Below are 72,089 nucleotides of genomic sequence, written 5' to 3' on the forward strand. Positions count from 1 at the left end.
GCTCACCGGCCGGCATCTTGCTACAGTCAACAGCTACTCTGGTACGCGCTATGGTAGCTGTTGTAAGGTGAGTGATCTGCACAAAAATAGTCTTAACTCTCTGAAATCTTGGCTGATTTACAAACGGTTTGGTTTATTATAAACATTATTAGCATGGCTATGATACAGGATGCTTGGACATGTTGAAATTGCAGCTTTTCTTTGTGTATGTGCCGTGGTTGTATTTATTAGCTGGCTAATAACAAGAGGCTGTGAGTGTACAAAGTTGACCCAGCAACTTTACACCAGTGGGAGAGGCATAACTGCTCTTTCTTTTCAACATAACTTAAGTTACACATGATTTCTTCCAAGTGGTTTGGCTCGTTAAAAACATCTTACATTTTAGATTATGATACAGGAAATTGCTGGCCTTGTGTTTACAGAAGTACCTGACCATGCCTGACTTTTGTGCAGCCTACGGATGCTCTAATCACCGTAGTCTGGAAACAACAACCCGTGTAATCAGGCCCGGACTGGCCATCGGGAGGACCGGGAGGTTTCCCGATGGCCTGGCCTGCTAAGTGGCCTGCTGACCTGAGGATTCTTTTTTTTATGTATGTATTGTGAACGCAACGCTGCACAAATGTGGGTCTGACTCTGCCTCACAGATTGTGACTGGCTATCTACATGATGTGGCCTGCCGACATGGCCACTTTCATACAGATCATACACTAAAGCCCTCGATTGGTCTCTGTGTGTCATTCAAGCTCGGGAGGGTGTGTGTTTCGCGAGCGAGCGAGAGAGAAAGCGCGCGCACCGGTTACGTGTATTGTTGTTAGCATCTGGTGCTAGCTAGCTGCGCTAACGGATATAATGAGCTGTCAACAAGGTGGAGGAGAGTCCTCTCCTGTCAGACTGAGAGACTGATAACTACAGCTCAGGTGAGGTAAAGGACTCTCTGAGTGTTTAGATAGTTCACTTAGTCTAAGTTCTCTGTGGGTCTCAAACGGTTTGGTCACCCTTTGTGTAAACACATATTTCCATTTGAAGGGGGAGTGATTAGTAAAATATGCATGAATAATAATAAAAAAACGTTAGGTGAAAAAAGGTAAGATACACTTTTAAAACTTGTTGAGAGCTAAAACTATTCTTTGCTGCTGCCTCAAAGAGGAGAAGGGAGGAGAGGGGGGAGACAGGAGGCTGATTCAGGAGCCCAGACACACTCACAACTATAAATGAACCAAAAACAAATAAATAAACAAGTTTCAATGTTTTTCCTATTGGATATGGCATGTTATTGGTTATGGCCATGTTCTTACGATGTTATGATTATTTAATGTATACAGTTCTGTTTCATATGGGTGTAGTCTCTTTATTTCCCCCTCAAAGTGCACCAGATTGATGCATTTAAGTCCAACATTTAAAAAAAAAATCTTACCGGGGGTGCATGCCCCCGGACCCCCCTAGAGGATTTGAGGTCCACCTCCACTTAAAATATATTCACACGAATAGGTTCCTAAATAAATTTGCATTTTTTTATAGTATAGTATAGTATAGTAACCCATCTCCATGTTTATTTTTGGGTAGTAGATTTAGAGGGCTATCACTATGGGCAGCAACGCTGTAAATATTGACAAATAAATCCAGCAAAATGGCACAAAAAACTGGTAGTGGCCTGGCTGGGTGTATAATTCCCGGCCTGACTTATTGTCCCAGTCCGGCCCTGCGTGGAATCACCTTTCACCTGTAAGATATGACAATATTATGACTATAATTAGGATAATCGTTAATTACTTAGTGGATGTATGTGCATTACAAGTCCTGCTACACAGGATCAGTCGGGCTATGTGAGATAATAGTATTGCAAGATTGATGTTGACCCAGCCTCTTTAGAATATGTTGCTACCATTTCTTTACACAATTATTTAAAGTTTCTTTTGGACACCTTTTTTATAACTCTTAGTGTGGTTGTCTTATTCTTAAAGTATACATACATACATACATACATACATACATACATACATACATACATACATACATACATACATGCATACATGCATACATACATACATACATAAAATTACCCCAAAAATATCATAATTTCGGTGTGTATTTTTGTCCTTTCCCTTAAGGTTAAAGGAAAGAAGGGAGGACAATGTTGACAATAATTTATATATCTGGCTACCTTTCTCATGTTTTTAAGGTTTCCCAAAACCGGAGAGAGGAGGAGGCAGTGCAGTTGCCCTAGAAGGGACGGTTTTGTTTCCTCTGGCAGGACACTGCTCTGCAGTGAGCACTTCAGGAGTAAGGACTTTGACAGGACGGGGCAGACTATCCGGCTTAAAGATGGTGTTCTGCCAACATTATTCAATTTCCCAGCTCATCTTCAAAGGGTATGTGTATCATTGGCCAACAAGAATTCAAGGTGTATAAGCTTGATATATAAATATGTGATTAAATGTCACACTTTAGTTTTTCTTTCTCCAAGTTTAGGAATAAATAATGTGTTGTGTATTCACATTTTAAACACTCAAAATGTCTTTAATTTAGTGGTGGGCCGTTATCGGCGTTAACGTGCTGCGTTAACGTGAGACTCTAGTCGGCGATAAAAAAAAATATCGCCGTTAATCTATTCTCAAAGTTGGGTTGGGAGCTGGGTCTATACTACGCAAGCGATGATGACTTTCACCTTGATAATTTAGCGCGGATGTATACCTAGCCGAATTGCACTGTAGGGGGCGAGATCGAGTCTTTGACCTGTGTTTCTTCTACTGTCTATGGATCTGACCCCGGTCAAATCAGCCACATTAAACGTGACATGCTAACATGGATACAGCAGGTATGAAGCCGCCGGGTTTGCTTCAGGGGAAATTTATTTTTAAGAAGCTTCCCGATGGAAACCTCGACAAAAATAAGGTTGTTTGCACCTTGTGCAATGCGGAATTAGTTTACTGTAGGAGTTCATCCAGTCTCAAGTACCACCTAAACGCAAAGCATCCCTTAGCTAATGCGGAAGATGCCGGGCCGAGCACTGATGTAGCACGGGGGAAGACTCGTCGTCAAACAACTATGTTTGAGTGCAACCGAGGCAAGCCCGTCAGCACAGCTCTATCAGCCAAGCTAACTAGTCTCCTCGCTCAGTGGATTGCCACCAGCTGCAGGCCCATTAGCGTGGTTGAAGATGACGGGCTCGAGCTTGTTCTCCAGGCGGCCACAGGTGACCCATCTTACAAACTACCTGCGAGGCGAACTATCATGAGGAGAATACATGACCAGCACGCAGAAGAGAAAGCTACGAAAGTTGAGAAGATGGTAGAGGCGAGGTCTGTAGCACTGACTGGGGACCATTGGACGTCCGTTAACAACGACAACTACCTCGGCGTTACAGTACACCTCATCGATGCTAGCTGGGAACTTCACTCCTTCGCTTTAGGTATGCTACGTTATGTCATTTTAAATTACATAATTTAATTTTGTAGCCTTTTAATTACCACCACGTTATGTTTGCTTCTTGATAATTGCTAGTTGTTTACTACTAGTAGTGAAATTATTCTAATTTACTTTGTCTGTCCGTTAGGTGTGATGAAAACAGAGGAGCGTCACTTTGCAGAAGCGTGTGCAAGGCAGTTCCTCGACGTCGCTAATCAGTGGGGGATAACTGACAAAATAAGCACTTTTGGAACAGATAGCGCTCCTAATATGGTGGCAGCAGGGAGGATACTTCCATTCGAGCACTTGCCCTGTGTTGCGCATGTTGTACAGAGAGCTATTGTAATGTCACTTCGGGAAGGTGGTTTTGATGGTGCACTGGCCAAGTGCCGTAAAGTGGTCGGACATTTCAAACACAGTCCGGCCAACTCAGACGAGCTAAATGTCCAACAATCCTCCCTTGGACAAGTTAAGGAGTCACTCGTGCAAGATGTTCCAACACGTTGGAATTCCACTCTTGAGATGATAAAGCGCGTGAGGCGCAACAGAGACGCACTGCACACAACGCTGTCGCTGCAGAAGCACAACCTGGCTCTCCCAACAAATGCGGATTATGAGAAGTTGGCAAAGCTAGAGAAACTGCTGGAGCCATGCAGGTATGGTCTACAAAGATAGTGTGTTCATGAATTGGCATACAAGTTTTTAAATGTCACTTTGTATGTAAGAAACACCTGCCCTTAAATGTGTAATCTGAGTTAAATTAATCTGTCACTAATAATTTGTTGCTGTGTGTGTCTGTCTGTCTGTCTGTCTGTCTGTCTGTCTGTCTGTCTGTAGGTACATCACTGAGCTCCTTGGTGGAGATACTGTAAGTATGTATCCTGCTCTGTGGTTCTACCTGCCCTGTGCCACCTCCAGCATGCGATGAACATCTCAGATGATGATCCTGCCTATATTGTGCGATTCAAGGCTGCCTTCATCAAGGACCTCAACCAGCGGAGGGAGAAAATAAACCTGGAATGGCTTAAGGTATGTCAGAGTGACCAGAAGATAACTACATTGTATGACCATAATAGACTGTAAAGCCAGATGAATAAGTCATGAAGAAATATGGAGGTTGGATTTGGAAAGTGACATTTCCATCAATCAATAATTATTATTTTTTATTCATCAAAGGTGGCGACTGCTCTAGATCCACGATTTAAGGACCTCAAGTGCTTGCCCAGAGCAGAGAGGGAGCCAGTGTGGGCAAAGCTAAGTGCGTTGATGAAGGGAGAAGAACCTGCTCTGCAGCCACTCAGGGAGGAGAACCCTGAGCCACCCAAGAAGAAAACAGCCCTGCTACTGATGGGATCCGACTCAGAATCAGATGAGGAGACACCAGAAGATAGTACAGTGGAGAGGTACAAGGTGGAGCCCAGTGCCAGTCTAGATCAGTGTCCACTGAAGTGGTGGTCGGAGCACACTGCTGTCTATGGTAAGATGGCCCAAATTGCCCGTAAATACTTGGGGACTCCTGCCACAACTGTCCCATGCGAGAGACTTTTTTCTTTAGCAGGCCATATTGTGCAGAAGAGGAGAGCTTGTTTGTCACCAGAAAATGTGAACAAACTGGTCTGCCTGAGTGACTGGTGGAAGAAGGAGAAATAGAGCTTTGACTGACACAAAGCTACTGACTGTAAACAGTTCATTACAACCTGTTATATAGGCCTACTGTTCAACTAAAAATAAACAGTTAATAAACACAAGTACATCTCGTTGTCATTGATTTATTTTCATCACCAATTATCATAGAACAGCTTTCTCAAGCAGTTTGTGATGCATTTTGGAAACTGGAGATGAGCCCCTGGTCTAATGCACCACCTGGCTTGAGAAACCCGTTCTCAAAGACTTACTTTTAGTCATTATTTGGGTAGCACACATATTCTGAATGCCTTCGGCAGAATTCAAATGAGCCATTTTAATCTAGATTAATCTAGATTAATTCCAAGAATACAGTGAGATTAATCTAGATTAAAAAAATTAATCTATGCCCACCACTACTTTAATTATGTTTATTTTAGCCGGAAGCAACAAGAAGCACAACCACTTTAAGAAGAGCGGAAGATGCCAATGGACTTGTTTCAGGATGAACCTCAGCCTAATGTTGTGAGTATTCTGAATGTGGCCAAGACCAGAGAGATGGTCATTGATTTCAGGAGGGTGAGGACGTCTCCTCTACCCCTGTGCATTCTGGGAGAGGATGTGGCTGTTGTGGAGGACTACAAATACCTGGGAATGCAATTAGACAACGGACTGAACTGGAGGATCAACACTGACGCTGTGCACAAGAAGGGGATGAGCAGACTCCATTTTCTGAGGAAGCTGAGATCCTTCCACGTGTGCAGCAAGATGCTGGAGATCTTCTAGTCTGTTGTGGCCAGTGCACTCTTCTTTGCTGCGGTCTGCTGGGGGGGCAGCATCAGAGCTGGTGCCACCAGCAGGATCAATTAACTGATCAGGAAAGCTGGGTCTGTCATCGGCATCAAGCTGTACCCCTTTGAAGCTGTGGTGGAGAGGAGGACACTGAACAGGCTATTGTCCATCATGGATAACCCCACCCATCCTCTCCACCTGCAGCTGGAGGGTCAACGGAGCTCCTTCTCCAACAGACTGCTGACAAGGACCGATACAGGAACACATTCCTGCCCACTGCAATAATTCTGTACAATAAATCACCTCTGGCTGGAAGAAAACTCTCTGCTCCATAGTTTCTCTTGAATATAACCACGTTGTACATTTTACACATATATAATCTGTTCAATATTTAATATGTAACATTAATATTCCATATGCCTTATATTTATGTATATGTATATTATATATATATGATATCCTGTCAAATCCAACATGTATATTTTCCTCTTTCTTTATTTTCTTTATTTTTCTTGCTTATTTCTAATTTATTGTAAAATGGCTTGTCCCTTATGCTGCTGTAACTAAACATGTTTTCCCAAATTGGGATCAATAAAGTACCTTATTTGCATGTGGAATGTCACTAACAAATGAGAGCATCATATGGCTTGTCATATTAAATCCTTTATCTCGGTGGTACCCAGGAAGGTCTATGATGGTGTTACTAGGAGAGCCCAATATAATTTGAGGTGGTACTCTGTGTAAAAAGTTTGAGAACCACTGGCCATCTCACTTGCTCTATGTCACTCATACACTTGAAAAAACATGTGCAAACACTTTCATAACACCCAAGGACACCTTACAGGGCATAGGGGCAATATAGGGAACAATTAAAACAGTCGATTTAGTGAGATATCAGCCAGGGTAAGACAAGACAAACAACAGTAAATGGACTACAGAAGGACACAAAAAGACACAGGGTACAGTTTATATTATTCTTGGGCTTTTTCCGACTACAAGAACTCAGCGCACCGTGCTGTGAAGTGGTAACGTATTTCAAAGGTTCTGGATTTGTTTACAAATCTAGAAACTAAATACAAAACTAGGATGATATGAAGATCTCATGTCAAAATAATTGTGATAAATGAGACAGAACTGGCCAGGACCTACTGTCTGTGAGATAATTTTATGTTGGTTTGGTTCTTCTGATAAAGGTGTGAATATCTAAATAATATACCACCATGTGCTATTGTCATTAGTTGTGTCCCTGTTCTTCAAGCTAAGGCATTGCTAAATTAACAACTATTGGCTTACAGAGTGGTAACATGAGACCGATCTTTATATATAAAATATTAATATATTTTAATTTTATAATTTATTTTAAATATTAACAATATAATAAAAATAAATGGAAATATATACACCGGCAAATATTTAATATAAATACCTTGTGTGTATGTGTATAGCTATTGCTTTATCTGCTTAATGTTATTTTCATAAGAAAGTCCATGATTATAAGTATGCAGTATCATAACTACATCTTTGATGTTTATAAAAAACCAAACCGTTTGAAAATTGGTTGAAAATTGAGCAAGCTATGGTTATTTAAATAGTCAACCATAATGTTATGAATGAGAGCACTGCCTGTAGCAAGATGGCGGCCATGTGGGAACGTCGGTCTCCATTGGCCAGCAGCGCGGGTGAGTCATCTAGTGTTTATATATATCTATGGTCAGAACTGCACCCCTATCAGACGAGACATATGCCACGTGATGACACGTTAGGCTCGTGTTGTGTTCAAGGACCCTGACCTTGGCTAGGAAAAACAGGCACTCGGTTGTTTAATTTTTTTGCGGTCTAGATTTCAATTTTTTTTCTTTTTTGCGTGTGTTTATAAATTACCTCGAGGGCCATACCAAATAGAGAGGCGAAGTCCCTCCCCTTCCGGGAGCCTCCATGGGACCTTATTTCGGAAAAATTATACATTGAAGTCAATGGGGAGAGAAAGATTATCTTTCGATCCCGTTGGAATTGTGCCACGAATTACACATGTGACCTTAAACAATCATTTCCATGTCAAAAAAGTCACAGTTTGTCATAAGACTATGAAAAAAACGCAACTACAAGGACTACAAATCCCAGATCCCATTCTGGGTCGCGTAAGTGATGTCATAGGCGATAATGCTCTAAGTGGTTGCGACCATGGATGTATAATAAAAACTGGATACAGCGTGGGAGGCGGGGCCTCATTCATTCCTATGAGAGTTGCTCATTGGCTCATGATGACTTAGGGCCCTTCTCACTTCTCTTATTTTTCATTTCCTCGCTCCTCGGTCTCACCGAAAGTTGATTTGTCTGCGCCATATTGAGTAGCGTCCAAATGGCCTTATTTTTGTCGGAGGAGCAAGGAAAGTTAATGGAGGAGCTATAATCGAGGAACCACCAGACCATCCTCCGATGAAATCCTCAGACACTCGCCCCGCCCCCTGACTGTTTATTGCTCACTGATTGGACGACACAGTGCATGCACTGATGTGATGCTTCTTGACATGAGGGCAGTTTCCCAGCGGAGTGAAGAAAATACATGAACCTCACGGGAATCACTCCTCAGTTTATACCATCAATTAATGTATCATTTAGTTACAAATATGTGATATATCTGAACAACAAAGTGGTCAAAAATCATTTTATTCATTTTTTTGGAAACATTTTCATGATCGCTTTTTTCGTTTTACATTTTCATTTATTGTCATTTCCATTCAGTCTGTCATTAAGTGCTATTTAAAATGTTAATTTGCTACATATCCAAACAAACAAACAAAGTGTGCAATCCAATGAATGTTAATCTAACTGGGTTTTGATATCATATCTTTTTCTTCTCTCAATTATTTTATTTATTTTGTACACTCTAATCAATATTAATCAAACTATTGTTCGTTTATACATTTTAAGAATGGCGTTTATCTTTTTTGAGAATTAGTTCTTATTTTATTTTTATTTATATGGGTCTACAACAGATGATACAAATGTTTGTGTCAGTAAATGTGTACTAACAGAGGCACGGGTGTATGTGGAAATAACGGGGACAGAGCTGGCTGCTGTCAGACGATCAGCTGTGCAGCGTCATCACAAACGGACGTCGCTTCACGTGACGCTCCGGAGGAAAGGACGTCCCATTGCTCTTAAAACTCATTTCCCTGCTTCTCGTGGTTTCCTTGCGTCTATCCATGCTTCCCTGGTGGGAGGGACTAGTCACAGGGAAACGACGCAAGTGAGGGACGCAAAGAATCCATTTAACCGAAGTGAGAAGGGCCCAAAATGGCCTAACTTTTGAGAGAGTGAAACGTCACAGAGTACCCAGCATGCCTTAGAAGTACCCGCATGCATACTTGCCAACCTTTAGAGTTTAGACCTCAGAAATCGGGAGCATTTCAAAATGCAAAATTCGGGAGGGGGGGGGGGGGGTGCTAGTGGATCGCCGGAGCTGCTATTAACATTAACATGCTTATTGTAGTTCTAAGTGCACTGCCTTGAAGCCTGTAGCACCGTCCTTGATGGAGCATATGTGTGGGCTGGAACTGTATTTTACAGGCAAGGAGTGTGCAGAGGGTGGAGTAGTTGTCGATTCCTGCTCAGTTTTCTGTGACTATCTGCCTCACCCTCTCAGACTTTGAGTTGCGCGCGCTACTAAAGAGACGTGTTACCATGGAAACCAAACAATGGTGTCGCTGTATTAAAGTCCGAGTGGAAACAGTCGTGTGTAAATCTGATTTTGTCAGAAATCGGGAGAAATGCGGGAGAAATATGACCCCGGGAGGAAACCGGGAGAGGGCAATGAAATCGGGAGTCTCCCGCGAAAATCGGGAGGGTTGACAAGTATGCCCGTATGTGCGCTCATAGAGCATGCGCAACTTTAACCACGCCCCCCAAAAGGCTCGTTCACACATCAAGCACGTCAATTTGCGTACACGTAACAGCACCGCGCGTTCTGGATTGTTATGATGGATTTGATATTAACGAATAACGAGGCGGCCGCAGCAGTTAGTAGCTAGCTGCTGCTGCTAGCTCTGGCTCCCTCTCAGAAAAGTGGCATCTTCTGTCAACAGGAAGAACTGAGCCTCTCAACCAGCATTCTGACCATGAGTCTGACTCACTAAATGAAGCTCAGCACAAGTTCTTTCAGGAAGACTGGGTATGTATACATTCACTCCCCAGCTGCTTATAATCAGCTCATCACGGGCGCTGTTTTTAACCTATTACATTTACCTCATTCTCCAGCAGCCAATCACCGAGCTGCAGCCAAACTTTAAAATGGTTCTCCTCTCTCCTGCAGTCAGCTGTGATTTCAGGTGTTCATGCTGCCGCCCACCTCCTCCCCATCCACCTCCTTTCATCAAATCCAGAGCCAGGAGAGCTAATCCAAAAACCTCATCACACCTCCTCTTCATCCCATCACCTAATCATCCCATCACCTAATCAAGTCCAGATCTTCATCATCATCACCAGTGTCTAGACCCCGGGGAGGTTCCCATATGCTCACGGCTGCATTTCCCCCTTTAGATTTAAGATTTCAAGATCGGGGTCTAATCGACAAAGACTTAACATTTATCATATATGACATGTGTCAATAAATGTTCTTTAAACAAAATTAAGTCTCTCCTAATTGAACTGTCTGGACCCCATCCTCAACTTTTTTTCAAACCATAAAATGCCTTCATAGGGCTTTCCTGTTGATCATGTTTGGTTGATTTTTTAAATATAATAATTGCAATACATTTTAATTTCTTTTTTTTGTGAATTTCTATATAAAATGCTGATTTCTACCTGAAATGCTTATGTATTTTAATTACATTTTCGTAGAGCTTTGACTTTTTCAGCTGAATAATAGATGGTTTTGTTCAGCATTGCCAGCTTCACTGTCGAGCTTTATGTTGTGCCCAGCATTCTCCTGTGCTCTGAAATCTAAATGTGGATAAGCATAAAACAACACTAAAATAAACACTACAATACAACTTGTTATTTGACACACACAAGGTTGTTCATTTGTGTGTATAAATATAAAACACAGGCTATATACATATATATATACAAGTATAATTAATACAACTGTTAATTTGATTAGAGCTTTGACACATATATCTTTATTTATATATGTATAACGACTCCCTCGGGCGATATCATATGGTATAGCTAATTAATCTGGGTCAAAACGTGTTGTGCCCACATGCAAAGGTTTTAAACTGACTTATCCATGCGTGGTATTATAGTTCAATCAGGAGAGACGGGATGTATGGAATACATGTTTATTATCGGGTCACATTATATAAATGAAACATAATGATGACAGTTTATAACAAGTGAAGGAAATGGTGTTTGGCGATTAGGCCCAGGTTTTGTAGGATATCATTCGGGAAGGGAAAGAACCGTTTCCGATGAACCCCCCTGGGTCTAGACACTGATGGTGGTGATAAGTGGTTAGGTCCGGTTGGAAGGGAGAAGGTTGAGCTTGGCCCTGAGTTGGAAGCAGGAGGCGAAGGGGTGGAGGAGGGTTGCGTGTTGACACCTGGAAGACAGCTGATGGAAAAGGGGAGAGCATATATAGAGGGATTAACAGGTGCGATGATTAGGCTTGTGAATGGAGGGAAGTGATAGGTTAGCTGAGGAGTGGCGCTCCCTATCATTTAGTGAAGGGAGCGAGTATTGCCATGACGCGCAATACAAAGTGATAGGTCTTCCTGCCTGAACTTGCGCTGAGCTTCATTTCAATCAGGAGAGACGTGATGTATGGAATACATGTTTATTATCGGGTCACATTATATAAATGAAACATAATGATGACAGTTTATAACAAGTGAATGAAATGGTGTTTGGCGATTAGGCCCAGGTTTTGTAGGATATCATTCGGGAAGGGAAAGAACCGTTTCCGATGAACCCCCAAAAGAAGTGAAAGTATGGAGTACTGAACGTGATGAAATCTTACCTTGTGGTATGCAGTGGAGATCTATGGATGAAATGAGAGGTTAGTGCATGTGGGGATTTTAGACATACTAATGCCTCCTAGGCATCCTTCCTGGACGTACAGGGCTTCCCGGACATACAGGGCGTCCTGGACATACAGGGCATCCCGGACATACGGGGCATCCCGGACGTACGGGGCATCCTGGACGTACGGGGCGTCCTGGACGTACGGGGCTTCCCGGACGTACGGGGCATCCCGGACGTACGGGGCTTCCCGGACGTACGGGGCATCCTGGACGTACAGGGCATCCTGGACGTACAGGGCATCCTGGACGTACAGGGCTTCCCGGACATACGGGGCAACCTGACTTAGCAGGGACACATTTAATACGGACCCGAAGGTTACAACCTGGACGTACAGGATTAGACATGTCAAGATAAGCATGAGCCGCGGGGCGAATATACGTGCTGACATACTAAAGAACCACCACCAGTTATATGCATACGTACCAATTTAAGGTTGGAGAGACCTTTGGATAGCCAGCACGGCACTGAGGTCCGGACGAATGTAGGATGAGAAAGCGGAGGAGGACCACCGTCCGAGTTGTTGCAGGGATGAGGATGAGACGCCTTGATTAGCAGCGGAAGTAGCTGCACCTATTCTAAATGAATGCCCCGTGTATAGGAGGGGGGATAACCCGGATTTCATGAGAACTTGCTTTAAATAGTGGTTGAACTGTCGTTGAGTTAAGGGAAAATTCCCTGAGATAAGAAATAATGGAGAGAGGGGATTAGAGGTAGGTCTAAGCTGTAGGAATTTGATCATGGATTTATAAGGGCAGAACTGGGAGTCGTTGCGGGCGGCGATGACGGAGCAGGCGCCGCCGCATTTGGAGTGCTTAAGATGTAAGCTAAAATGGCTGGCGTGAAAGGATATGTCAGACAAGCAGACGTCTCGATTGGAATCGAACGTTAGAGAAGCTGTGGTAAATTCACCTGTTCTGAGAAAAGCATAAGCTAGGAGAAATAAAGCATCAAGTAGTGCATCGATATAAGGGGAGAATAACCCACTTCTAAGTTTGGAGAGCATAAGGCGTAACGTGGAGAGTGTAATAGGACGTCTCCGGTCTAAGGCAGGGGGAAATGTTTTAATAAGACCTTTGAGAATGAGTTTGACTGACTGGTTTGTGAACAGGCTGGGAAAGCCGGGATCGGAACAGCGAATGTTAAACTGAACTCCTGCTAAGAGGCCCCGGATGTATTGGGGTTTAAGGTGGCGATCAGTGGCGCAGTAGCACATGAAGGCGCATACGGTGGAGATGAGAACAGGTTTAAGTGTAATGCCTACGGAAAAGCAAAATAAAGCGAACGTTCTCCAAGCGAAATCATATGTTTTAAGGGTGGAAGCGGCTAAGCCCTTCCTCATGAAAAACCTGGTGGATCCGAGGTGCCTTGCTAGGGGGCTTCTATTTAGAAGAGAGAGAGAAGATGCAGGGGAGGAATCCTGATGGGTTGAGCGCTGGCCTATTACACTCTCCACGTTACGCCTTATGCTCTCCAAACTTAGAAGTGGGTTATTCTCCCCTTATATCGATGCACTACTTGATGCTTTATTTCTCCTAGCTTATGCTTTTCTCAGAACAGGTGAATTTACCACAGCTTCTCTAACGTTCGATTCCAATCGAGACGTCTGCTTGTCTGACATATCCTTTCACGCCAGCCATTTTAGCTTACATCTTAAGCACTCCAAATGCGGTTCCGGAATTTCTGGAACGGGAAACGAGAGAGGGAATCAGCCACTGAGTTGAGGTGGCCGGGAACGTGACGAGCGGAGATGAGAAAGTTGTGGGTGATGGAAGACCACGTGATGCTTCTCATGAACGGCATGATGTCACGGCACGGGGAGCGCGCTTTATTAATAATTCCGACCACTGATTGGTTGTCACAGAGTACTGAGATCCGCTGCCGGGGCCAGAGGTGACCCCACACGTGGCAGGCAACAGCGATCGGAAAGATCTCATGCAGAGCGGAGGAAGAGGCATGGCTGGGGAATGCCGGAGGCCATGAGCCTGCGAACCACTATCCCTGAAAGAAACCCCCAAAACCCACGGATGGGGCAGCGTCCGTGAAGAATCTCATGGAGTCGGAGGAGTACACGAGGTCGTCGTAGAAGAAGGTGACGCCATTCCAGTGTGCGAGCAGGAGGGACCAGAACCGCAGGTCAGAGCGGCAGCCTTCATCTAAGAAGACGTGGTCATGGAGGTTTTCTACAGCCGACGCTGTATCCAGGAGCCGGGAAATAAAAGAGCGCCCCTGAGGGATAATACGCATGGCGAAGTTGAGGTGCCCGAGCAGGGAGAGTAGCTGCTGCTTGGTGATAACTTGTTGCTCACAGAAGGACTTTGTAATGTCACGAATGCGCTGCAGTTTGTCCGTGGGGAGAGACGCTTCCATGTCTACGGAGTCGAGTGTAATGCCCAAAAACTCCAGGCGTGTGGTGGGACCTAGCGTTTTCTCTCCTGAGAGGGGAACACCTAACTCCTGAAAGCATAGTTTGAGTTTTGCTAGAGAGGCGCCTGAGTTGTCCCGAGGGGGATCTATGAGGAGGAAATCATCCAATAGATGCAGGACGGAGGGGATTCTGACGATGTTCAGGAGGATCCAGCAGAGGGCTTCGGAAAAAGAATTAAAGATGCAAGGGCTACCTCTGCACCCGAAGGTTAAACGGACAGCGAAGTAGAGTTTGGACTCCCATCTGATACCAAACATGTGCCACTGAGATGGGTGAATGGGAATTATTTTGAACGCGTCAATAATGTCTGCTTTGGAGAGCCACGCTCCTTGCCCTGCAAATTTGATGAGCTTGATGGCATTATCAACTGAAGCGTAATGAAGAGAAAAATACTCTGGGGGAATAAGGCTATTGATGCTGCAAAACGGGCCAGCGCGAGGAGCGGACAGATCGAAGATCAGCCTTTTCTTCTCAGAGTATTTGCGTGTAGCGACCCCTATTGGGCTTGTCCGGAACACTGGGAACGGAGAGGAATGGAAAGGACCGATTAAATATCCTTTCTTGAGCTCTTTTTGAATGAGCTGAGAGACTATGGTGGGTTCTTTGGTGGCTGACTGCAGGTTTTTTGCCACTAAAGTCACTGAGGGGGGGGGAAAGGACCCCTACCCTGAACCCTTGAGAGAGCCCTGACAAAAGATAATCAACGAACACGGGATTTGGGTGAGTCGAAAGCGCAGCTGCTAAATGTGTGGTGTTAATGGAAGTTGAGGGGTGATGTTTTAAGAGGTTTTTCCACCACGTTGATTCTGGCGCGGGAAGGGGGGCCGGCGCCTTGGGCAAACTGACCTCAGGTGAGCATCCCTGCAGGTACTGCAAATATGAAGAAAAGTACAATAAGGGTAGGAACACACGTTCTCATTAAAAGAAACGCAAATATTATTATCCCCTTGTTTGATCACCTGACGGTTTGGTTTATTGTTCCCAGAATACTGCGTGGGGAAAACGTTAGACCCGGAGAGAGGCACTGAAGGGCAGAGTGGAGAGGTGTGGCCCTGCGCTCCGCAACTGATGCACGAGACGACTTGTTGCCCGCCGGTAGCCATAACGAGCAGCTCGGTATCCAGCACGGACCAGTCCAGGCGGATGTTAGAATGAGCTAAGTGCAGCACTGCTTTGCTAGAGAAACTTTTATGGTATTGGTAAAACACGGATTTCCCGTATTTGATGTGAAGATCGCCGATCATGGCCAGATAAGCATCTAACTCCACTCTCCTTTCAGGGTAAACTGCGCAGAGGGCATCGCGGAAGATGCTACAAGCTACCAGAAATTGCCCTATAGAAAGGTCTTTGAGGAGCCGGGGGTCTGCAGATTTAAATACCGCAGTAATGCTTCCTCCCGAGGCGATGGCTTTGTCGCACTCCGGGGACGGCAGAATAAGGCTGACTAAATTCATGTCTTTCCCGTCGAGGATCTTAGCTCTGAGCCGTGAGGAGATGTTAGCGGCTTGGGGAATGTAGGGCCTACCTGAGGGAGGAGCCGGGAGGGCGGAAGCCAGAGAGTGAGAAGGAACTACCGTGCCTAATGCAAAATCTTGACCCGGCGGGGCCGCCGCAGAGGTTGAAGCTCCAGCCTGGCCTCTCTCCATGGACTGGAGGCGAGCGTCGATTAGGAGCATAGAACTTGCCAGAGATTGCAGTGTGTTGACAAGGCTGCCATCGAAGAGGGGCTGAGTGCCGGAGCTCCCGGGCTGAGTGGCGCTGGGCTGGGCGGCACTGGGCTGCTGAGCGCCGCTGGAGCCAGCCTGAGGAGTGGAGGATGTTTTGGCCGAGCCAGCTCCTGGAGGACTCGCTTTTTTAGTCCTTTTGCCCCCGCGGCCGCGAGAGCGCCCTCTCCCTCTTCCGGGGGGGCTGGCTGGAGCTGCTGGCCTGGGCTGGGAGACCGCGCCGGAGGCTTGGTCCGACAGCTCACGGAGCTGGGAAAGCAGGAGATCTGGGGCTGGGGTGATGCCCTGCTTGCGGAGATGGGCGACGAGGAATTCTGCCTCTGCTGTGCGAGAGCCGCTGCGGGCGCTCAGACGAGAACTGAGTCGACGGTGACTTGAGGAGTTTGACGCTTCCTCTGGAAGTGCATTGGAATCGGGATCAAGATCCTTCTAAAAAGGTAGGATCTCTGAAGAGTCTGAGTTAGACATGTTTGTTTTTTTTTCTTTTTCGTATCCAGTGTTTTTTAGGCGTAAGAGGAGTGTAAGCTACCAACTTAGCGCGTTGACACCTGGAAGACAGCTGATGGAAAAGGGGAGAGCATATATAGAGGGATTAACAGGTGCGATGATTAGGCTTGTGAATGGAGGGAAGTGATAGGTTATAGTGATGTGTCGGTCGCGAACGAGCCGATTCTTTTGAACGGCTCTTTGGTATGAACGAGGGGAACCGAGTCGTACTTGGTGAGAGCCGTTCTTGTTATCGTTCAATTGTTAGTCCGCACTCACTGCCTGCCAAAATCCACTCGCCTGTTAAAAAGCTTGATTTTGTTCCCCAAACGTATTCTGTGAAGACCCGCCCCTACTCTGATTAGTAGGTTTCAGCAGGAGGAGTGAGATGGGGTGGGTCTTAACGGAATACGCGAGAGAGAGAAGTCATAACAAGTGGTAGGCTACAGGACAGGTAGACGACGTGTTTTTCGGATGGAAAATGAGCCAAAGGCGAAAACGCAGCAGCATTTTGATGCACTTCAACCAAAAAAGCGCACCATTTGTAAAGGCAAAATATCCTTTAAAGCAGGGCCAACAAATGATCTCCATCGCCACTTAAAAACACAGTATCTATATTAAGAGTTGCGTGAATTTCATTCAAGGCAAGGCAACTTTATTTACTTAACACATACGGAGGGTAAATTCAAAGTAGTACATTCACGGACATGAATGACATGGATATGGCGCCACCTTGTGTCGTGTTTACAAAGCAGATTATTGACATTAGGTCTGGCAATACAGTCAATCATTATCCTGGTGATTATTTCACAGACAAACCAAGTAACCCCGCCAAAAAAAACGGCTCTTTTGAACGGCTCTTTTGAACGGCTCTTTGAAAGGAACGGAGCCATAAGATCCGGCTCCCTTCAAAGAGCCATAAATCCCATCACTAATAGGTTAGCTGAGGAGTGGCGCTCCCTATCATTTAGTGAAGGGAGCGAGTATTGCCATGACGCGCAATACAAAGTGATAGGTCTTCCTGCCTGAACTTGCGCTGAGCTTCATTAATAGCAAACAGCAACGTTCAACTCCTTTAATGGTATATTGCAAGTGCAATAAGAAGCTACAGGGACGTTAATCTACGTTGGTAATATTAACTTTATTTAATACAAGATTTACATCACACAGCCCATGTAGTATAATATTTTACAAATGATGAATTACAGCAAACTTGTTCAATATATCCATTATTACAGCTCCGTGGGCTGGCAGTAAGGCGATATGGGTCCGTTCTTATTGTGCATCCATGGGTAAAGGTAAAACTCATGTAGCGCTGAACACGTCACATCACATGAACGTGCCGGTGTCGGTACCATATGTGTTCGGGGTACCATATGTGTTCGGTCCCGTGGGTTAGATGCACGTTCATAATGCAGAGGGAAATAACTCTCAGAATAACGCTATTAGCACATTTTTACAACTTGAGGAACGAATGTTTTTAATAAGGGCTATACAAGTGTTCATACTGGGTAGTTTATTTAGTTTAAAAAAAATTATCCAACGATTTACAGACCACTCTTTCCCCATGTAAGTCAATGGGAAAAAGTGTTTCCGGGCCGTGTCTATCGTTTTTCCCAACCCAGTTTAGATTTAACCACGCCCACTTCCGCATTACGCAAGGATCGACGTAGCTCTACGCGATAGCGTCATAGACTTCATCTTCGGCGGTCGCGGTAAAGCAGGATATTGAATAGTTGTTTTTTGTCTTTCCAAAGGATTTGTTGACTGAAAGTAAACGATCCTTTAACCAAAGCCATATCGAAGAGTCCTGAGATTGTATTACTGGTGTTTTATCATCTATAAATAGCCTGTGTGTATCCTCAAATTCTGTTTTCAGGACAAACAAAAGACGTTTTAAATATCTTATCAGAATAGCCTGTGTGTATCCTCAAATGTCGTTTTCAGGACAAACAAAAGACGTTTTAAATATCTTATCAGCTGGTGTAAGTGCAGAATATTTAATATAACTTTGACTATTACTGTGTACTTCATTTATCTGACAGCATTATTTAATGATACTGTTTTATATATATACACACATTTATTCATTTATAAACATATATATATATATAAACACACACTTATATGTACTCACACATGTATTTATTCATTTATACACACAGATGTATTCATTCATTTATACACACACTCACATATATACACTTTATATTAATTCATGTGTACACACACACATACATATACATATATATATATATATATATATATATATATATATATATAAACAAAACTATACAATATAATAAAAACAGTTGCAATAATAACATAATATGGTATGATCAATTCTTCCCTTTTGTTTTTGCTCCCATATTTCAATTAAAAGATATTTTTCAAAATCAATATTGGTGGGGGCTCTTTTGCAAAGATAATCAATAACACCACCTGACAGTTGTTGCAGATTATACAGCATACTTGGTACTTACACATATGTGCGATGGTCCCAAAAACGCCAAAATCTGCACTGTAAAAAAGATATATACATTTATTAGGCACTCTGAATAAGGGTTGACTGTGTAATAATCATGCCTTTTAATTGGTGTATATGTCTCACCAGGTGAAGGCTGGGACAGTGGGAGGGGTGAGGTAGGAACAGGGGACTGCTGAATGCTGAAGTCCCAGGATACAATCCCAAGTTGACTGCAGGCAGGTTTACCGTCACTCACTGTACGGAGGCTCAGTCACTGGTATACTTTTATCTATAAAGCTATGTTGGGCAAACTCCCGTATTATATCTGTTCATTGATAAAGCAGAAAGTTGCAAGCAGCTATTGTCTGCGATCGCAGGATACAGTCTTGTTAGATGTGCCAAGAGTAAGGACTGTCTTAGGTAAGACAGCTTTTATGTGCGCAGCTTCACTTGCTTGGAACAGTCTACAGGCAAAATTGAAATTGAGCATTTTTATTTCTCTGAATGTATTTAAGGCACGTCTAAATGAAATGCTTTCTGACACTCTGTGTATTTGTAAATGTTGAATAATGTAAATATAATATCCTCTGTTGTTTGTTTGTATGTTGTTTTTATGTTTCATGTGGAACTAAATGATGCAGGTCTCCCTTGTAAATGAGATCGATGATCTCAAGGGACCAATCTGTCTAAATAAAGGTTTGAAATGAAATTAAATGAATGATCCACTTACCTGTTTGCATCAACTGCAGGAGGTATTAAATTATGAATTAACATTACCTCAGCACTGCATAAGTGTGGTCGTCAGTCATATTGACAAAGAAGCACTTGTAGTGCCGGTGTTACAGTATAAGTTGAGTCATGACAACTGGCGACATTCTATTATTTTCGTCATAGGAATCCGGGGCGTGTACATTGAGGACCCATTGTTGACTTACCAGGAAAGAAACATCGTTTGTCGTTTACGTTCATCTTTTGCTATATCTGCCTTCCTCAGATCACTTTGCTGCACATTCAGTACTCGTATGTGAGGTTGTGGGTGAGAGTCCGATATCGTGACGCTTACAGGGAGGTATCGAACATTACAAAGTAGGTGACTGTGTGGATGCCTGTTCAAAACATTGCAAACTTCAATAAATCATTTAAATTATATATTTGTGTCCGACTTTCATTTGTTCATCGTTCTTAATGTGATGTATAGTAGCTTTGATAGCTGTCCATACCTTCAGACAGCCTAAAAGTAAAACACAAGTTGTTTATTCACAGCCCGAACGCTCATCGAGATGACTGGATCAGTCATGACAACTTGTGATCAGCTCCGATTAAATTGTGATATCAATTCTGTAGCTAACCTCCAGGGAGCACGTTTATTTTATGAAATAAACGTTAAACGTATAGGCTTAAAGGCATAATAGAACTACCATATTATATGTATTCAATTTGTGCCCCGCTGGACTTACTTTTCTGTGGTTTACCGTTACTGTGACATATCAGTATAGCCACGGAAGATAGTTTGTGTGTTTAATTCCCATACATCAAGGTTATTTTCATGTATGTAATTGTTTTTCCTGCACAGTGTAGAGTCTTGTTGTGATGAGAGGGATACAGGTATTTCATAAAATAAACGTGCTCCCTGGAGGTTAGCTACAGAATTGATATCACAATTTAATCGGAGCTGATCACAAGTTTCATGACTGATCCAGTCATCTCGATGAGCGTTCGGGCTGTGAATAAACAACTTGTGTTTTACTTTTAGGCTGTCTGAAGGTATGGACAGCTATCAAAGCTACTATACATCACATTAAGAACGATGAACAAATGAAAGTCGGACACAAATATATAATTTAAATGATTTATTGAAGTTTGCAATGTTTTGAACAGGCATCCACACAGTCACCTACTTTGTAATGTTCGATACCTCCCTGTAAGCGTCACGATATCGGACTCTCACCCACAACCTCACATACGAGTACTGAATGTGCAGCAAAGTGATCTTAGAAAGGCAGATATAGCAAAAGATGAACGTAAACGACAAACGATGTTTCTTTCCTGGTAAGTCAACAATGGGTCCTCAATGTACATGCCCCGGATTCCTATGACGAAAATAATAGAATGTCGCCAGTTGTCATGACTCAACTTATACTGTAACACCGGTAAGAAGGAGTTGGAGGCGGAGTATTTAAAAGGGATTTCCACTCTTTATTTTCCATCAAGCAATAGTAGTATCAGACATGTACTCAGTGAGGAGGGTCAAGTTAGAGTGCGTTGCTAGCTCTAGCTTGGCAACCTATATCTCCGGTGTTACGCTAAACCAGGTCCGTGTAGGAACTGTGACCCAAAAGTGAATTATGGTTAACTAGAGTCACCACACACTATTATATTGTATATTGTATATTATGCGGCGTTTAAAAGGACGGTATTTCGCTTGTCAGATTCAGATTTCGCGGGTGTGCCGCGTGAGGCAGTGATGTAACCATAGGGATGTAACTCCAGGTTGATGCTGTGACGTAACGCCGCGTCGATGCTTGCGTAATGCGGAAGTGGGATCTAAACTGGGTTGGAAAAACGATAGACGCTTCCGGGCCTGGCAACCAAACGGAAGTGTAGAACCGCCGTTTGGCCACCACGAATATTTTCATCTGAGTTCGGCGCACTTCCCGGGGGCTTGGTTGTGACCAAGCGGCAAACTCTGGGGAACAGCCGGGACGCCAATACGGAAGTGCAACACACTGCAGTTCATACATGGGCCGCTAGGGACTGACTGCAGAAAGGAGCAATTTCCATAGACCCCCATGTTAAAATGCCCAACTTTACAGCAGAAAAAAACATGTTTCTACCCATGGATGTGTAACAGTGTAAATAATTAATGTGTGTTTTAATAAAACCTGTTAAACTGGGACTACAGCCATAGTTTTGTAATTTTATTTTATTTTGAAAAGCCGCAGCCGGAAGCTAGTGTTGCGCTGAATGTGGTGCATTTTGGGAATCCGTCAGTGTTTGAGGATTCTTAGCTTTGGGTGAGTTGTTGCTCTGTTCACTCAGTGGTAAATATAATAATAATTGTGATCTACGTGCACTATTCTGTGTATAATCTATCTGCATTTATTGGTTATATTTTATGTTTAGATAAATGTTTTTAGATTCTGTAGTGTATCACTTTTTAAAAGAATTGTACATAAACTGAGAGTGAGTCATTTTTCAGCTAACTAGTTAGCCGCTAACGTCGTGGAGTACATGTGGCATTTACGTCACTGATGTGAAACTTTCCTTTGTAGAGCAACATCTCACTATACTGTGGCTAAACTGTGGATCTGTGGGTTCATTCCATGGATTGCAGGTATGTTTATTTTGAGCTGTTAAATGTTTTTATTGAATACTGTTCATCTAAGTAATTTGATTAATCTTTATTGTCACAATTACAAACTAAATTGATTTATGTTTGTAATACATGTTATTGGGTTTCTTTATGTTTGTATTTAGAATCCTTTTTCTCTAAACAAATTATACCACTATACGATCACTGTAACAGTGTTAGAGGATTCTTAGCTTTGGAACAACATCTCAGTATACTGTGGCTAAACTGTGGATCTGTGTGTTCATTCCATGGTTTGCAGAATAAAAGCTGATTGATATCTCAAACTGACTCTGGTGAAGTAAAATAAAGCAACAGCAAAGCAGGACCCAAGTGTCACAGATGCAATAAATATTATTATCAATATAGTTAGATTCCACCTTCATGATTATGAATCTGTGAGTGAATTGTTTTCTAACACGAACCTTTTATTTATATTAGGTCTTAAAGTTTTTGCATAAATTAGGGTGTGGTCACTTTGATGGACATGTACATACCTCACTGTCAGCTAACAGCAACTTGTCCACTCTGCTCGGCTACAACCATAGAGGCTACAACGTTAGTTAGTCATAGTACTGTACTTGACCCTTTAGCTTTAGCCGTGTTCGTGGTGATTGTGCCTTTTAGGGAATATTGTTACAAATATCAGACAATTAAAATGTCGTGCTGTGCGCTTGAATGTACTAACAAGAATTCCAAGAAGTCTAAAATGATCATATTATACATGTTAATCCCGTTCGCAGGTGTTTGTGTGCTTGGTAGCTTAGCTTGTTACTTATTAGCCAGCTAAGGACCTAACCCTTTATACATACATATACATTTTAGTTTATGATTCAGCCTTGGGTAAGACTTTTATAGTCTATGGCTATGACGCCCATAATGCTAAACGGGAGCAAATGTTAATAGGGGACCCAATTATCCCAGTGGTGGCCGCCAGACCTAACGGAGCCGCAGGGGGCTAGCTCCAGTCGGCGTCCCGGAGCTAGCCCACTGCGACTTCGTTAGGTCCGGGCGATGGAGTCCGTTGTTATAACTGGAGATCAAGGAATGCAGCGAAACGCAGACTAGGTTCGCCTGCTGTAGTATTAGCTAAATAAATTATGTTGAACAAGGCTTATTAAGCTGAACATCGCCACAATTGTTCTGCTATGTATCGGTACTTATTTTCTAAACCTGTGAATGACAAGCATTAAGAATAACAAAATATAGCTAGTTCTCTTGCAGATTGTCTCATTTGATTATGAATGTAACGTTTATATATGGGAACTACACTGTTAGCAGTAACTTGGTATGCATCTATTTCATGTTAGCTTAGCTTCTTAGCCTGAGCTAGCTCTGTTTACTTCCAGTTCGGAGGCAGCAGGTCCCGCCTCGGCTCCGCCTCTTTGCCCTTATTTGGAGCAGGCAGGATTAGACTCTGACGTCGCTGTCGAGCCGTTAGTGGCCGACTCCGCTTACTAAGGGCTTCTCGGCAACTCTGCAGAATTCTATGGGTGACGTCAGGTACACTATGTCCATTTATATATACAGTCTATGGTTGCGACTCGCAATTAAAGCGAAGAAGAAGAAGAAGAAGAAGAAGAAGATGTCATAACTGATTTATTCCCTCCAATAAATATAAGAGATTGCTAAAATAAATTTGCTTTTACAAGATGCCTGTGTGTTTTGTACCAGGTTGTAATCACAACAGTAATCATACCTCTTGCACGTTCTATCGCTTCCCATCTGATGAAAGGACCAGGAGTCACTGGATCAAACATATCAGGTAATATCATAGACTTAATACTGGGTAATATACATGTTATGCATGGAACATTTGTCAAGTTAGCTACCTAGCTAGTAGCGAGCACGTTAGTTAGCATTACATTACTTAGCCTTGTCATTTTTATTAGCCTTAACATGAAGTAAACCAAAATGTTAAACAGTAGGAGTATTCATGATGGTAAGTATTTAGTATTTCGTGAAACATTTTAAGAGTAGCCTACTGCCCCCCTCCACCGGGTGCTAAGGGGGCAGTAAGTGCTAGGCTAACGCTACGTGGACGTGTTTCATTGTGATGATAGTGAGGGTGAGTCAATCTGTTTGTTGGCAAGACAGTAGTTGAGTGATTACTGAGAGAAAATTATTATTATTATTATTCAAAGAGATAATTATTCAAAGTTGTTCAAAGTGTTGTTACTTTAATGTGTTGTTACTGACCTTTTTCTCTTTTATTTTCTTTACCTCACCTGTAATCTGCTGAGACCTGCTCTGGCAACCTGATTTCCACTCTACGTATTTGGTTATGGTACATTATTTATATACATCAAAGGCACAATGCGCCCCCCAGAGCTGCACCCCACATAGACACGTATTGAGTGTGATATTTTGCATAGGTCATGTGAAATCATCTTTACACACTTGAAAACTGTAGGAGCGGCAACTTGTTTAGAAAATTGAATTTTTAATATCCGATAATAAAGTTGATATGTTTTCTTTATTCTTCTCTCTTCCCAGCTCCATCCATCACCATTCTCTGTTCCTGCAGGTCCTGCTTGCTAATCAATGCTCATATTTCTTTACACAATTACAAATAAAGTAAATGTACAAATGTAGCGTTTCATTTCAGACGCCTACCCGTGCGGGTCTGTGATCTGCACGAGGTGGGCCCCTGCTGAAAAGGAAACCCCCCCCGCAGGACTTGATACGCCCCCTTGATAAATAAATTTAATTTTAATGAAACCAGCTGCAATGGATCATGGATCCACAAGGGGGAGCCGTGAAAAGCTGCCACACTGGAACTCATGTGAAATAAACAGCTGATAGATCTACAGGTGTCTGATATAGCGGATATTTGTTAAGATCCATCTGTCGCGGATAGGATCATATTCTGTGCTAAATAAGAGACATGTAATCATTTACAAAACATCACCATGTTTTTATTTAACAAAATAATGTTGTTTAATTCACGTAGGTGTAAGAACAAAACCATCGCTATGTTTTTTCATCAGGAAATGCAGCCCGGCTCAAACAAACGATTTTCAATCATCATCCTCACGATCACTTAATGTATCATATGTTTGCGAATTGAAATGAATGCACTAATACATGTAGTTTAATCCACTTGAGTTTACAACAACACAAATAATCGCTTTGTTTTTATATCACATCCGACCAGTGGAAAATGCAGCACGGCTCTCACTACCGATAATCCTAATCCCACGGGCAAACAATAATATGTACAGTGTTAATAATTTACTGTATTATTGGTGTCTAATATTACTGCTATAACAATCACACATTGAGTTGTTAAAATCAGACCGTTGTTTTTTTTTTAAACAGTCTGAATGAAACGGCAGCTCTCAGGTGATCAGGTGTGTGTTTACCAGTGTTGGGACTAACGTGTTACAAACTAACGCACACAACTACCTTTTGCGGTAACTAATAACGTTACTAGTTAACTATTCCCATTCAGTAACGCCGTTATAGTTACTGTGATTTAAATGGGTGCGTTACTGCGTTACATTATGTGATCCAACTGAACCGAATCTCCCTGCAGATGTAATTTACAGGCGAATACAGCGATGTCCTCTCACAGTACCATGGAAAAGTGGAAGTGACCAGAGAGGATTGATGATTGGTTAACGCGGGGTAACATTTCAGGGTAAGCCAATCAGAGACAGAGTTGGGCGGGTCTTGCCTTATGGGGAAAATACACAGAAACACAAACACTTGCTTAGGCTAACACACACACATACACGGCAACGCCCACCACTAGCACACACACACTATGGCAGATGCAAGTATCAGCGAGAGCAGCAGCGCATTTACAACTTGGAGATATAACCACTATTTTCAATTTGTGGGGATAAAGGACGCACAAAATATTACGGTCAAATGTAAACTGTGTGCAGGACAGAAAGCATTGTCCACATCGAATAACAGCAATGCCGATCTCCTGAAGTCGCCAAAGACCCACCGTCTCAACCACCGGCAGTGACCCAGATGGAGCAACACCATCTAAACAGCCAAAAAACGATCGCCACATGTCAACCAGAGTCAACTAAACAGATTGTTTGCTGAAAATAGTTTGTTTGTCTTCAGTGTCAGTCTGACCGTTTATTATTTATCTAATTGTTACTGCCAAAATAGTGTAGTTGTTGTTGATGTGTACACTGTGGTGATTGACATTATTCACCCACGGATCTATGGGTTGGGGTATTGTTCTGCACGGACATTTTAGTGAACCGGACTTCCAGTTTCCGCCGGTCTTCGCTTCCCGGGCATGAAGTTGTTTACAATGGTTTTCAGATGCTAAATAAAGGTCTAGCTTGTACCTTTGATACCCCGCCTCCGACTCCCATCTCTCGGCACCACAACACTGCCAAAAGAGTGTAGTTGTTTTTATTTCATATTGCACTACTTAGAACTTGATTGTTGAGGCCACAATAAAGATGCCTGCTTTATTGTTATTGCACAGATTACATGTACTGAGACAACGAAATGCAGTTTAGCTTCTAACGGTGCAACAAGCAGTAAAGTGAAAAGTAATGTACACAATCTACAGAATAAAATATATAATTAATTGAATGATGAATAAACAGTGAGGGGTATGAATACACTAGATATACACAGCAGCCTGTGAGCAGTATTAACAGTGTGTATGAATATGCTAAGATATATAAAGTATGAAAACGGTAAACAGTGCAAGTATAGCATACATGCCAACCTTTCCAAATCCAAAAGAGGTAGGTTTGCGCGTGGCAAATGTGCACGCCCAAATTAGGTAATCAGAAGAAATGGAACCCCAGTAATCACATGTATAAACCATGTATTTAAAATATATTGCATAATTTTATGCATTTTTCAGAAAAAGTGGTAGTTTGGTAAAAAGTGACATCAACGAAATGTCTGGTCTGTAAAATGCCCAAAAAGTAAAAGAATGGGAGATAAATATCCCAAAGTCTCCACATTTTATTATATTTTTAATGTGTTTCTGGTCCTCTTTCAGTGGAGACAGTGTAGATGAAGGATGTGTGAGGATGTAGAACTCTTGTGTGAACATTGGATAAAGCCAGGTTCATATTCTTGTTTCATGTTGTTGACATATTAGAGTCAAAGGTTTGCACAGAGCGAAATATCTTTGTGTTGCGCCATAAATCAGAAAATACTGCATTAAAAAAGTCATTTCCTGCATTTTTATACTGATAAAGTGTGATATAAATAATGTACAGGCTTTCAGATTGCTGTAGTTTACTAAACACATTAACGACATGTTTGGTGTTGAAAATGTCAGAAAAGGTGAAAGAATGGGAGATAAATATCCCCAAATCTCAAAGTTGTATTATATTTTGTGTGTGTTTGTGGTCCTCTTTCAGTTGAGACACTGTAGGATGCTTCCGGAAAAGACCAAACACTGGATGTCTTTCAGTCGCCAACATGTGTTTTCGAGACACTGATATTAACGGGGAAATCCTGCAGGACTCAAACGCCTCGTCGGGGGTAACGCTGCCTTTCCCGTATCGTTACCCCCAGTCTGCACGTTGTTTCTCTTTCAGAAACACAGAGGACTACTGTTTGTATGATGCGATCACGCTGCAAACGATGTCCACCAAAAGTCGAGTCCAGTGTCTATGGAGTGTCATTTTTATTTGTTATAGTTTGGGAAGATTGAAAATCGGTAGGGAAAGCAGGCGGTAGAAACATGTAAAAAGCGGTAGACTACCGCCCAAATCGGTAGGGTTGGCATTTAGTATAGTATAAAATATATGGATATTAATTTCATGATAAACATTGTTGAACAATGATGAAAAATGTGAATGGAAGTGGCGACGTAAAACTGACACAAAACAACAACAAACTTTTGCCGGGCCAATGAAGAGTTTCATCAGCAGCGGGTACAAACCACCAATGAGCGCTCAGCTCGAGATACCAGCGAGTCGAGAGAGTGAATTATATCTTCATTTTCTCTTTTGAGAAGCCCCCACCCCCCATGTTGCAAACTCTTTGTTTAAAGCTAATTGGCCATCAGAACGTGTGGAGTAAGTCTCCCAAGGGGGATGCTCACATTGTTACATTTTCACAATGTAACACATTGTGTTACAATTGTGAATACACTGTGTTCTACATTCCTACATTCCACAGCTCCCCCCCCCCCCCCCCCTCCTGTGATTTCCCAACCCCCAGTCTGTAGGTTTGTGTTCGCTGCAGCATGTCTGTTAGGCCCCGCCCCCCGCACACAGAGAGACACAGGGAGATCGCTCTTCTGGAGTGAAGAAAGCGGAAATAATGATATTGCAAGTAAGAAACGTAAGATGCATTTTGACAGACAAGATGGCCAGTCCGCCACTGCACCCAGCCCAGCCCACGTAAACTGTCAACGGGGGGAGCCTCGCTGCTGGGGGAACGGTGGACCTAGTGTCCCGACCGGAGTGGGAATAATAATAACAATAATAATAACCCATGCATTTTATCCATTAATTTCCCCAACATTGTGGTAAAAAAAACACGTTTAATCCATGTTGGTGTACTACAACTACAAAAAGCATCGGTTTGTTTTCTCATCGGGAAATGCAGACCGGCTCAAACAAACGATTTTTAAATCATCATCCTCACGATCATTTAATGTATCATATTTTCGCCGAATTGACATGAAAGCACTAATAAATGTAGTTTCATCCACTTGAGTTTACAACTACAAAAATAATCGATTTGTTTTTATATCACATCCTACGGGAGGAAATTCAGCAGCTCTCACTACCGATTTTTAATCCTAATTTAATCATCATCTTCACCACGATCATTTATGTTTATGTTCGCCGAATTGACATGAAAGCACTGACAAATATGAATATACTGTAGTCAACTAAATTAAAACGTTATTAACGTGCCTAAACTCAGTAATTCACCATTTCTACGCATGACAACAAACTTTGTCCGTGTTTGGTTCTCTCGCCGCACAGTGAAGCGTTCCCGCATTGACGTCACTTCCGGCTTCCCCCAAAACTTCACAATGAGTCGAAGTAATTTCCCCGCAATGTTCGAAATTATTGATATTTATCGGAACGGTATCGCACCTTCTTTTTTAAACTGACGGTTCGAGATGACGAGTAGCCCAATATTTCTTTGCACAACAGTTGTTGGGATGCTGTCACAGGCTCTTTAAACTGTCGCACTTTCTGTTGTTTCTATCGCGCATTGCCGGTATGAAAGGGTCTGTGCCGGAAATATCAAACATTTAATAAAAGTGAAAAACAATGAACAAGACTTAACATATTAATAATAATTAATTATATTTATTCCGTTTGGATGTAGGATTTTTGACTTTGTTTAGAGCAGCGACTAACTCCCCTTTCGTGTAGCTCTCAACATGCCCAGACTTGTAGTGATTTTCGCCTCGTTCTGAAAGAAAGAGGTGAAATATGCTAACATGACAGCCATCTTTGTGTTGGTGACGCATATTGTGCGAGACCAGAGACATGTAGTTCACAGAGCGGCTCCACACAAAAAATGTGTTACTTCACAGTTTTACGACACATTCTTATTTTTTTTACTTGCTACATTTTCTTTTAAATTGACAAACATCATATGTGTGCTGTAAACTCATGTTTGTGCTGGGTGTATGAGGGTTCAATTAATGGGGTTCAGTTTATGTGTGTGATACTTTAAATCTGGGTGGAGCTTCGCAGGGTTTATTGATGTGTAGAGGGGATACATAAATGAACGTCATTGAGATTGAGGAATCAGGAGAGGCCACTAGTAAGTGTGATTATTATATTGAATTTGATTTAAGTTGTATGGGATATGTGTGATCCTAATTGTTGTATTGTTGTTGTCCTTTTTTCTTCTAAGGTTAACAACCTATTTGAATTTGATTAAATTATCAAACCTAGGAGTTGTTTCCGTCCATCTTGATTCCACCCATACTGTCGGGAGATAGACAGTACAGTTGTTAACTAACCGCATCGGGAGGAAAAAGGTTTCAACCGATGGCGAGAGACAGCTAGGAAGATAGACTACAGCAACGGTCGGCGGGAAGTGAATGCCCGAGGCTAGCAAAGCTAGCAAGGACCGTCGAAGCTAGCGGAGCGGAGCTAACGAAGCTAGCGGAGCTAACGAAGCTAGCGAAGCTAACGAAGCTAGCGAAGCTAGCGGAGCTAACGAAGCTAGCGGAGCTAACGAAGCTAGCGGAGCTCGCGAAGCACCGAGGGACGCCGGTCCGCAAGTAGAGCTGACGACCGGACGACAAGGAAACCCCGTGGTCGCAACGGTCGGCGGAAAGTGAAGGCCCGAGGCTAGCAAAGCTAGCGGAGCTAACGTGGTCGGAACACGTGAGTGACAAGGCTATTTTCGGCGCTATCTAGCCAAAGAAGCTAGCGGTAGCATAGCAAAGATGAAGCAGTAGCTAGACAGCAGACTGAAGGTTGCCAGGAAACAAAGCTAACCAGCAAGAAGACAATAACTAGCTAGCTAGCACACTGAAGGGTGCTAGCATACAAAACCAAGCTAGCTATCCAAGTCAAAGACACCAAGCTATTGGCTAGAAAACGAAGCCAACCAGCTAGGTATCCAGCTAGCTAGCCAGGATAAGACAGATTGAGCTAAACTCAGCCTTAAATTCAGAGAGATGATTAAGGGGGAGGAAACAGTGAAGCATCTGAAAGACCTGCGGACGAGGGCGAAGGTGACTCTAGGTCGTAAGGTGAACTCAGTAACAAAGATGGTGAACACTATGTCAGAGGAGGAGTTGATGAAAGAATATGGTGAAGTCCACAAGGTCGCCACCAAAGTCACAGAGGCCAACAGTGAATACCTGATGAAATTAATTCTGAACGCTGATAGCGACGAGGACCAAGTATCAGAAGAGCTGAGGGCAGACGTGGAAAAGACGGATGGAGAAACCAGCCAAAGGCTTGAAGAGATCAGTGAAGTGATTAAAGCAAACCTTTGGTCTAGGCATGGAGAAAGGAAAGTGATGTTTGCTGTCGGGGAAGCGGAAAAGGTCTATGAGGAGGCAGAAGCGACACAAATTGACCTAGTAAGCTATGAGAGTTACGAAAAGCAGCTAAATAATTTAGAAATACTCATTAAGGAATTAAAAGAAGTGCACAGCACCTGGAGGGGATGGGCTCCTGAGACTGCTAAAACAGATGTGGAAGAGATAGTGCGCCAGCTGGAGACAAGGAAAAATACACTCAAGCGTCAAAAGGAAGCTGAGTTTAACAAAGCACGCGGTGCAGCAGAGTTGGCACGCACCGCAGCAGAGGATGAGCGCGCCCAGTTCGCCCTGGTTCAGCTAAGACAAGACCAGGCCCAACGCTCTAAATTGGCCGAGGCTCAGATTGCAGCAGAAGAAGCACGGTTTGAACTCATGAAAGCGCAGCACAAAGCAGTGGAAGAGGCGCACACTACTGGCGTGGCAGGCACGGAACCCAGAGACAACCCGATGGGAGCGATATCAAAGATACGACTCAAGCCGGTAAGCCTTCCCAAGTTCAGTGGCAGTATGAGGGAGTTTCACCGCTGGAAAAAGGACTGGGAATCTTTGCAGAAGCAGGGAGAACCGTCCGGGTCGCCTGAAGTCAAGAAGTTCCAGCTTCTAGACAGCATGGAAGAGAAGGTAAAAAAGGATGTCACATTGGCCAGCTACAGTACAGTCGAAGACATGTTCAGAGTACTGGAGAACCGTTACGGGAACAGGTCCACGATTGCACTGCAGATCGTCGCAGAACTGGAGAAGATACCAGCTGTGAAAGGAGACCAGCCGAGGAAGGTGATAGACCTCATCCAAGCTGTGGAAAAGGCTTTGGCAGACCTCACAGACCTCGGGAACCCTGGAGCCATCAACCACCCGCTGATGATTAGGTCTATAGAAAGCAAGCTGCCCGACCAGGTGAAGCGAGAGTGGGTCATCTTCAAGGCTAAGCCCGAAAACGGTGTCACCCCAGTCAACCATTTCAATGCGCTTCTCAAGTTCCTGAAGGAGCAAGAAGAAATTCTAGAGAGCTTGGAACAACTGAAAATAACAGAGACATCTTAAAAAATGGAAAAGCCGCAAAACAGGTTCGAGAGGAAGTATGCCTACACAAAAGCTACCAGAAGGGACACTCCAGAAGGGGAGTGCGTCGTGTGTGGAGAGGAGAAACACAATAACAAGTTATTCTTCTGCAAGAAGTTCAAGGGGTTTGGCTTGGCTGAGAGAAAGACTGCTGTGAAGAAGGTAGAAGCATGCCGCGTTTGTCTTGGATGTCACGACGTGGTAGAAGAGTGCACAGACAGGTTCCTCTGCAACAGGGAAGACTGCCAAGAGGGGACCTCCTCGGACCACCACTACCTCCTCTGTCCAAAATGGGAACAGCTACCAAAGGGGAAACTTGGAAAAGGCAGTGAGAGGGTAAGGGAGCTAACAGAAGAACAAAAGCTAGCCTTGTCCAAATGTTCCCCAGAGGCGGCGGCGGAGATCATGAAAGCTTTCAGTAACAGCAACAAGACTTCAGTGACAAGGAGCGCTAGGAAGGATGAAGGTGGACTTCTGGAAGAAAATAGACTGACCGAGCACCCTGTCATCATGATGCTGTTGGAAGTCACTGCCAACGCGGGGCAAAAGATCGGAGCTCTGATTGACCTCGCATCAGACACCAACTACATCACTCATGTAGCGGCTGACAGGCTCGGTCTGAGCAGAGAAGAAGTCACTCTGATTGTGCATGGAGTTGGAGGAATGACCGTGACAGTCAAGACGAAGAGGTACCTCCTGCGAGTAAGAGTCAAGACCCCCAAAGGTACTGTGAGGGCTCACAAGCTGGTTTGTTATGGCCTGGAGGAGATCGCTAAAGTGCATCGGAGCGTCAGACCTGAACAGCTAAAGAGGTTCTTTCCGGAGGTTGCAACGGAGGAACTGAAGAGACCAGACCATGTCGAGCTTCTCATCAGTCACAGAGAGGGGAGACTCGCTCCACAAAGACTGAGGATAGTTGGAGACCTCGTCTTATAGGAGGGCCCACTGGGTAAAACCGTGGGCGGAGCACATCCCAGTCTGTTCGAGGATGTAAAATTGGCAATGCACCAGTCTGAGACGCACTTCGCTCGCTCGATGAGGACAGCTGCAGTGGGGTACAGAGAAGTAGTTGAGAGTCCTGAGATTCTGAGGGAAGAGGAGACCAAGAGCCTGACTCAGGAAGTAAAGGCGGAGACCAGGAATACAACTGCAACAAGGAGAGAAGTTCTCGAGTGGTGGAAGTGGGACAGCATCGGTGCGGCCTGTGAACCCAGGTGTGGTGGGTGTCGCTGCGGGACATGCCAGCCAGGAGGAAAGGAAATGACCCTGGCAGAAGAAAGGGAGCTGGAAGTGATTAAAGAGGGGCTGTCCTACATGGCCAAAGATGAACACTGCCTGACTCCGCACTGGGACGCATCTTACCCATGGACCGAGGACCCAGCCTCACTTCCAAACAACAGAAGAGGAGTGGAGGCCACCTTCCTGAAAACAGAGAAGCAGCTCAGGAAGGAAACTGAGTGGCAGTCCGCCTACAAAGGTCAGATTCACGAGATGGTGGAGAGAGGCGCGGCAGTAAAACTCACCACGGAGATGATAGACGGCTGGAGAGGACCAGTGTGGTACGTGAGCCACATGGTCGCGCCGAACCCCCACTCAGTGACGACACCAGTGAGACTGGTCTGGAACAGCAGTCAACAGTTCAGGAGGGTCAGCATGAACGACCTTCTGCTTAAGGGGCCGGATGTGCTGAACCCCATCAGATCGGTCTTACTCCGATTCAGGGCGGGAGAGCATGCAGTCCTAGGAGACATCCGAAAGATGTACAACTCAGTCTGGCTAAAAGAGCGCGAAGTCCACCTGCACAGGTTCCTCTGGAGAGACACCCCAGAAGAGGACATCGGTGAGTACGTCATCACCAGGGTAAATATTGGCGACCGACCCGCTGGGTGCATCGCACAGTTGGCAATGAGGGAGACTGCTCGGCTGCCCAGGTTCGCGCATATGGTGGAAGAACGCAGGGTCCTGGAGGAGGACAGTTATGTGGACGATATCTTAACATCCCACAATGACCAAAAGAGACTGGAGAAAATCACAGAGGGGGTAGAAGAGATCCTGAGCGCCGGAGGCTTCTCCCTCAAACCATGGGTCAGGTCAGGCCAAAGTGGGAGGCAGAGGACTGCAGAGCAGGTCCAAGCTGGAGCAGTAGCAGAGCCAGGGTTCAAGACACTGGTACTCCCGAACCAGTTAAGCGACGAGGACAACAAAGCTCTGGGGATTGGATATCATGTGGAAAAAGATCAACTTTACATGATGACCTCGATCAACTTCTCAAGAAAGAAGAAAAAGATGAGAGTGGGACTGAATCTTCGTGAGGAGGAGGTAAGACCAGAAACGCCTGACCCTTTGACTAGAAGGGAGCTACTTAGTCAAGTTGGTGGACTCTATGATCCAATTGGCCTGGTTACGCCTGCAAAGCAGAAGGGGACTATCCTCGTCAGAAGGGCCTTCCAAGAGGCGGAGAGAGGAAGATTGACAAAGGAGACTTGGGACAGCCCACTCTCAGGGAACCTCCGAGAAGATGCTATCAAGCTGTTTGAAGAGTATGTGAGGCTGAGTAAGGTCAAATTCCACAGGAGTCTCACGCCATCCGGGTGGAAAGGCAAACCGTGGGGGGTCACGTTTTCAGATGGGAGCGATGACGCATACGGTGCCGTGATGTACCTGAGATGGGAGTCAAAGCAAGGGGTCGAGGTCAGGTTGGTGGAGTCAAAGGCCAAGCTAACACCTCTCGACCAAAAGGGAGACGTAGTCAAAGCTGAGATGTGCGGTGCGGTTTTTGCAGCTCGGTTAAAAGGGTATTTGCAGAAGCACGGACGGTTGGAGGTGGAGCGCTGGTTCCACTTTGTTGACAGTCAGACGGTCCTGGGAGCCATCCAGCGAGAGAGCTACGGGTATCAGACTTTCTTCGCAAACAGGGTCGGCGAGATCCAGAAGGCCGGACCAGTAACTGACTGGTGGTGGATCCCAGGGCCACTTAACATCGCCGACATCGTAACAAGAGGAGCAACTCCTGAAGACCTGGGAGAGGGCTCAGAGTGGCAGAGGGGACCAGAGTTCCTGGTGAGGCCGCTAGAAGAATGGCCCATGAAGTCGGCCGCTGAGGTGGCAACTGGTGCCAGAGAGAGTGTGGGCAAGCTTCAAAGAAAAGCATTCTCGGCAATATTCACCAGAGCCCAGTCAACCAAAACCCCTATCCCTGACGACACCAGTGGAAAGGACACAGAGGCTGAGGAGTCCCTAGTTAAGGTTGGTGGATCCCCAGAAACCTCAGAAAGGGAAGAAGCTTCAGTCTTGACAGAGAGAAGACCGGAAGGAAAGTTTCGAAGCATTGCTGTTGTGAACCTGGTAAAACCAGAGAGGTTCAGCAGTCTGGCTAGGCTATGTGGAGTGGTCGCATGGGTCCGGCGAGCTGCAGAGAAATGGCTGACTAGAAGAGGCCGAGCGACGGGTCAAGCAAAGTGGGAGGCAAGAGTCCTGGACAAAAGAAAAGGCAAACCTGTGCTGACAGTGGGAGAGTTAAAGACTGCACTCCATGATTTATTCTTGGCAGCCCAGGAAGGTGAGGTCTTCCCTGGGACAACGCTGGACAGGCTTGTGGTCAGTAGGGATGAAGTATCGGGGCTTCTGCTGTGCCGCGGAAGAGTCCAGACCCTGGACGGAAGAGTGTCGGGGGTGGCATTAGTCCCCTACAGAGCTTGGTTAGGGACTCTGCTAGCCCGAGAGGCTCATGAAATAAATCATGAAGGACTCGCTGGTACTCTTCTGAGGATGAGATCAAAGGCGTGGGTGGTGCAGGGCCGGAGGGTGGCCAAGCGGATTGTCGACGTCTGCATCACTTGTCGCAAGGCGAGGGCGAAGATGTGCCAGCAGGAGACGGCAGACCTCCCCCCCGAGCGAACAGAGCCTGCCGCACCTTTTGAGTACACCACCGTAGACCTGTTCGGCCCCTACACGGTGAGGGACATGGCGAAAAGGAGGACCAAGCTGAAGGTCTGGGGCGTGGTGTTCTGCTTCATGGCATCACGGGCTATGCACGCAGACATCGTGGAGGACCTGTCCACGGAGGGCTTCCTGGGGACTTATCAGCGGTTTACGTCACTGAGAGGTCATCCAAAGAAGGTGTGGTCGGACCGGGGGACACATTTTGTTGGGGCCAGACACGCCTTAAAGGACCTGCATGACTTATTGAGTCGATTGGACCAGCAGGAAGTCGTGGGGAAGGCTGCAAGGAATGGCACAGAGTGGGCCTGGATTCTCCACCCGGCCGATTCGCCTCTTCGGAATGGCGCAGCAGAAGCAGCCGTCCGCATAGTGAAGAAGGCGTTGGGGAACGCCGGGGGAGGCGACTGCCTCACGGGACTGGAATTCCAGACCCTGCTCTACCTGGCGGCTAATCTCGCCAACGAGAGGCCGATCGACGCCAGGGCTCAAGTCCAGGAGGATGTCGTGCAGGTCATCACCCCCAACTCCCTGTTGCTAGGGCGAGCGGGGCCACGAGGAGACTTGCGAGGGTTTGAGTTTTCAACCTACTCGTACAAGCGGCTGAGGGTCATCCAGGGCGAAGTGGACAAGTTTTGGAGGCAGTGGAGCCAGCTGGCTGGGCTGAACCTGTTTATCCGACCTAAATGGCATCGAAGAGCGCGAAACGTGGCGGTAGGAGACCTGGTTTGGTTGGCCGATCAGAACGCCCTGAGAGGTCAGTTCAGGTTAGGTCGGATTGAGGGCGTGACCCCCGACAAGAAAGGAGTAGTCCGAGATGTTACTGTGAGGACATGCCCTAGCTGTCCCGCTTTCCTTGGAGGAACAGGAGGATCCCGAAGACCCGGTAGGAAGGGTATAGACCGGATACCCACCACCGTGCTTCACAGGGACGTGAGGAGGTTGGTTGTTCTCCTGCCTGTGGAGGAGCAAGGAGATCAGGAGAGAGCGAGTCGACCTCGTAACGCTGGCTGTGCCTCTGCGGGGGGACCTGGCTTCGGGGTCGTGGAAGATTCCGAAGTAGAGAACTAAGGAGAAGAACCTCCTCAGACACCACCACCAGAGCAAGGTTATTTAGGTTGGTGGCCTCCTTGGGTCATCCGACCAGGGTGCCAAGTGGGAGGTGTGCTGTAAACTCATGTTTGTGCTGGGTTTATGAGGGTTCAATTAATGGGGTTCAGTTTATGTGTGTGATACTTTAAATCTGGGTGGAGCTTCGCAGGGTTTATTGATGTGTAGAGGGGATACATAAATGAACGTCATTGAGATTGAGGAATCAGGAGAGGCCACTAGTAAGTGTGATTATTATATTGAATTTGATTTAAGTTGTATGGGATATGTGTGATCCTAATTGTTGTATTGTTGTTGTCCTTTTTTCTTCTAAGGTTAACAATCTATTTGAATTTGATTAAATTATCAAACCTAGGAGTTGTTTCCGTCCATCTTGATTCCACCCATACTGTCGGGAGATAGACAGTACAATATGTGTAATTTGTGGGACAATTCAAACGGGATCCAAAGATAATCTTTCTTTCTCCATTGACTTCAATGCATAACTTTTTCGAAATAAGGTCCCATGGAGCTCAACCGGAAGGGGAGGGACTTCGCCTCTCTATTGTCTCGCGGGCCGTATACGGCCCGGGGGCCGGAGGTTCCCCACCCCTGGTTTAGAGGGTCAAAACCAACTATAAAAACCTTGTAAATATGAAAAGTTGATTTATAAAAGATGCCCTGCATTGCTGCTTTGCTGAAATGGTTTGCTCTATTTCCTGATTGATTGAATCATCAGTTATATGTAAGCATCAAAACTATGCATTTGTATTATGCCAAATGCAGAGATGGGAGATGTATCTGTATTTTTTTGTCAGATATACTTTTTTTACACAAACATAAATAACATTTCAAGTATTCAGTCTAAGTTTAAATATGATTGCATCCCTAACTTTTTCATTTATAAACTAGTTAATGGCCTGGGGCCTAATTTATTTCTGACATTCTTGAAGAATATAAATGCAGAAGGGATGCAGATTATTAAGTAATAATTAGCTTTTATATGTTTGGTTTGCAACTGAGCACCTGTTATTTGGTGTTCTGCAATTGAAACAGATGGAATTACATCCAAAAAGGGGTGCATTATCCAGCTGAGATTAATCTTTGAAAGATAGTACGATATTTCAAAATATTAAACTACAAAGGGTTTTCGAATGATTTCAATTACGTATTTTAACACACATTCTCTGAATCTTGTGTGATTGAGCTGGCAAGCACATCTCTTTATGTTTGCTCTCAAGCATTGATATGATATTTGCATTTATATGATTGAATGGCTCCTACACTGACCACTTCTGAGACATGGACAGGTGTATGTATTCTCTTGTGCAATTCTCTCTGGGAATCAAAGACACAACAATTTGTAATATGTTTTGTTAGGGATGATGTCGTGAAGTTCAAACATACTCATTGTGACTTTCATTTGTAACTGGTATACCAAAACAAAGTAGGAATATTATTATGGTTTGACTGTTGTTGTACACAAATACACTCAGATACAAACATGTTTGCTTGGCTCTCTTTGGTTAAACCAATTTGTTTCACAATCCATCATTTGTTATACTGACAGATGCATGCTTTATTTGCCCTCTGGGCATTACAGTCATTCCACTGAAGTCATTTGAGAGTTGTAGCATTTCAAATGAAGAAGAAACGGTGATGGTGCTGTGCTTTTCACTCCCCATTATATCCCCAAGTGTCTTATTGCCTATAGCCAGCTACATTCACCTTACATCAAACCAATTAGGAATGTTGCCTGTGAAGAGAGTTGGAATATGTTCATGTCAGTGAGACATATTGTGTTTAATACTCTTACTGTGTGATCTCTTTGAAAATATAGAGTTTAAAAAGAAAAAAATGTGCTGAGAGAGCATACACACATACATCAGTGACTGCAACAAAACTGAATGTGCATCAATGCAAAGCCATATCTCAGTATCTCATCTTGCTTTTGCAGCTGCTTATAATGCTATGTTTATTGATGTGTTACTTAAAATGAATTTGACATGGTTATGAGATAAGATAAGCCTTTATTGATTCCCATATGGTTATTCAGGTGTCTGAGCAGCAACAACAAGAGTGTATCACCGGATAGAACAGACTTGAATTCACAGAAGAAGAAGAAGAAGAAGAAGAAGAAGAAGAAGAAGAAGAAGAAGAATAGAAAAATGTAACATTAAAAGTTACTAGATTACTAGTAGATGACGTGCATGTTTTTATGAGGGGGTCAAGCTTTTACTGTATAGCCTGAGGGCTGCTGGCACAAAAGAGTGCCCATGGTGCTTTGTGGTGCACGGATGAGGGGTCAGTCTATCGCACATGATGTGTTTGTAATGTTTGTGTATGAGAGGCAAGCCTTTACATTTCAATATGGAACATATATATGGGTTATTTCGAAATAATCAAGTTATTGTTGTAGTGTGTTACATTTACCATTGACATATACAACTTTACTGTCTGTTTCTTTGAAGGATTTATTCCATGTTTCAAAGTGAAATGCACTACTTCGTAATAGTGTAAAAGTGAAGGTGAATCATTTGTGATTCTGCCCGATGATTAAATTCTGCTACAAACTTTTAATTGGTTCTACCTTGGCCCATGCCTCACCTCTTCCATGAAGTTTAGGGAACATTGGGTCAGTCGTTTCTTCCCTGCTGACAAACAAACAAAAACATGTCCTCCTTGGTATTAATCATCCAGATTTTGTTATACAGCTATGCTGACATGTAAGTTAATGTGAGTAAATAAGCACTAAGTTGACGGCGTGACTCTGAATGTCCGTCACATCCAGGGCCCCGTTCAATCCTATGGAATTTGCTTAATGGCGCATGAAGAGCAAAATGGATAAAGAATGGTCTGCAGATTCAAAAAGTGACCGTATCTGGGCCTGTAGAGCATGCCCACTTGAGCTTTACCTTACGTAAGTCCCACTTCCAATCTCCGCTCTCGGATCAATCAAAAACTATTGTCAAGCACATTTTACAACTTTTATACCTCTATGATTTGAATAAGGCCTATAAAATTGTTAGTATACGCTCATTAACAGATGTCTTTTTACCAATGTAAGTCAATAGGCACTTTCGCACCGGAGTACTTTTCCCAGTATAGTTCCGATATAGTTCCGAAAATTTGCATTCACACCAAAAAAATCTGGAACTAGAACTTAGTTCATGAGAACCTTTTCACCCCCTTTTCAGTCCCTGCTAGAGAGCAAATACCTTCATGGGAGAAAAATGTTCCCATTTCTGATTGGCTGGGCGGATTGCAAACCACGCCCCGTAAAACTCCCCAAAAAGTTTTGTGAAGCCGCCATTTTATTTTCCTCACATTAGCATTATTAGCATTAGCATTAGCAGCACAAAAGAAAACATGGGGTGGAGATGAGCAGGTTTCGGCGTTTCTGGCGATTTACTCGGAAGGCTTCAGAAGCCAGTCCCCAACTCCGGGGACTTCCGGCCGGGAAATTCGGGTGGCAGTTTACGCCGTGAAGTTGTTTGCGGCCTGCCAGTAAACCCAAAGCAGAAGAAGTAATGTCAGCGGCTTCATTTCCCTAATAGAGAGGCGAAGTCCTTCCCTTTCCGGGGGAGCTCCATGGGACCTTATTTCGGAAAAAGTATGTATTGAAATCTACGGAGCCCTGGAGGGTTCATTGAGAGAAAAATAAATAAAACGTGGCCACGTTTTACTTTCTCGTGCGCACGAGTTAATAAAGCGTGAGCACGAGTTAATAAAGCGTGGCCTCGTTTTATTTAAATTGAGGGATTCTTGTCCGTGACTCACAGTGTCTCTGCTGCCCACAGCTGTTTTATAGAAGGAAAACGTCCTTCACTTTATGAAATCTCTGCGGCACCAGTAGCCTGTACTACGAAGCAGGATTTGCTATTTACACTATTAATTCATGAAGTATGACGCTGCGATGTCAGCATGCGTCTCCATGTTTGTGATTGGTCAAATGTTGCTAACCCCGTCCCTTTCAGGTGAACGCGCTCTCACCCGGTCAGGGAAACCCTGGTTGATTTACTGAGTTGATAACCAGCTTCTTAGGACCGCTTAGCGACATCGCGTTTGTTTGGGTTAATTAAGCCGGGTAACTCAAACATATCCAGGGTCTGTTGAACTGGCTTCGTCGTACAGGCACTGGAGGCAGTAACGTGTAACTCAGCAGAATCTGAGAAGAGCAGCACCAGCTGCAAAGAGCTGTGCCTTTTACTGTTTACTTCACTGTGTTTCCCTTCATTAGAACCGCTGAATAGAGATCGAGTCTGCTACGTTTAACCACACACGCCTATAAACTACCAGAGTATTCCCCCTTGTTTTATAAAGGAGATGTCCTGTCACCGGGGCACATGATGTGTGTGTGTGTGTGTGTGTGTGTGCATGTGTACTCAGCTCCGCTCTGTGTGCGTGTTCGGTGTGTTTGTGTGTGTCCGACACCACCGGCATTTGTTTTCAAATTACCACAAATCTGGTTCTCCATAGTTATATGTGTATTCCCAAGTGAAAGAAAGTCGTTTAATCTTAATCTCGATGTGATAGTTCTGCCGGAGTGCACCGGAACGAACGATACTATCATAAACAAATGCCCGCGCCCCCCACACACACACGCACAAAACGAGGCCACGCTTTAGTAACTCCTGCGCACGAGTTACTAAAGCGTGCGCACGAGAAGGTATCTTGTGCGAACAAGAAAGTAAAACGTGGCCACGTTTTATTTATTTTTCTCTCTATTAACCCTCCAGGGCTCCGTAGAAATCAATGGAGAGAGAAAGATTATCTTTCATTCCCGTTTGAATTGTGCCACAAATTACACATATGATGTTTGTCAATTTAGAAGATAATTTTGCAAGTCAAAAAAATTAAAATGTCTCGTAAAACTGTGAAGTAACACTTTTCTTTGTGTGAAACCACTCAATGAACTACATGTCCCGTCTTGCAACACACACCAAGACGGCCGTCACGTTGGCACATTTCCCTTCTTTCTTTCAGAATGAGGCGAAAAGTATTAAAAGAGGTGAAAATCGCTCCAAGTCTGGCCATGTTGAGAGCTGTACATACACAAAAGGGGAGTTGGTCGGTTCCGTAAGAGCCAGCAGGACCGGGATTCTGGGATTTGTAGTCTTTCTAGCATATTTTTCATAGTCTTATATTTCAACAGTTTTACGACAAACTGTAACTTTTTTGTCATGGAAATTATTTTTTAAGATTGACAAACATATGTGGAATTCGTGGCATAATTCAAACGGGATCGAAATATATTCTTTCTCTCCCCATTGACTTCAATACATAATTGTTCCGAAATAAGGTCCCATGGGTCGGAAGTAGATGGGCGGGACTTATTCCGGTGTGAACGCGATCTGCCCTTTAGCTCTGATGAAATAAGTACGGCAAAGTACTTGGTGGGAAAGCGCCCATTGGTTAAAGTATTTTTGGGCCCAAATTATGTCACGGACTACAGCGTAACTGTAGTACCACCGTTTGACCACTAGACACATTTGCTTCAATGGCCAGCGCTCTTTCTGGGGGCTTGGTTACAATATTCCTTAAACTAAAGTAGGCGGCACGCATTTGATTGGCTGATTCTCTTTTAACGCAATGAAAAAACATTTTTTGATTATTATTATGATAATTGTCTAGGGGGAAATAGTCAAATGGGGTGGTTTAACATCACATGAAGATGAAAATATTCACTACATTACATGTCACTTGTTAGACGCTTTTAGCCATAGAACACACTAGCCCACTGAGGCACAGCCTCCTATTCAATCAGCATACGTTTGAACACTTTGAAGGCCCCCTCCTGTTGTAAGCTAAATTAACAGAAACTATGATTCGAAAAGGTATTTAAACAGAATAGGGACTAAAACATGCAAGTTGGCTGAATCTACATTTGAATTACTTGAGATGCTGTGGGACTTTGTAGCCTTATGTATTCTGTTAAATGTACCTTTTATCCCCTTTCCCCTTTTCGATATATGTGTTAATGTTTGTGTTTGAACACTTTACAATACAGCACTTAAACCAATTCAACACATGAAGGCCAGTTTACGGTACAAAGTAAAAAAGGCTTCTCAGAAAGCATGTGTACTGTGTAATGTCTTCTGTTGCTGTGCACATACGTATGTGAAAGATAATTCCTAATGATGTCACTAGGGTTTATTTCTTCTTTGATGAAATAACCACTACACAGAGAGCTTTTGGGTCGAGGGTGGTAAAATGAAATATGCTGTTGGATTCTATATTTTTAGAGCCTGACCCACACTAAAGAAGTAATACAAGTCATCTGTGGCTTTGATTTGATATCTTGTGTCATGACTTAATGGAAATGCATTACAATCCATTTGGTCAGCTTAGGAAAACTTATAATAAAAAAAGCTTATGCATATTGGATTCAGATGATGATCCTTCATTTCTCCTTTAATTCTTTGCCATGTATGTTAAATAGTTCATTTGAAAATTGCTTTTTCTTTGAATGTAATATGTTTAATTTCTAATCAAATATTTGAGCAACCCTCTAAACCATTAAGACAGGGGCATTTTCATTTCCATGTTTATTTGAAAGATTGTCCAATATCAATCTTAACAATTACTGAGATTAGATAGGTAATTGAATTGCCTGACTGATTACACAATGACAGACAGTGGAAATATTGTCGCCTATCCACTTTCATGTGAGGCTTCCAAATTAGCGGCACTGTAATAAAGATCAGATTTGGATCACACTCCAAACATCAAATGGAAACAGAAAAGCAAAATCTCATTAGCATAATGAGCTTCAGAGTACACTACCTGTGGAGACAGAAATTAATATGAAATTGCTGATGGAGTCCTGCATCAATTTCAACAAGTTGGATTTTTTTGCATATTTCTCCACAGGTGACAGGTTGAATTTGAGAGAAGGATTCCAAAAAATAAATATGGAAAGTTTCAATATTAACAAACAGGATCATAGACACTTTGGAAGGAAACTGGAGCACCGAGAAGAATACCAAAAAGTGTTATTTATTTAATCTGACGTCTTTTTAATATTTTTATTTTATTTAAAGAAGCCCTATGCTATTTTGAGTTTTCCTCTTCCAGTAGAGTGTTTATATAGGTTTGTGCGCAACACTGTGTAGCACTTAGCTTGTATTGGCTCGTGCTCCAACACATTGTACATGATTTGCTAAGGGATGGGACACAGATACTTGCAGCTGACCAATCAGAGCAGACTGGGCTCTGGTTTCAGACGGAGGGTGAAAAGAGGTGCTGCAGCACAGGCAGTATGGGTAAATAATATCAGGATCTCTTTATGTGAGCCCTTTGCAGTGGTGGTTCTAGAATATTTTACATGGGGTGGCAAAGGGGGGGCAAGAGGTCATGCCAGGGTGGCATGGGAGGCTGGGTGGACAGTACGTGGCATTTTATACTGTATAACCTATTTATTGTTAAATCATGCCCTAACACAAGTGTTCTTAATGCACAAGAGAAACAAGGTGACAAACACATTAAAATATAGTATAAAACAGCAGAAAGTACTCATGATACCCTAGAATTCTGTTTACCGTAAGTACAGTAAAAGTACTTAGTTATAATTATACACAAATGACAATATCCATCTCTTAAGAAAGCTAAAGGCGACCTGTACAGCAACACATTTCAATAAATATTTTTCAATAAGAGCCGCTAGATTTTCATTTGCCTCCTGATCCCTGCCTCTATCACTTCATCTTTATTCCTCATATACATGTATTCTTCTTCACCAATGTCTTCATCCCCTCCTGGCTTTCTCCTGCTCTGACCCTCCTGAGGCCTGTACTACGAAGCTGGTTCAACCTAACCTGGATATGTTTGAGTTAGCCGGTTGGCCTAATCCAAAACATACGCGCTCTCGCTAAATGGTCCTACGACGCTGGTTATCAAGTGGATCGCTCAAGCCAGCCGTGCCCTATCTAGTTAGGTGCGCGTTCACATGAAAGGGGTTGTATTTGGAGCATTCGACCAATCACAAACATGGAGAAGCGTACTGACAGCGCAGCGTCATACTTCCTGAATGAAAAGTCAACTATAATATTAGACAAATATAAAGAAGTTAAACTTTAAACATCCATGACTTAAACACTTTATCCAGGATAAAAGCCACATAGTTGCACTTGCAAGGTGAATCCAGCTGGTAAAAGAAAAAGTGTTTGAATGCGTACATTAACATGATATCACTGCCCCGTCTTAGACATGAGTGGATCTGACTTTAATTACATTTGTCTCGAGTGTTTCGTCAACTTAATGTGTTGCTTAAAATAATACTTCTGCATACAGTATGTGACACTGTGAGTGTTGCACGGCCAGATACGGCTCAGCTGACTCAGATAAGGAAATATATGATACATGATGTGATATGCCGCGGACTGTACTTAATGTTACTCTGATCCGGTTACTTATGTTGTGGCAGATATTTAACTTAAGTAAGCTTTCTTAACGCTAATGTTATAATAGTCAGATTGCTCTGAAGATGGGAGGTGATATTCTATTAATGTTCACATTCACACAGTCGGTGATTTTTGCCGGCCTTCTTTCCTGCAACGGCAGCTTTTCTGTATTTCCTTTCTCCTGTAATATGACTTGATCGCTTTAAACTCCGCACACTGAGCTCTGATTGGTCAGCAGGCAGTGCTTTCACTGAGTTGAGCTCTTAGCCTGCAACCTAACCTGGTCCCAACCAGGTTAGCCGCACAGCATAAGTTACCGTGGAGATCTAGCCTGCTAAAAAGATAACCAGCTTCGTAGGACCGGAAACCCAGAGTTTTCCCTGAACTTAGCCGGCTAAGCGAAAATCCTGCTTCGTAGTATACCCCCCTGGTCTCTTCAGTGAACTCTCTTTTCCTTTTCCTCTTTCTGTTCATCCTGATCACTTCTCAGATATGTCTTTTTGTTGTTGTTGAACCACTCCAACTACTCTGGCCTGCAAGAGTCTACTTGTGAAAAGCACTGGTACTAATGGTTGTATAACTTTACACGTTAGGGCCATTTAGCTAATAAGTAGCATAGCCTATAATAAATATAAAATCAGAAAGTATTTATCAAACGCACGCAGCTGTGTTTAGATCCATTTTGACGGTAAAGGATGTATCCTGGTTTAATTTATCTGGCCTCATTGCTGTGATATGTAATTTACGTGGATGTAATAGTACCTCATAGTTAATCTACGGTGGCCGGCAGGTGCAAACGCTGAACAACGGCCAAAAACGCATACACATAATGAAATTAAAAACAAACAAACCCTGAAAACAAATACAACCAAAAAACGCTGCATTTACAGAAATGAAGCAAACTAAATACAACACGCAAACCCTGAAAACAAACGCAACAGAAAAACGCTGCAAATACAAAAAGATATGCAAAGTAAAAAACACATACAAACCCAAAAACAAGAAAGGACAAAAGATGGCAGCCTGAAAAGACATACATTTTTGTAGCAAATCCATTTAATCAAGTCAATCAAAAACACATAGTGTTTAAATAAATAGAAGGATTCATCATGTTTACACTTGAATCTGTGTTTTGTGAATGTGTTGAATGTCTTCATTTGTACTTGAGCATGTCTAATGCACACTACTATCTTGTCTTCACTTTGTCCCTCTTCACATTTTGTCACCTCTCTCTCTCTCTCTCTCTCTCTCTCTCTCTCTCTCTCTCTCTCTCTCTCTATGTTTCTCTCATAGCTTTATTAGCATGACCATAGTTACATATAGTAGCCTATTGCTAAAGCTCCGTATAGTTGCAACATCCAGACCCAGTGTCATGGGCGGGCCCCATCCAGGATTTGGGCCCGCCCATCCAGGATTTAATCAGGGTTGAATACAACATTTTAATTGTTTTATTATTATGTGTATTGTTGTTATTTGTAGGGCTCTGTCCTAATATTTATTTTTGTTTTAAACTATGTTAAAAGATTAGTTTAATATCATTTTTTTATTTTGCTATGAAATTCTGAATGAAATTCTGAATGAAAGGCTGCGCGCAAGACTGTTTTTTTCGCTGGGTTGAGTCGTGTGGGTTTTTGAGTGAGATGCGGCACAGCAGCCTGTCAGTTTACTCTTGCTAGATTAGTTTGGCTATTATCATTTATATTTATCTGCAACAATGGATATCAGGAAGTGGTTCATGAAAGGAATATGGCAACTCAGCGCCAGATGCAGGCACATTAGAAGAAATCAGTTACGTTACCAACGAGCTAGCAAGCCAGCCAGGGACAAGGGAGGCTGGCAATCAATTATATTTTGAAGAGAAATTGACTCTCAAGCCGGCTCTCTCACAAACTCCGGCTCTACGCGGAAAGCAGACCGCTGCACACGCTATCTGCCTCGCTCAATCTCTCTCTCCCTTTCTCTCCATCTCTCCACCTCACTCCACCCTGTGTGCGCTCCTCAAGTTTGCCTGCGTTCTTGCCCAAGTTTGCACAGCGTTAAAAATGAGCCACAAAACCAACCAATGGATGTAGCCTAATAAGACGGTCAAAAGCCTTATGGCAACCTAAAACCCCTCTGTTTCCGTAACAACAATTCACGAGCGCCCCCCCCCCCACCCCCGTTGACAAATCTCGAGCGTCTGACAGCCCCCCCCCCCCTGACAAATCTCGAGCGTCTAACAGGCCCCCCCTCCGTTGACAATTCAGATTTCCCGGGAAATGTGTGGGCCCGCCCTGATAAATCAAATGCCCGCCCAGAGACGTATGTCTGCCGCCGGTGTTGCAGTATAAGTTGAGTCATGACAACTGGCGACATTCTATTATTTTCGTCATAGGAATCCGGGGCGTGTACATTGAGGGCCCATTGTTGACTTACCTGGAAATAAACATGTTGATCGCCTCGTTTGTCGTTTACGTTCATCTTTTGCTATATCTGCCTCCATAGGATACTTTGATGCACATTTAGTACTCGTATGTGAGGTTGTGGGGGAGAGGTCGATATTGTGACGCTTACAGGGAGCTATCGAACATTACAAAGTAGGTGACTGTTCAAAACATTGCAAACTTGAATAAATCATTTAAATTATATATTTGTGTCCGACTTTCATTTGTACATCGTTCTTAATGTGATGTATAGTAGCTTTGATAGCTGCCCATACCTTCAGACAGTCTAAAAGTAAAACACAAGTCGTTTTTTCACAGCCCGAACGCTCATCGAGATGACTGGATCATCTATGACAACTTGTGATCAGCTCCGATTAAATTGTGATATAAATTCTGTAGCTATTCTCCAGGGAGCACGTTTTTTGTTGCTAAAGTTAACATTCAAAATGCTTACATGACATGTCATTTGTTAAACATTAAGCTGTCTTCGGCTCTTTTCTGATTCTGATTAAATATAACCTGTAGTAGAAACATTTCTTGATGAAATTGATATGAAACAAATGCCATAAATATTGTTGTGACACTGATGTCACATCGGGACATTAACCCTAAACATTCACAGTAAACCCGGAGTGCAGTGGTGGCTGGTGGAAAATATTTTTGGTGGGGCTGTTGATATAGTGAGTAAAACAATTTTTTGGGGGAGAAATGACCCCTTAAATTGGGACTTCTGGTGATGTAATGGCCCCATAAAATCGTGGTTCTAGGGCCAGGAACAACCAGGCTGAGTCGGGCTGAGTATGCTAAACTAACTGCGGTCAAGCCAGCCTCCACTCGGGAAAACCTAGTCAAGCCAGCCCTCACGTGATATTGCGGTGCGCGAATATCCTATGCATTACGGTAGAGTCAAAACAAATCATCCCTCTGTGTTTAGATGAGAATAAAACAAAACTGTCCAGTAGGGATGTAACGATACCAAAAACTCACGGTACGATAATATCGCGATAACAAGTCCACGGTACGGTATTTATCGCGATATTGAATAATAAAGGGAAGGGAAAAAAAATCATACATTTTTTTTTTCAATAAAACATTTTTTTACTCGGAAAATGTTTCTTTATTACATAATAAATCTGATTTTTACAGCCTTTTTGTAGGATAGCATTATTTTAAAGTGTCAAAAACAAAGTGACAGTAACAGACTGGAACAAGAAAACCAGTGTTTTTGTACCCACTGGTACTACCAAACAAAGTAAGCATTTTCTTTATGCCACTGCATCTCACAAATAAACAAGGACATTTAATAATCAGACCCTGCAATAAAATAAATCAAGTTTCACTTTAGTTTTTCAAGTAACTCAACTCAAACTCACTAGTCACTCACTCAGCATCATCAGACAGGTTTTTAGGAATATGAGAATGTCCACATTTCCAGGTATTTATAAGCTGGGGTGTTTGGGCATTTACAATATCCCCTGCTCTGGAAACAACTCTCTCGCTTGGTACTGATGTTGCTGGGACACCAGTGGTCGCGTTAACCGAATATTTTATTTAACAATGACGGAAAAATCTGAAAGCAGTCTGTCATTTTGACAGATTAGAACAAACTCGGAACAGCGCCAACGTTTCCCCGCAGCGAGGCTCTGGTGTTATGCCGTGTTATGCATGCCCTCCAAAAGGAAATGATATAGTTCCCAAACCGTAATTTGCCGTACAGATCAATACATGTCTGGGAGGTTTTGCTTCACGCTGTGCGCGTCCCGCGAGGTGCATGCACACACGGCATAACACCGCCCCCCCCCCCGTTGACAGTTCACGAGCATGCTCTATCGTGAACTGTTCAGACCCGACGGGTAATAAGGGATTATGACGGATATTTTACGATCCTGTCTGTCAAAATGACGGACAGCGAAAAAGTCTAACGCCAAGCTTATTGACATGGTGAGATATAAATATATGGTTGGTACTTGTCAATGTCTCTAGGTGTGTAAATGTAGCCCTGTAAATACGATGTCCTTTTGTGTTATCTGTTGTTTTATTTTCATGTTGTAACCTACTTGCTGCCATGTTGGACAGGTCTCTCTTGAAAAAGAGATCGATGATCTCAATGGGACCACCTGGTTAAAAAAAGTGTTTAATTTTTTTTTTTTTTTAAATCGCGGTAGATTTTGTCAGTCTCACGACGGTATTGGGAAGTTTATTTACCGCGATACCGCGATATTCGGTATATCGTTACATCCCTACTGTCCAGTATCAAAGACTCATTTCACTTCAGGGTGATAGCAGGACATCCCATCTAGTCACTCAGAAAAAATCAGGACATTCTGATGTAGAGCTTCAAAATAAAAGACCTTTGAAATCTCTATTGTATGAGCAATCATCCCTGTTTTTAGATGAGAATAAAACTAAAACTGTCCAGTATCATAGATCCATCTCACTCCAGGGTGATAGCAGGACACCCCATCTAGTCACTCAGAAAAAATCAGGACATTCTGATGTAGAGTTTCAAAATAAAAGACCTTTGAAGTCTCATATATGAGCTATCATGGCTGTTTTTGGATGAGAATGAAACAAAGACTGTCCAGTATCATAGATCCATCTCATTCCAGGATGATAGCAGGACATCCCATGTCGTCACTCAGAAAAAATCAGGACATTCTGATGTACAGTTTCAAAATAAAAGACATTTGAAGTCTCATATATGAGCTATCATCCCTGTCCCCAAAGGTATTTTATTTTGAAACTGTACATCAGAATGTCCTGATTTTTTCTGAGTGACTACATGGGGTGTCCTGCTATCACCCTGGAGTGAGATGGATCTATGATACTGGACAGTTTTTGTTTTATTCTCATCTAAAAACAGGGATGATAGCTCATATATGAGACTTCAAAGGTCTTTTATTTTGAAACTGTACATCAGAATGTCCTGATTTCTTCTGAGTGACTAGATGGGGTGTCCTGCTATCAACCTGGAGTGAGATGGATCTATGATACTGGACAGTTTTTGTTTTATTCTCATCTAAAAACATGGATGATAACTCCTACAATAGAGATTTCCAAGGTCTTTTATTTTGAAACTCTACATCAGAATGTCCTGTTTTTTTCTGAGTTACTAGATGGGATGTCCTGCTATCACCCTGAAGTGAAATGAGTCTGTGATACTGGACAGTTTTTGTTTTATTCTCATCTAAACACAGAGGGAGGATTTTTTTGACTCTACCGTAATGCATAGGATATTCGCGCACCGCAATATCACGTGAGGGCTGGCTTGACCGCAGTCTAAACTAGAGAGAGAATCGCTGTCAAGGGGGCTACAACTACAACAAGATGAACATATTTGACCGTGATTTAATTGTAATACACGTTTCAAAAATGATGCCGAAGTAACAACATACTGATACCGGATAGTAAAAACCATGAATTAAGGCTTTGACAAGTCTGCAGACAGACGGCAGGCGAAAAACCTTTTAAAATGCGTGTTTTCTAATGGAGATTTGGCTAAGCTAACGTTGTAAATGCTCCGACCGTCCACACTCACAACAACGGCCTATACAGACATCAATAAACCAGCGACTGTATTCGCCATGACACAGACAGTATGTGGTTTGTACTTGTTTAACTTTTGTCTCGTTTCTGAACAGATATGAAGAGCTGTGAGCTCTGAGTGCTAAGAGCTAACGGCTGTGTTGTTTTTCTGGGGAGCTCATTGAAGATGACGTCACAGCTCCGCCTACACTGCGTTACTATAGATACTACCCCAGTTCCTCACGAGTCTAAAAAACAACTCACGTCAACGCACGTAAGCAACGTGGGCGCCAACGTGAGCGCTCTCGTGACCAAAAAATTTGACGGCGCTGATTGGCTGAAATTATGTTTCGGCGGCACAGTTTACTATTGAGACTTTTGCAACGTGCTGGTTGCTGCTGTTTGGCTCGGGGGCAGCGCCCCGTAATGATAAACTAATGCCAAGGGCAAGGCCAGGCAGGAAACATGTGACTTATCAGTAACTTTAGACATCGTAACACAATTTTAAACAAGATTTTATTGTAGATTATACATTTTACTGATACCAATTGTATGATATTTACCTTGTTCATTAAAAATAAAAAATATAAAATATATATATTTTTAAAATATATATTTTTTTAAATATTCTTTTTTTAATTTAATATTTTTTTAATATTTTTTTTTGTATGTGGGAAGAGGTGGGGCGGCGCCCCTAGCGCCCCTATGGGCCGGCCGCCACTGCCGGAGTGACATATAGCCTATGCACAATTAGAAATATGATTATGATCTGCTCAGTTAATTTAGCTGATTCAATTATATTTAGCTAACATAGTCTTTATTATTCAATTCAAAGTATGTTCAAACAAATGTAAACCAAAAAATCATCCTCATTAATTAAGTTATAAATAAGAGTTACTTTACCATTAAAGCCCAATGTGACATATATGTCACATTTCAGATATTTGACACTAGGGGGGGTTACTTGTCAGAAATGTGTCCTAGGTGGTCTATTTAGTCTAAATGACGTTCCCCTTAATTTCCCCAAAAGTAGAAATGGGTCCGGGTTCTTATGGGTTAAATGTATAGGCTAAGGTGACCAGATTTCCAAAATTAAAACCGGGGACATTTTGAGTTTTGCGGCCAATATATCATTAACATATCCAATTTTCTTCACTGTTAAAGAAAAAAGGGGGACAATTCTGGTTCAATGTAATTCGAACATTTTAACTGTTGGATACAAACAGAAGGACGATAGGTCAAAAGGTATTTTATTTTGAAACTCTACATCAGATTGTCCTGATTCTCTCTGAGTGACTAGATGGGGTGTCCTGCTATCACCCTGGAGTGAAATAAGTCTTTGATAATTTGACAGTTTTTTATTTATTCTTGTATAAAAACAGAAGGATGATAGCCCATATATGAGATTTCAAAAGTATTTATTTTGAAACTACATCAGATTGTCCGGATGTTCTCTGATTGACTAGATGGGGTCTCCTGCTATCACCCTGACAGTTTACATTAAATAATAATCAAAATATATATGGACAATAGATCTAATTTGAGATTTTAAACAGCTTACATTTTAAATTGTCCTTCAGAAAGTAATGTTATCTTAGGAGTGTTGTGAGATGGTGTCAACATCAATTGAAATTAGTCACCCAGTGGAAATGTCAGATATGTCTTCATAACTATATCCTTACATTTTACATTCACTCAGTTACAATGTGGTAGTTATACGTAGTTTGTTTTAAATTATTATTTATCACATTATATATTACATATTTCTTAATTTAAGCTCCAGTTTATGAATATGTTTGGTGTGTTTTTTAGGTATATTTGTTATTGACCGAGTAAACGCTTTCATTTTGAAGGCAGTTTTTACATGCCTCTACCGTAATGCATAGAATATTCGCACACCGCAATACAACGTGCGGGCTGGCTTGACTGTGTTTTCCGAAGTGGGGGCTGGCTTGACCACAGTGACAGTCTGTTTACCCAGTGTTTCCTGACATGAAACGTTTTATTTCACCTTGCTATGTGTTTTTAACGTATTTTTAAAAACGGGGACATTTGCGTGGGCATTTTCAACCGGGGACAGGCCAATACAAACGGGGACTGTCCCCGGAAAACGGGGACGTCTGGTCACCCTAGTATAGGCTTAAAGGCATAATAGAACTACTGTAGTATTCAACGTGTGCCCCGCTGGACTTACTTTTCTGTAGTTTACCGTTACTGTGACATATCAGTATAGCCACGGAAGATAGTTTGTGTGTTTCATTCCCACGCATCAAGGTTATTTTCATGTATGTAATTGTTTTTCCTGCACAGTGTAGAGTCTTGTTGTGATGAGAGGGATACAGGTATTTCATTAAAAAAAAATTGCTCCCTGGAGAATAGCTACAGAATTGATAACACAATTTAATCGGAGCTGATCACAAGTTGTCATAGATGATCCAGTCATCTCTATGAGAGTTTGGGCTGTGAATAAACGACTTGTGTTTTACTTTTAGGCTGTCTGAAGGTATGGGCAGCTATCAAAGCTACTATACATCACATTAAGAAGGATGTACAAATGAAAGTCGGACACAAATATATAATTTAAAAGATTTATTCAAGTTTGCAATGTTTTGAACAGGCATCCACACAGTCACCTACTTTGCAATGTTCGATACCTCCCTGTAAGCATCACGATATCGACCTCTCCCCCACAACCTCACATACGAGTACTGAATGTGCATCAAAGTGATCTTAGGAAGGCAGATATAGCAAAAGATGAACGTAAACGACAAACGAGGTGATCGACATGTTTATTTCCTGGTAAGTCAACAATGGGTCATCAATGTACACCCCCCTGAATCCTATGACGAAAATAATAGAATGTCGCCAGTTGTCATGACTCAATTTATACTGCAACACCGGGTCTGGCAACATCTATACACAAATACATAAATATAAACAAACTGCTAAGAATTTCTCTGTCTCTCTCTTCAAATGTCCGTTTTCCGCGGTAGGCTACTCACTATGGCCCGTGATATTTACCTGCACTTCATTTGTCATCTCTTTTAACAATGTTCCCTCACTTTATCTTCTCTTCACGTGAAGCTCTCCTCTCCTCAGAGTATTAGTTACTGTGGGCACGCTAACGCTAGCTGCGTAAATATGACGCTCTTTGTATCAAAACCAAACATACTTAGCTTCTTATATATCGACTTTGTCCACTTCAATCAACTTTCTTTCCTCCGGCTTCAATTTCCATAACTTGTTCGTTCTCTCTATGTCTGGTCAGACATCAAACTGTTCCACGTAGCGCGCCCCCTAGAGGCCTGGAGGCGGAGCACTTCCGGTATTTATTTTTTTAATGTGTTTTTGGGTTTGTATGTGTTTTTGACTTTGCATATCGTTTTTGTATTTGCAGCGTTTTTCTGTTGCGTTTGTCTTTTTGTGTGTTGTATTTATTTTGTATCATTTCTGCAAATGCAGCATTTTAGTTGCATTTGTTTTCAGGGTTTGTTTGTTTTTCATTTAATTATTTGCAGGTGTTTCCTGCTTATGTATACATTTTTGGCCGTTTTTCAGCGTTTGCACCTGCCGGCCACCGTATTTAGCAAATAAAGTGATCGATCTCCCAGCTACCGCTGTCTATGTAGTATTTTGCAACGTAATGTCCCGAACAGCGAGTGTCTGTTAAACGCTATCAATTCAAGCGGCAGCGTTTTATTAATATTTTGTTTCAAGCTCTCGTCCTCCCAGGGGAAGCTGATCCACCTTCAGGTGCTGGGACAGCTCTCTCTCTCTCCCTCTGCAGCTGTGTGAACCGCTGTTTGTGTGAACGCCGCTCTGCAGTTTAATGCAGGGCCGTAGCTGCGTTTTTAACGGGCCTAAGATGATATTTAAAATTATTTACTTTTAATTAATGAACTGCTTGTTTCGTTGCTTGAGAAGCTTGTGGACATAGTGTAGGTTTGTTTCTACAAGTACAGTTTTATAGACACAAAAGTTAGGGGGGCAGCTGGGGGGGCGAGGCTCTACAGTGGGGGGGAAGCACCTTGCGCCCCCCCCCCCCCCACCCCCCGTAGATCCGCCCCCGGCCCTATGATTGACAGGCACCATGGTGTTGTTAAATCATGTCATTTTCACTGTAATCTGGAAATGACCTCCTTTCTGTGCTTGTCCTTATTTGCCTTGTGTTTTCTTATGTTATTCCTTCTTTGACTGCCTCAAAATACAGGGAAGGAACGAAGCAGAGGAAAACCCTAACTTAGCAAATGTATAATGGGTCATTTTGCTTCTGTACACTTGCATTTCTGTCATGCATCGGTGGCTACGAACAGTAGAGGTGAAGGAGCTCTGAGAGCGCTCAGGTTGGGAGTCGTGTAAAATTATGGATGCGTAAGAAAGATTCAATACAGCCACACATAGAGCCAACAATAGAGGAAAGTGTTCATGTTTTTGCATTACTCACCAATTATTGTATAAGGTCATTGAGAGAGCTCATTGTAATTTCCTTACAGAATAACAAGTCCCTTTTTATAAGAAGTCACTTGGAAGCGGCTACATGCTTGTTGTTGCTTTTTCGGGAATAACTGCATTTGAATAAAACAGTTGTTTGGAAATAATGAAGTGGGAAAGTATAGCTACAATATCACTTTTGACATCTGTTAGTCTACAGTTGCTTAATTGGAAACAGAAAAATCTATTTTGGGGTAACAGCTATTTTTGATTCTACCTTTTTATCAACGCTATAAAGCCCTGGAACTTTGATTGCATACAGTACACACCTTGCTATGGTCACACAGGACACGTAAGAGTTCTGGGGGAGGTTTGAAGTGGAGAGGTTTCCTTTGGCTGGGAAAATTAGGGAAAGCAGTTAGAAACCATGGTGAAGAAAAACACTGATGTATTAGCCATTTTCTTATTTTTCATAGACGTTTTTGCAAAGCAGTTTGAAGTGAAACAGGTCCTGTCGCTTACTTTTAACTTGAAACTGCATATGTAGCTCTTTATTCTTGCCACATCTCAAATATTTGACAGCTGAAACAGAACATATAGCAGCAGCAGGTGTTTCCTGTCAGATATTGTCATTTATTGCTGTTATCTTAGACAGCAAGGAGGACTAAAGCGTTTTGGATGCTGATGGAGATGATGGTCAGGACTTACTTTGTTTCATACGTTTCCATGGTCTCTATTTCATCTAACTGCTGCACCATTTGCAAATAATATATTGTTCTTTTGGTGTCTTTGGTTTACTTTGAGAAAAAAGGGTGAAAGCATGATTTTATGTTTTCCACTCTCCAGTACACGTATGTTGTTTATGTTTATGTTTATTAATGATCCCCATTAGCTTTTGATCTTGACAAAAGCTACTCTTCCTGGGGTCCGACACTTAAAACAATACAACAATAATACAAAAATAATACAGCAAGATTCAGGACATAAGTCCTGACATCATTAACAACATCAACAACATTAACAACATCACCAATATCATCAACAATCTCCGACATCATCAACAATGTCATCCACTTTCAATATCAATCTCAGACAAGGATGAGTGCACAAGACACCAAAGCATGAGATCAAATTAAATTAGGGTTCACAGTTCACAAGGGTACATTAGTAGATGGCCCTTCAATCTCTAATTGACAGAGGCTCTGGACTCTATTTCAGCTAGGTAGTTTGGCAATGAGTTCCATTCCTTTATAGCTCTATAAGACACAGAAGATTTCAGAAGATTTGTCCTGGGTTTAGGTGCCAGTAGATGGCCTGATGTAACTTGTCTAGTCTTATGGTCATGCTCGTCTGTGTAAACTATTTGATCATAAAAATACAGTGTTTTTTTGCTAAATTGGAATTTTTTTAGAAAAGTGATAACACTAGATTGCAGACGTTTCTCAGCCGGAAGCCATGATAGGTTTCTATGCATAACTCCAATATGAGTGCGCTTCGAACAGTGGAGAGCTAGTCTGGCAGCTTTGTTTTGAGTTATTTGTAATTTCTGTATATTTGTTTTTGCTGCTGATGACCATATGACCGGACAGTAGTCAAGATGTGACAAAACCAGAGACTGAACTTTAGTTACGATACTGTCAATTTGCTTTGTCCACTGTAAGCCAGAATCAAGAACAATGCCAAGCAGCTTAAGTCTCTTTTACCTGTTCCACTGGCTGACCAGCCAGTGTCAGGCTTAATTGAGGATTGCTGCTTAACATATGTCTGGATCCGAACACCATTGCTTTTGTTTTTGCAATGTTGAGTACCAGTTTGTTATGGTTGACCCAGTCTGCTATGACTCTAATCTCTATTTTAAGTAAACAGTTTAACTCACTGCATGTTGATGCTGTACTGTACATTGTGGAATAATCTGCATACATTATTACACTGGACTTATTTAATACGTAAGGAAGGTCATTTGTGAATATAGAATACAACAGGCCCAAGCGAACTTCGCTGTGGGACCCCACACTGCAACACCTTACTTTCAGAAAAGCTCCCATTGAAAAAGACTCGCTGCCTTCTCCTAGTCAGGTAGCTCTCCATCCAACACATAGCAACAGCCAAAACCAAAGCCATAGCATTTGAGTTTGTTCAGCAGCAGACTATGATCGTTTACATCGAAAGCTGCGCCAAAGTCTAACATCAAAGCTCCTACAAGCCTCCTATCATCCATGCTCTTGAACCAGTCGTCGGTCATTTATGCAAGTGCTGTACTTGTAGAGTGACCATCTCTATAGGCATGTCGGTAGTTTGTTGTCAGATTGTTACTTGAAAAGTAGTATTGAATTTGGGTGTATACTATTTTTTCTATTAATTTACTTAACACTGGGAGGAGAATTATAGGTCGACTATTGGAACCAGCAAAGGATTTTCTTTGATTCTTGGGTAATGGGATGACCTTGGCTTCCTTCCAGATCTCGGGGCACACGCCTTGCTCTAAACCTTTATTACAAATGTGACTCAATGGATTGGATATGTATTTGGCCGTCATTTTGAGCAGTTTACCATCCAAGTTGTCAATCCCAGGAGATTTATCATCGGACAGATGTAAAAGCATATTTTCAACATATTCTTCTGTAACATTGTGGAATTCAAACATGCACTGATTTTCCCTCATGATACGATCTTTAATGATGTGCTGTGACACTGTGTCCTTGACTGCACCCATGGCATTCCTCAGCTTGTCTACTTTATTTGTAAAATAATCATTAAAATGATTTGCGATATCTGCTGGCTTGGTAATGAATTTACCCTCAGCTTCTATAAAGAAAGGATGCATGTTTGAGTTCCTCCCCATTATGTTATTCAATATTTTCCATAATTTCTTTCCATCATTCTTAGAATCGCTGATATCCTGCATGTAGTATTCCCTCTTTCTACATTTATTCAATGTGGTTACCGCATTTCTTAGTTTACAGTAATGTTGTTTGTCACATAGAGAACCTGTTCTCTCTGCAGTTTTTTTAGCATCATCTCGTTGGACCATTAAACTTCTCATCTCGTCATTCAACCAAGGTGCACACTTTGACCGGGCAGACCATTTTCTCATAGGAACATGCTGATCGGCAATCCCCATGAAAGACTTCATAAATACTCCCAGTGCTTTTTCTGGGTTTTCCTCATGGCAAACATCAAACCATTGCACATTCTTTACCTCCTCTACAAATTGTTCCTGATTAAACCCCTTATAAGACCTTCTATAATTTATCTTGGAGCCAGCCTTAGGTATTTTGGTCTTGCGTACTATAGCAACTACATTATGATCACTAAAGCCAACTGTGAGTGACAACACTTTAGTGCAGTGCTCTGGCCTGTTAGTATAGATGTGGTCAATGCAGGTCGTTGTAATAGCCCCATGTTTATTTGTAGCCCTTCTGGTTGGTGATGTTATTACCTGAGTCATATTACACATTTTGGCAGGTAATGCAATCTTGTTCCACATGGAGCATTTCTCATTGAAGGCATTGATATTCAGGTCTCCCATGAAATATATTTCGCTTTTACACTCAGCTGTATTATCTACCATTTCACAAATACCATCTAGGCATCAGGGCCCATTGAGCGTGCACCTGTGTTGTGATGAATGGAGAGAGATAATAACATGATTGGGCTTTTAGTGCATTTTACAACATTTAGAACCTAATGATTTTAAATAGGGCTATAAAAGTGTTGATGAAACAAAAATAAATCAGTTGATTTATACATATCTCTTTCCAAATGTAAGTCAATGGTAAAAATGTATTTTTTGGCCCAATGACTTCACTGACTGACACCATTTGGCCTTAACGGAAATCTGATTCAACATCCGGCGCACTTACTGGGATTTCTTTTGCTGCCAATTTTTGGAAGTTACCAAACAGCATCAGGTTTATTACCACCACCGCCTGTCTATAGTGGTGCAGTGATGACGTATTTTTGTAGGCCGACCCGGAACTAGGCTGCGCATGGGTTCCCTCGACAAAAAAGCAATTGGATTTCTCCATAGGATTTTGGAATATTGTAAAAAATAAGTTCTGTGGAAAACGAACCTGTTTGATAAATGCACGTTTTGTTCATAATCTCCACATATCTACCCTACTTTTATAATTGTCTAATCATAAATCAAACGATCATAAATCTATCGATTAGATACAAAAATACGTCATCCCTGAACCACTCTATTGGACCTGATCTACATTGAGCACTGGAAATACTACACGGAGACATGCAGTTAACTGACTAGTGTATACAGTTTAGTAAAATCTCATTCGTATTGTAACGAGGTCTGAAAATATATATCTTAATCTGACTCTAGATATTTATAATTCATCTCAAAAAGCAGGTACTATTCCAAGAAACAAAAACATTTCCACTAATCAGAAACTGTAAGGACATAACGTATTTTAGGGGTATAGCGTGCGAAGAATGGGCAGCACAACAATCAGCATATTAAGTGTTAATTCATTCTACATGTCATGCTGCTGGCCAGGTGTGCTTTATCCATATTCATGACATTATTACAACAATGTTTGCCAACGCACTACTAATAGCACAATACATAACCCCTATTACCATAGAAAATAACAACTATACAAATCTGGGGCTGTTAAAATGTTGAACCTACCTTTCAGAGCAGCAGGGTTAATTTAGTCTGTGAGAGGGTAACCATGCCTCATCTGGGCAAAATACACACACTGTTTGATCCAGGTCAAGTGTTCCCACCTGCAGCCTCTGCCACCATCATTATTAAATAGGTCATTTTGTTATCACCAAAGTTGATCACAGGTTCCTTACCCATTTTAAAGCATATACAAATGAAGGAAGACACAGCTGGTGCAGCAATACTGAACGTTTTTTCCCGAGACGTGTTAAGTACAAGTTCTGTCTTGTGTCGTGTGTTGTTGCTCGTTATAAATTTGTCAATGAATATGTATAAGTGTCTTCCAGTCAAGATGTAGCATATCTAACTAACAACTTCGCTTGTTAACGTTCATTAGGGAAAACTACCAGAAAATAATTTAGTGTAATCACTGAACTGGCTGCTAAACTGAGCGTGGGAGGAATCAAATCCTTATATGTAGTCAATTGCTGGCAGCATAATTGCACATCATAATGCAGGCCCAAAAATAACCATAAAATGCTTAATGATGAGCAGATAGAAAGAGATCCCAATAAAACGCATTGTAACTGCACATTTTATTATATTCATATGATGATACGTCCCCCAAACAAATATATTAGCTTTTCAAAACTATTGTTTTTGGACACAATAGGACGATAGGGTTATTATTTTAAGCTGAATGGTGGTGTGGTTTTGGACAACATCATATGTATGGAAGATACTCAAATATTACAATATTAAAACCCTTAGATGCATAAGTGGGTTTTTTTTGACACGGTGAGGTGGTTTTCTTGAAGTATCTTTGTAATTAATTTTTTTTATCTTTTCATATTCCAGCTATTCTTCAAAAAACATGTTTTGGATATCATGCCATTCTAATTTTAAATTTACATTTGATACATTTAAAAATGTTTTAGTTTTTGTATTACTACCCCAAGCTTTAAGTGGGTCTTTTCTGACCCGGTGAGGTGGTGTTCTTGAAGTATCTTTGTTTTTTATAATTTCATATTCCAGCTATTCCTCAAAAAACATGTTTTGGATATCATGCCATTCAAATTTTTTATTTACATTTTAAGACATTTTAGTTTTTGTATTACTACCCCAAGCTTCCATAAGTGATTCAAAAATGACCCGCATGCATTTTCTACGGAATCCTATGGGAAAACGTTATTTTTCAAAATGTAAAAAAAATGTCTAAAATTATAAATAGTGAAAAATTAAATATAAAATATTTCTAGTGTGAACCAAAATATAATACTATATATTACACAAGTGATTTTTCTTAACCAAAATGACAAAAATGGCATAAAAACACATATTATTCTAATACGGGTACTTTTTGACCCAATTATGGAAGAGTGTAGGGTCCAGTCACTCGTGCATCGAAGGGTTAAGAAAAGCAAAGCTTATTTATAAAAAAAACTATATTTTTGATATATATTATTTTGTTTACATATGTTATTAAGGAATAACAACATAAGCATGAGACCATGAGTCTAACCATGGGTTCTCTAAACCTAACCAATTATTTTTCATTTCCTAAACTTAACCAATTAATTTTGTTGCAATGTTGTCTTCCATTGCCTGTTATCCTGGGGGAAATTTGTTTCCCTTCAATCATTATGAGAATCCAGTTCAGTTGAATGGGAACGTAATTTTGTAGAAAACCTTGTGCTGAGTGCTTTAAAGGTCCCCTATTATACTATTTTTCAACAATATATTATGGATCTCAGATGTATACAAAACATGTCTCTGAAGTTTTGGGCTTGAAACATATCATGCATTGTAGAATCCCATAATCCCCTGTTTCAGCCCTTTTTCTAACGTGCTGATTCTGTGTCTGTAGCTTTAAATGGTAATGAGCTGCTGCTGGCCACGCCCCTCTGCGAGATTGTTTGGTTGAAAAAAACACAATGGTGCTCTAGGAGGAGATTCAGGTGATAAGGTGGGCAGGTGTTACCTTGGTTGGTTATTGGCTAATGGTTGCACAACCCATACAAAAACTCACAAAGTGGCCAAAATCTGATCAGCTCATTTTCAGACAGGTTTTTCCCTAGATGGATCAGGACAAATAGAGAGAGAATCTTTTTTACTGAAACTTTCTGAATCTCTTTACACAGAGGAGACACATTCATGTATAAAAGACATTGAAAAGTGGATTTTGCATACAGTAAAAGGTGTCACGATTCTTGTGTTATGTCACGTTTTTAGTTTTGTATGTCTTGTATTGAGTTTATTTTGCTGTTCGGTTCTCCCTGTCATGTTTTCCTTTTTGTGTATTGTCTGGTCCCTCCCTCTGTGTTTTTCCTCCCTGTCGTTAGTTTCCCTGGTGTGTCTAATTTTCTGATTGTGTTCACCTGTTAAGGGCGACTGTGGCTGTGAGGGAGTGTGGTCGTCTTTCAACCAGAAGGTTGTGGGTTCGATCCCAGCCCATGCAGTCAACATGTCGATGTATCCTTGGGCAAGATACTTAACCCTGAGTTGCTCCCGATGGCATGGCCAACGGTGTGTGAATGTGTGTGAATGTTAGGTCCTAGAGTAAGGTACACTGCTCTGTATGAATGGGTGTGAATGGGTGAATGACATGTAGTATGTAAAGCGCTTTGAGGGGTCTTAAAGACTGGATAAAGCGCTATATAAGTACAGTCCATTTACCTGTTGCGCTTGTGTTTCTCCTCCCCTGCCCGGCTGTTTCTCGTCTCGTGATTACCCCTCCCTGTATTTAGTCTTGTCTCTTCCTGTGTTCAGTGTTGGTTCGTCTTTTGTTGGTGACTGAGTTCACCGGGGAGTGTTCTGTTTGTCTGAGTTTAATTCTTATCCTTGAAATAAAGGTATTATCAGTATTATCTAAATTTGGGTCCTGCTTGCTTCACTCTACCATAACAGAACCAACCAACCAAGGATGGGCCCAGCAGATCCATTTGAGCAGGAATTGTTGAATTTTTCCTTTTCTTTGGCTTACTGCTCTGATCAATGGAGGGGAGCGTCCGGTGTTCAGCAGCGAGAGGCTGCTCTGGCAGAGGCGCGCCAGATGGCTATGGAGAAACCAGGCTTAGTGAAATTCTTACCTGGCTGGATTTTGAACTTCCTCTCGGTGTGTGATTCCCAGCCTGACACCATACGTCTCGGTGTGTTCCGCCTGGAGTCAACCCTTGCTTCTGCCCCATTTCCTGCTCCTGTCCAGGAGCCGATCTCTGGAACTCGTCTGGCTTTTGGAGGTCCACGAAGCCTCAAACTCCTAAGAGAAGGAGTCGCAAGTCCAGGCTAGCAGCCTGAGCCCCAAGAGCCATGGTTCCGACCCCAGTTCTAGCCCCAGCAACCATGGTTCCGACCCCAGTTCTGGCCCCAGCAGCCATGGTTCCAGCCCCGGTTCTGGTCCCAGCAACCATGGTTCCGACCCCAGTTCTGGCCCCAGCAGCCATGGTTCCAGCCCCGGTTCTGGTCCCAGCAGCCATGGTTCCGGCCCCAGTTCTGGTCCCAGCAGCCATGGTTCCAGACCCAGTTCTGGCCCCAGCAGCTATGGTTCTGGCCCCAGTTCTGGCCCCAGCGGCCATGGTTCCAGACCCAGTTCTGGCCCCAGCAGCCATGGTCCCGGCCCCAGTTCTGGCCCCAGCGGCCATGGTCCCTCCTCTAGTACCTTCTCTAGTACCTTCTCTAGTCCCTCCTCTAGTCCCTTCTCTAGTCCCTTCTCTAGTTCCCTCTCGAGTCCCCTCTCCAGTCCCTACTCAAGAGAGCGAGCTATGAGTCATAATGAGTCATAGCTATGAGCTATGACTCATTAAACTGAGCGCCCTCCAACCTAACAAGGCCACTGGCCACGACAATATCCCCTCCAAATTCCTCAGAGACACAGCAACCGCCATCTCACCAGTCATAGCTCACATAATTAACCTCTCCATAAAACAGGGAAAAGTACCCAAAGACTTCAAAATTGCAAGAGTAACCGCCCTGCACAAAAAGGGCAGCAAATTGGACCCAGGCAACTACCGCCCTGTTTCAATACTTACCTCCATCTCGAAAGTCATGGAAAAAATAGTATATGAACAGGTCGAAAAGTACCTCGCGGACAAGAAACGAATCTATGAATTTCAATCTGGCTTTAGAACATCCCACTCCACTGACACATGCCTTCTTTATTTAAACGACCACATCAAACAAGAGGTGGACGAGGGCAAATACTGCGGCATGGTGATGCTGGACCTGCAAAAGGCTTTCGACACTGTCAATCACCCCATTCTGATTGACAAGCTAAAAGCAATTGGTTTTGATAAACTATCGGTGAGCTGGATGCAATCCTACCTGGAGGGGAGAAAACAGATGGTGGAGGTAAACGGTACTCTGCCCCCCCCCCTCCCAGTGACCTGTGGTGTTCCACAAGGAAGCATATTAGGTCCGTTACTGTTCCTAATTTATGCAAATGACATGTCATCAGCATGTCACTGCAACTTGTTCCTGTTCGCGGACGACTCAGCCCTGCTGGTCTCTGACAGGAGCAGATTGCAGGTTGAAAAAACCCTCAGCTCCGAGCTCGGCAGAATCTGCACCTGGCTCGCCGATAATAAATTATCATTGCACCTGGGTAAAACAGAGTCCATTCTCTTCGGTTCGAAACATAATCTCAGCAAATCCGACGACTTCTCAGTTGCAGTGTGTGACATTATTGTCACAAGTAAGAAGGAAATTACATACCTAGGATCTATTCTTGAGGCAAACCTCTCCTGTGACAAAATGGCATCCAATGTAATAAAAAAAGTCAATCAAAGAACTAGATTCCTATACCGGATCTCCTCTCTGGTAAACAAAAACACCCTGAAAACTCTGGCAGGAGCACTCATTCAAGGGTACTATGACTATGCTTGCACGTCATGGTACCATAGCACCTCCAAGGCGCTAAAAATAAAACTTCAAACATCACAAAATAAACTGGTCAGACCTTTCATCTAGAACCCACCTCACCTCTGCCCACTTTGACAACCTAGGATGGCTTAGAGTAGACGACAGAGGACAGCTACTTCCAATGGGCCTGGTCTACAAGATCCAATACACCTCTATGGTACCCATGTACATGTCAAAATTCTTCCCAAAGGTCAAGGAATATCATGATCATAACACCAGAGGGAGCTCCACAAATCATGTAAAACCCAGATTTGGCACAAAAAAAGGGGAATACACGTTTCGCAATTATGCCACATCAAGGTGGAACGCTCTTCCCACTACTGTAAAGGAAAGTAAAACTATACTTACCTTCAAAACCTCTCTTAAAGAGCACCTTCGGGGGAGAGCATTGCAAAACTGGCTCCGGTAATGGTACAAATCTCAACCTGTCGTACAATGGAAAGCTTCCCCCCCCATCTATGTATATACTCGCATTTTAGACTCTGTTACTAACTGTATATCTGTAGACTTGGTATGTCTTAAATGTCCGGTTAGGATGTATTAGAACGAAATCTAAAATGAAATTTGTAAGTAAGCCATCTGTATGTAAAAAAACACCTGTATGTAAATTGTAAATAAGCCATCTGTATGTCAAATATGTCTTGTATGTCTTAAATGATATGATGAATTGGAAATGGGGGACCCTGATGTAAACAAGACGAAAGTCTTTCTCTGGTCTGCATCCCCTTAACAATTGTATGTTTTGAGCTGTACTGTACTGTACCCAATATAAAAGCTGTTAATAAACTTTTCAATCAATCAATCAAGTCCCTACCGAAGTGCCGTTGGAGGTTCCGCTGGGGGTCCTGCCAACTCCATGTCCCATGCCGTTGGAGGCCCCGCCGACGATTCTTCTGCTGGGGGTCCTGCCAACCCTATGTCCTGTGCCGTTGAAGGCCCCGCCGACGATTCTTCTGCCGGGGGTCCTGCCAACCCTATGTCCTGTGCCATTGGAGGTTCCGCTGGGGGTCCTGCCTGCTCCATGTCCTGTCCCATTGGGGGTCCCGCCGACTGCTCTTCTGCCGGGGGTCCTGCCAACCCTATGTCCCGTGCCGTTGGAGCCCCCGCCGACAATTCTTCTCCCGGGGGTCCTGCCAACCCTGTGTCCTGTGCCGTTGGAAGCCCCGCCGACTACTCTTCTGCCGGGGGTCCTGCCAACCCTGTGTCCCATGCCGTTGGAGCCCCCGCCAACAATTCTTCTGCCAGGGGTCCTGCCAACCCTGTGTCCTGTGCCATTGGAGGCCCCGCCGACTACTCTTCTGCCGGGGGTCCTGCCAACCCTATGTCCCGTGCCGTTTGAGGCCCCGCCGACTACTCTTCTGCCGGGTGTCCTGCCAACCCTGTGTCCTGTGCCGTTGAAGGTTCCGCTGGGGGTCCTACTAACCCTATGTCCTGTCCCGTTGGGGGTCCCGCCGACTGCTCTTCTGCCGGGGGTCCTGCCAACCCTGTGTCCCGTGCCGTTGGAGGCCCCGCCGACGATTCTTCTGCCTGGGGTCCTGCCAATCCTGTGTCCTTTGCCGTTGGAGGTTCCGCTGGGGGTCCTGCCAGCTCTATGTCCTGTCCCGTTGGGGGTCCCAACGACTACTCTTCCGCTGGGGGTCCTGCCAACTCCATGTCTTGTCCCGTTGGGGGCCCGCTGACTACTCTTCTGCCGGGGGTCCTGCCAACCCTATGTCCTGTGCCGTTGGAGGTCCCGCCGACAATTCTTCCGCTGTACAACTACACTATAGACATCTTATCACTTTGAACTGTCCATTTCATCCTACAATCTCCGCATAACACAGGCAACAAGTCAAATGAAAAACATAATCATCTCATTATCACAACATTTAAGTATTTACTTTTCTTTGAACTCATTCTCTGTCCAGCACAAACAACCAATGTGACAGATCCCAATACTTTCATCACATTCATGTTTTTTTTCCTTTATTTACCTTCATCAGCTGTTCAAAGGATTAATATAAAAAGCTCTGTTGTGGCTGCATCTGGAGTCATCATTAGTGATGTCTGATGGGAATTTGCCTTGAGGTGTTTTCTGTGGAAGTCTTCTATGAAACCTGTTTGATTTTCATTGCATGAGCTGGTTTTAAGATGTCTGCGTATCTAAGATTGGTTAATGTTTTAAGGCCTACTTGTTTACATGTTTGGACTCTTGTCCTGATTTTGATCATGTTCAGGAAGTTTTAGACAATTTTGATCTCAGTTTCTGATGGAGGGCTATAAACTGAGATCACTGCTCGCTCAAGGAAACAGGGAATGTAAACCCAGATAATACAAGATTGCTGGGTTCTCATCAATTTCACTAAAGCTGTGCAAACAAAAGGACAGATGTATCTGTTGCTGTATTATTTGGAATAGTGGAGCAACAAAACACCAGCATTGTTTGTAATGTTGAAATGAAAATATTTTAGTTTTTTTTGTTTTAAAGCTTACTCTCATGACTGAAACATTTCTAATAACTTAAAGGGTTAAAATGTAGATCTTTCTCTTCAATATGTGTTGATACAAATTGTGACATGTTGCTTGAACCACATAGTGGTTGTCCAATCATTTTTTTCCAACAGACTGAAGGAGAATGGAAATAAGAGATTCACACATGTGCAGAACTTCCGTCATTGTTCTCCTGCTGCTCTGAAATGTCCTCTTTAAATATGGTGAACAATATGGTATTGACACAGATGAGGTAAGGCAGATGTGTGCTCTGTCAATACACTTTTAATAATATAATATTTTTGTGCCAGGCGGCAGATATTGTCTGACACATTTTGCCAGCAGAAGGTTGGATTTTTAAATATAAGTTTGCTCATTTGTGGTGAAACTGCACTGCAGGTGTTATATCATTATTTGCCTCTTGTAGGAACAAATATATGTGTATTCCAGATAGGTAGCATGCTGCTGTTAGGTGCCATTTCTTATGAGAGGCCGTCTAGCTCAAAACCCATACTTGATCTTACAAACAATATCAGAATCTCACATGTACACAACCAGACTCTTTCACACACAGTATCATACCGTCTTTAACGTACTCGTACATTTCTTCCTTCATTTACTATCATACTATCATACATAAATAACTAATCTCTTAAACGCACCATCATACTCTCGTACACACACCACTATCGTCTTTCACACAACTATAATCTAATAGAACATTATAATAATGTATGTGAAAGAGGATAGTAGTAGTGTGTAATCGGTAAACAATGTAAGACAGAATAATGATGTAAGAGGGAATAGTATTTCATGTTAATAAAAATAGTCATACATGTATATGTAAAACAGAATAGCAGTGAATGAAAGGCCGAATAATAGCTTATATAAGAGGTAATAATTGTGTTGAACTTTCCTGTCGGCTCCCAGACCGTGGTCGAGGAAACAGGGGGGATGACTCTGTCGTCTCCCAGGGCAGAAGCAACACGCTTCGGATTCAATAACCCACTTTATCAAATCACTGGAGAGAGGCGAGCTCGTCTTGGGAAGTCATTGTATTTATTTAGTTCTTCCGTTTCACAAGAAACATCACAGACCTATGCTTTTTCCTGCTGCCTCGTTTCATTTCCAGAAAACATATACCGCTCGCTCACTCTCGCTCTACCATACCCACTCTCATGCACGCGCCACACCCCTCTCTTAAAACCTGTTAAGCCCCAAGGTCCCCGACGGCGGGGACCCTGTTTTTTTTTTCAGGACACTATCTCAGGGGATCTTAATATTCAAGAACCTATTAATGTGTTATACCAGATTAACGGAAATAATCTCAGCTAACTGACGATATAAACCATTCTTACCAAAACAAAACACAAATCTCATAAGAAGCATCTAAATGACCCCTTAGCGAAAAATGCTAACGGACATTGGCACAGAACTCAAGATAAAAGTACCCTTATTACTTATCGTAGCTGCACATACAAGATATCCGATTAAAGCTGAGGTTCCACAGATTATTTAGGTATATAGTATCATCACTGAGTGATCCGAAGTTGCGACAGGGGAAGCAAAGACAGATCACAACACGTACCTTTACGTAGCTTCTAGGGAGATCGTCTCACCGTAGCTGTTAATCTGATCAAAAGACGTGTTCAATGGCATTAAAACGAGAGAAAAACGCGGCTGAATCGGTTAATCCGTAGGTTGATAAAGTTTCTGGGCAATAATTTGAATTATTTATAATCCATAATTCAATTTTTATGTAAAAATCGCAGAGCAAAAGTTAGCTGCTACTCTGGTGGCTACTCTGGTACCACCAGAGTGGCTGCTGCTTCCGGTCTTGGCAATGCAGCAGTCTAACACACAAGCATGACCAAATAAGGACTATGTGGGAGTTCCCCTCGATTCCATTGGCTCTGACGGTTAGAAAGAGATGTCACATGTCAAAATCCAGCAGGGGGAGCCAGAGATATGAAAAATCCACCCAAATGACCCCAGAAGAGTTTTTTTGTTGCTAAATCTGTCTAAAAAGGTCAAATATCACTTGTTTTGCATCAATCTTGATACAGGGTACTTATTATATGTTGTATTTTGGATTCCTAAAGCTTTTAGTCTACTAAACCATCATCCAAGGTTAGTTTTCACCAGTGGTGTAGTCTACGTGATACGCTGGTATACGCCGTATACCCACTAGAAAATGCCAGTGATTTCCGTATGCCCTCTTAAAAATGAGCGATGATACGTAACAACATCATTTTGTGACTTCGCTTTCACGCTTTCGCCCCCTTCTGTGTTAATACTTTTGGACGTCTGGGGCTTCCGTCGCCTTTGGCCTGTTGCTAAGCAACAGCAACACACTTTGTTCGGCTCTGACAAACCCCACGTTTCTCTAACGTTATCAGAATTTGATCCTTCCATCATTCAAGTTCGCGGATCGCTAAACAGGAAGCAAACATGAAACGAAAACAGATGAAAATATTTTAATGTTTTCCGAAGTTTTCCCCTATTACCACCAGTGGCGTTTTCTCCTGGAGGCCAAGGGAAGCCAGGCTTCCCCTGTTTTTTCGGATTGTAGTTATAATTTTAATAAATAAATAAAAACACTTCGTTTAGTTTCGGAAATTCTTTGTTGTGTGTTGCTGCCGGCCCGTCTCTCCCCCATTCTCATTGAGTATTTTACAAAGAGTGAAACAGCGCCCCTCTAGATGTTATGGTGAAATAGTAGATTGCACTCTCTGTTGCGAGAGGAGGCCAGCCGAAATTTGCTTCCCTTGGTGAAAAAAAATGGAGGGATTGACCAATCAGATGAGGCTCACGTCATGCCCCTGCCAACCTGTGATTGGTCAGGGCCATGCCAAGGGAAGCCAGAGGCGGCTGGCTTCCCTTGCCTCACGATCCAATCAAATCGCATCAACTTAGTGGTGCAGTGACGCGTCCCAAAAAGCGGAAGTAAGCTGCGCCCGGTTTCCCTCGACAAAATAGCAATGGAATTTCTCCATAGGATTTTGGAAAATAGCTCGAAAAAAGGTCAGTGGAAAACGAACCTGTTAGGTAAATGCACGTTTTGTTCAGTCGGATAATATCCACATGTCTACCCTACTTTTATAATTTTCGAATCATAAATCTAATCGATAGAAGATAGATAGCGTCACTGCACCACTCTTACCGCCGTTAGAAAGTAGCAAGCAACTGAAGCAAGTGCAATTATGGAGGGTGGAGATTTGGAGTATTTAATCAAAAATAATTGTACTAAACTTCCGCTGAAGCAGCAACAACAAATACAATCTGATGACAGCGAACCGGACGTAAAACGTTAAAGGTCTCCTGATTTAGTTTGTGAATGAATGCTTATTAGAGTTTGGGCTGGAGAGTGCGTGCGGACCTGTCGGTCATATAACAGGCGTGTGTAAGTCCTGCATCTGTATGATACAAATGTGTGTAAAATGATACCGGGCGCTGTAATCACTCATCTGGTTACGTTATTACATTGACCACCACCCCCCCACCCCAAAAGAAAGGACGTATTATTGGCTTCCCCTAATTTTTTCCCCACGCCACGCTACTGATTACCACTACAGAAGAAGAGCCAGGTCAGGCGGCTGTCCTAAAGGTGACAGAGAACGAGCCCGGCGCTACCGCAAATTTACCCGGTAAGTGGAATTAGCATGGTTATCATTAACCTAACAGTAGCTGGAATGTAAGAACAGGCATCCTTGGTTAGAGTGGAGGGACAGAAAGTTAGGTAAATGCCAGCACACATGCAAAGGAAAGCTGATCTAAACAACAGAAATTCATAAAGTCAATGACTATGCAAATGAGAGTTAATTCATGGTCATGTTAAAAGTGCATTTAAAACATTTGCACCATTATATTACTATATGTTAGTTATCAGTAGTTGTCAAATAATTAGCTATTGAAAAAGTGGAAGATTTTTCTCCT

The 72,089-nt window shown here is 42.8% G+C and overlaps 2 protein-coding genes across 6 annotated transcripts; both read left to right on the forward strand.

The window, feature by feature from the left end:
- The first annotated feature begins 2,561 nt into the window (after positions 1–2,561).
- Positions 2,562–5,161, forward strand: LOC307030133 (E3 SUMO-protein ligase ZBED1-like). Its single transcript, XM_079666381.1, has 4 exons — positions 2,562–3,412; positions 3,557–4,064; positions 4,246–4,437; positions 4,585–5,161. Exons 1-3 carry the CDS (start codon positions 2,806–2,808, stop codon positions 4,334–4,336), a joined length of 1,206 nt encoding a protein of 401 aa, XP_079522507.1. The 5' UTR covers positions 2,562–2,805; the 3' UTR covers positions 4,337–4,437; positions 4,585–5,161.
- A 9,888-nt stretch (positions 5,162–15,049) lies between these two features.
- On the forward strand, positions 15,050–32,805 carry LOC307030131 (uncharacterized protein). 5 transcript variants are annotated; one of them, XM_079666375.1, is made up of 3 exons: positions 15,050–16,433; positions 22,222–24,585; positions 24,795–32,805. In XM_079666375.1, the coding sequence occupies exon 3, from the start codon at positions 30,904–30,906 to the stop codon at positions 32,314–32,316; it is 1,413 nt and encodes a 470-aa protein (XP_079522501.1). In that variant the 5' UTR covers positions 15,050–16,433; positions 22,222–24,585; positions 24,795–30,903; the 3' UTR covers positions 32,317–32,805. The 5 variants fall into 5 exon arrangements, with proteins under 5 accessions (XP_079522501.1, XP_079522499.1, XP_079522503.1 ...); XM_079666377.1 differs by lacking the exon at positions 15,050–16,433 and adding an exon at positions 21,948–21,963 and having other exon boundaries at positions 22,222–22,283; positions 23,973–32,805; XM_079666373.1 differs by having other exon boundaries at positions 22,222–32,805.
- Positions 32,806–72,089: the final 39,284 nt, after the last annotated feature.

Source organism: Notothenia rossii, assembly GCF_949606895.1.
Source record: "Notothenia rossii genome assembly, chromosome: 2".
Lineage (NCBI taxonomy): Eukaryota > Metazoa > Chordata > Actinopteri > Perciformes > Nototheniidae > Notothenia > Notothenia rossii.

Bases quoted from the DNA above. Each gene is read 5' to 3' on its own strand.
- LOC307030133 (XM_079666381.1), top strand. From the start codon at position 2,806: ATGGATACAGCAGGTATGAAGCCGCCGGGTTTGCTTCAGGGGAAATTT. The intron at 3,413-3,556 runs GTATGCTACGTT...TCTGTCCGTTAG, and splicing joins ACTTCACTCCTTCGCTTTAG to GTGTGATGAAAACAGAGGAG. The intron at 4,065-4,245 runs GTATGGTCTACA...GTCTGTCTGTAG, and splicing joins AAACTGCTGGAGCCATGCAG to GTACATCACTGAGCTCCTTG.
- LOC307030131 (XM_079666373.1), top strand. From the start codon at position 30,904: ATGATTAAGGGGGAGGAAACAGTGAAGCATCTGAAAGACCTGCGGACG.